The sequence below is a fragment of the Triticum dicoccoides genome, chromosome 2A (genome assembly GCF_002162155.2).
Source record: "Triticum dicoccoides isolate Atlit2015 ecotype Zavitan chromosome 2A, WEW_v2.0, whole genome shotgun sequence".
Taxonomy (NCBI): domain Eukaryota; kingdom Viridiplantae; phylum Streptophyta; class Magnoliopsida; order Poales; family Poaceae; genus Triticum; species Triticum dicoccoides.
This window is the reverse complement of record NC_041382.1, coordinates 768,549,313-768,620,320: the sequence shown is the minus strand read 5'-3', so window position 1 is coordinate 768,620,320 and position 71,008 is coordinate 768,549,313. Positions and strand designations below refer to the sequence as shown.

At 46.2% G+C, this 71,008-nt stretch overlaps 5 protein-coding genes and 1 pseudogene across 5 annotated transcripts; all 6 read left to right on the top strand.

The window, feature by feature from the left end:
* Positions 1-23,562: 23,562 nt before the first annotated feature.
* On the top strand, positions 23,563-25,237 carry LOC119352407 (probable indole-3-pyruvate monooxygenase YUCCA10). Its single transcript, XM_037619055.1, has 4 exons — positions 23,563-24,261; positions 24,522-24,755; positions 24,842-24,964; positions 25,058-25,237. The coding sequence occupies exons 1-4, from the start codon at positions 23,563-23,565 to the stop codon at positions 25,235-25,237; spliced, it is 1,236 nt and encodes a 411-aa protein (XP_037474952.1).
* Positions 25,238-29,737: 4,500 nt separating this feature from the next.
* Positions 29,738-31,412, top strand: LOC119352406 (probable indole-3-pyruvate monooxygenase YUCCA10). Its single transcript, XM_037619054.1, has 4 exons — positions 29,738-30,436; positions 30,697-30,930; positions 31,017-31,139; positions 31,233-31,412. The coding sequence occupies exons 1-4, from the start codon at positions 29,738-29,740 to the stop codon at positions 31,410-31,412; spliced, it is 1,236 nt and encodes a 411-aa protein (XP_037474951.1).
* A 4,597-nt stretch (positions 31,413-36,009) lies between these two features.
* Positions 36,010-37,595, top strand: LOC119352404 (annotated as a pseudogene).
* A 17,738-nt stretch (positions 37,596-55,333) lies between these two features.
* LOC119352403 (probable indole-3-pyruvate monooxygenase YUCCA10) lies at positions 55,334-57,008 on the top strand. Its single transcript, XM_037619053.1, has 4 exons — positions 55,334-56,032; positions 56,293-56,526; positions 56,613-56,735; positions 56,829-57,008. Exons 1-4 carry the CDS (start codon positions 55,334-55,336, stop codon positions 57,006-57,008), a joined length of 1,236 nt encoding a protein of 411 aa, XP_037474950.1.
* Positions 57,009-61,521: 4,513 nt separating this feature from the next.
* Positions 61,522-63,196, top strand: LOC119352402 (probable indole-3-pyruvate monooxygenase YUCCA10). Its single transcript, XM_037619052.1, has 4 exons — positions 61,522-62,220; positions 62,481-62,714; positions 62,801-62,923; positions 63,017-63,196. The coding sequence occupies exons 1-4, from the start codon at positions 61,522-61,524 to the stop codon at positions 63,194-63,196; spliced, it is 1,236 nt and encodes a 411-aa protein (XP_037474949.1).
* Positions 63,197-67,695: 4,499 nt separating this feature from the next.
* On the top strand, positions 67,696-69,370 carry LOC119352401 (probable indole-3-pyruvate monooxygenase YUCCA10). The gene is made up of 4 exons (XM_037619051.1): positions 67,696-68,394; positions 68,655-68,888; positions 68,975-69,097; positions 69,191-69,370. The coding sequence occupies exons 1-4, from the start codon at positions 67,696-67,698 to the stop codon at positions 69,368-69,370; spliced, it is 1,236 nt and encodes a 411-aa protein (XP_037474948.1).
* The last annotated feature ends 1,638 nt before the right edge of the window (positions 69,371-71,008 follow it).

Sequence of the window (71,008 nt, the reverse complement as noted above, 5' to 3'; positions counted from 1 at the left end):
CGAAGAAGATGCGGTTGATAGTGAGTGGGGAGTTCCACCAAGAAATGCGGGAGTTCCTCCGCACGCAAAAATGATCCAAGGGAAGTGACCATCTGGAAAGAAGAGAAGATGCTACTTGTCTGTACCACACCATCCTTCATGTGAGGAAGGCCTGAATATACCTACCTAGCAGACAAGTCTTTAGAAAATCCAACTGCAGGAGGCAGAGTGGTAGTCTGGTAGATGTTGAAATCATTTGGACTCGACGGTCGTAAATCGAATGTAATGATATGTTCGATAGGTTTAGTCTGCAGTTTGTGCCATGCTAAATGTAAGTCACAGAAGGTAGTGGATTATTCTGTTAGGCAAATCAAAATCCGATGAGCTGTACGTGATCCACTTCTCCAGTTCAGTTTTGCATGGAAGTTGCGTACAATTGTGATTAATCTGTGTCAGTCAGTTTGGAACCACACAAGTTTGCAAAACCGCATTGAGATAGGATTGACAATTTTGATTTTCAGTAAATTGGTTTATTATCTTTTTAACAAAATATATCCACACTCTGGTGTGTAGAGTTAAAAATACAATGAGCGTTCAATTTGATGTTCAAGCATAGGACAATATGCATGTACCAAAGTTGAAATATGCCTCACATTAAACGAGTGTTCAGTATAGCAACAAATTTATATTAAAAAATGGTTTCAAATATTTGAACTAAAGTTCCACTTCTTTTTGTTCACAACATTGAACGACTCGTTGTGTTGACACCAAAGGTATGGCAATGGTCGTCAACCCAACCGCAGGCAAAACCAAAACTGGCCGTCATACAACTGAACCGGATGCAAAACTAGCCGACAAAATCGGTTAACATGGTTGGTAACAAATCCTTCTCAGATGATTGTTTCCTTTTGTCATCCACATATATTTGACTTTGCCTATAAATGTGTGTTTGGAAATCAGACTTATCCTTATAATATCCTATATCGTATACAAAGAGGAAGAAACACTTGAATATTATTAGAGTAGTAATTGTCATTGGTGACGATGCAAAAGGAAAGCAACATGAAGAATCTTTAATCTACACATAAAAAAGATGGTCGATAAGTTTGCAATACCAACAATCGATCAACGGTCTGTTTCCTACCTATTTTGTATCAGTACACGCCTTCACAACCAACAACGGCTCCATTTTTAGATGGAAATACTCCTACACACTAGGATTAGGCCTCAATAAATATTTACCTTTTTCATCCCTCAATCCATAAAACAGATTGGCCCATGAAGGATACCAGTATATATATGCCCCCATACATGAGCATGTCACCCAAAGATCATCGAGCAAACACACAAACACTGGACTACCACCGAACTTATCCCACAACTTTGTCAAGTCTTCTCTTTGAAATGGAGAGTGTTACAGTGTTGATTGTTTTCTTTTTGGAGAAACACCACATTGGATTTATAAAAGTGTCAATGGGATATATAGAACATCATTTGAATCAAGACAATAAGAAATCCTAAGTACCCTTTTTTACAATGTGAACTGATGGAATAAAGCATACATAGTGGATGAGCTTCTCCTAGTTTTGTCTATCGCTTTTATCAACTGATGACTCATTGGAATTTACTGACTTCCAAGACAAAATATACTCGGATGGCAAGGATTGCTAATTCCAAACTTGAATTAGCTAAAAGCAACTATAACCAGTAACTGAAATATGATCTTAACACGCTCATGGATTGGTGGAGTGTACCTCTGTATTCTGTTTTCCCTTTTTTCAAAATAGCACATTTAACGGATGCATTGTTCGAGCAATCTTCAAATCATTCAAAAAAATCTGAGGCATTGTTCGGCCAGCCTCCTGAGTATGACATGATGGGTCGGCCCCTTAAGCAAGGAGAAGAAGCAAGTAGGCCCAGCAATGACGAGCGAGGCCTCCACAAGTCCATAAGTCCACAAAAAAAAACCCGCCAATCTGCCATCCTCGTTCCTCCTCTAGGGTTTTACTATGCAGCGACGCCGTCTCCCTCCGCACCTCTGTCCCCCGCCGCCCCGCCTACTACCCGGGAGACCACCACCGAGGCCCGAGCCAGCGGTCATGACTGGCAAGAAGGACAAGTCCTCCAAGAAGCAGCCCAAGGGCAGCCGCCTGCCGCTCGGCGTCGACGCCGACGCGTTGGCCGACGCCGGGAAGCGCCATCGCTCCGGCGCCGCCAAGCGCCACCAGGACGAGGAGGAGGAGTTCGTGCCCTCCTCCATCAGTGCCAAGATCCTCCGCGAGGCCCTCAAGCAGCAGCAGGAGCAACAAGAGGAGATCCTCCACGTACTATTCAGTCTTTGAATGGCACAAAATATCAACGTGTGCAACTACATGGGCTAGCTGACGTACTAATAAATCATTAAAAATATTTGTGAACTGATTTAGAAACTTAAATCTAAAAGTTAGAACACCATATGACGGAAAACTACTATTTAAAACGTGAATTTGTGGTTACATAGAAGAGATGCATTTTTCAGTATTATTACTAATAGAAAGTATTTCACATATATAAGAGATGGACTGTTTTATATCACGCCCAAACGGCAAAACAACTAGAGGAACTACATGACAAAAAATAACAATTGAAAGAAGAAATTCGATGAAATTTTGTTCTATCAGGCATGCTTCAAAAGAGGCGTGACACGTCTTTTGGTTGCAGATTCATGTGATGACAAGAGAATTAATTTAGTTGGGAAGACACTTGCTCACTTTGTTTCACTAAATCTAGTGGGTGACCTCTTTGTGATGGTAGCGAATGTCATATTTGGAGATCGATCGAGGTATATGGCGTCACAAGGCCCAAAACCAAAAATGGTTGAATGGCCCTCAAGTTAGAAACCAACCGACCCACAACGATTGAGTTGGGACAGTTGGATTAATAAACCCTTCACCCATCAAACCCTTCCAACTCCTTGCGGATGGACGGTGCTTGGACACATTTCAAAACATGTACTCTAGTAGTCTGACTACCACTATACTTACATCTGGGTGCCGCTTATTTGCGTAGGACATGTTTGACCAATGTTGTGACCACACAAGGGATAACGGGTACTTGTTGTGGGAGGACGCAAAGAAGATGCGGTTGATAGTGAGTGGGGAGTTCCACCAAGAAATGCGGGAGTTCCTCCGCACGCAAAAATGATCCAAGGGAAGTGACCATCTGGAAAGAAGAGAAGATGCTACTTGTCTGTACCACACGATCCTTCATGTGAGGAAGGCCCGAATATACCTACCCAGCAGACAAGTCTTTAGAAGATCCAACTGCAGGAGTCAGAGTGGTAGTCTGGTAGATGTCGAAATCATTTGGACTCGACGGTCGTAAATCGAATGTAATAATATGTTCGATAGGTTTAGTCTGCAGTTTGTGCCATGCTAAATGTAAGTCACAGAAGGTAGTGGATTATTCTATTGGGCAAATCAAAATCCGATGAACTGTATGTGATCCACTTCTCCAGTTCAGTTTTGCATGGAAGTTGCGTACAATTGTGATTAATCTGTGTCAGTCAGTTTGGAACCACACAAGTTTGCAAAACCGCATTGAGACAAGATTGACAATTTTGATTTTCAGTAAATTGGTTTATTATCTTTTTAACAAAATAAATCCACACTGTGGTGTGTAGAGTTAAAAATACAATGAGCGTTCAATTTGATGTTCAGGCATAGGACAATATGCGTGTACCAAAGTTGAAATATGGCCTCACATTAAACGAGTGTTCAATATAGAAATGAATTTATATTAAAAAAATGGTTTCAAATATTTGAACTAAAGTTCCACTTCTTTTTGTTCACAACATCGAACGGCTCGTTGTGTTGACACCAAAGGTATGGCAATGGTCGTCAACTCAAACGGAGGCAAAACCAAAACTGACTGTCATACAACTGAACCGGATGCAAAACTAGCCGACAAAACCGGTTAACATGGTTGGTAACAAATACTTCTCAGATGATTGTTTCCTTTTGTCATCCACATTATATTTGACTTTGCCTATAAATGTGTGTTTGGAAATCAGACTTATCCTTATAATATCCTATATCGTATACAAAGAGGAAGAAACACTTGAATATTATTAGAGTAGTAATTGTCATTGGTGACGATGCAAAGGAAAGAAACATGAAGAATCTTTAATCTACACATAAAAAAGATGGTCGATAAATTGGCAATACCAACAATCGATCAACGGTGTGTTTCCTACCTATTTTGTATCAGTACACGCCTTCACAACCAACAACGGCTCCATTTTTAGATGGAAATACTCCTACACACTAGGATTAGGCCTCAATAAATATTTACCTTTTTCATCCCTCAATCCATAAAACAGATTGGCCCATGAAGGATACCAGTATATATATGCCCCCATACACGAGCATGTCATCCAAAGTTCATCGAGCAAACACACAAACACTGGACTACCACCGAACTTATCCCACAGCTTTGTCAAGTCTTCTCTTTGAAATGGAGGGTGTTACAGTGTTGATTGTTGGTGCTAGGCCAGCAGGCCTCGCAACGGCAGCATGCCTTAGCCAATTCTCAATTCCTTATGCCATCGTCGAGCGCGAGAGCTGTAGCGCGTCACTCTGGCGCAACCGCGCGTATGATCGCCTCAAGCTGCATCTCGCAAAGGAGTTATGTGAGTTGCCACACATGTCATACCCTGTAGATGCACCAACGTACATACCAAAAACCTTGTTTGTGAAGTACTTGGATGACTATGTCGAGCGTTTCAACATTCAACCAAAGTATCTCACCAGCGTGGAGTCATCCACATATGACAATGATGAAAAATGTTGGTCCATTGTGGCAAAGGACATGTCAAAGTGCACCACAGTCAAGTTCACGGTGAAGTTTCTTGTTGTGGCAAGTCGTGAGAATAGTGCAGAGAATATTCCAATGTTCCCTGGACTGGAAAGCTTTCCAGGTGATGTTATCCACTCCTCAAGCTACAAGTCAGGCAAGAGCTACTATGGCAAGAATGTATTGGTCATTGGATCTGGCAACTCCGGGATGGAAATTGCTTATGACCTTGCGACCCATGATGCCAACACATCGATTGTTATACGAAGCCCGGTACGTACATGCACTATATATTTTCATTGGATGCATGAACGCAAACTCTTAGTATAGTTATTAATAGAATAGATGCAATTTTTAGTGTTATTACTAATAGGAAGTATTTCACATAGAAAAGGAGATGGATTGTTTTATATCACACACAAACAACTGAAAGACTAGAGGAACCACATGACAAAATTTTATTTCTTGAAAGAAGAAATTCTATTTTTATAATGCATACTTCAAAAGAGGTGTGACATGTTTTGTGGTTGCAGATTCATGTAATGACAAAGGAATTAATTCGTTTGGGGATGACACTTTCTCACCGTCCTCCATTGAATCTAGTGGATAAACTCCTTGTGATGGCAACGTATTTAATATTTGGAGACCTGTCACAGCATGGCATCACAAGGCCAAAAAAGGGTCCAATGACCCTCAAATCATAAACAGGCCGATCTGTAGTAATTGATGTTGGGACTGTTGGATTGATTAAAAAAGGCATCATCAAAGTAAGTATATCCTTGACATGACATAAATTTATAACATATGTTGATTTGATATGCCAAGTTATCAATGTATTTTTTATCTCCTAAAGGTTCAAGGGAGCATTAGTAAGATCAAGGGCAACATAATTAAATTTCAATGCAGTAAAAGAATGCCATTTGATGCAATTGTGTTTGCAACTGGATACAAAAGCATGGCAAATATGTGTCTCAAGGTAATATAGCTTGTGTTTGAACATGTCTGAGTTTGTTTTCTTGGTGTAACCATTATTAAATCTGCTAACAGGGTCTATGTGTTTTTAATCCAGAATGGTGAGATCATGTTAAATGGCAACGGACTGCCCATCCAAAAATATCTGAATCATTGGAAAGGTGGAAATGGGCTTTACTGTGCTGGGTTGGCGAGGAGAGAATTAGCTGGTATTGCAACAGGTGCCAAGAATATCGCTAATGACATCAAATCTATGATCGACTCTATGTCAAGTTAAATCATCTTTTACGTGTAGTTTACCATGGCAAGCATGCTAGAAGGTTGATTCTTTGAGAAATATATCCATTGTGTCACCTTTGTATCTAGCTTTTAGACAAGTAAATTTATGTTTATTTTAAGGTTCATATGTGCCCCGGAGAGAGATGTACTATTATACTATAATCAAGGGCTCTGTACTCTTATTACGCGGAGAGATTTCTAATTTTGGTTGAACCTACAACTGTGTATTATATTTTATTTACTTGAAATTATATGTGCAAAAGGCATGCGCTCAATACACTATTATCTATACCAAAATCTCTTGTGGCATGTTCACCCCATCAGTATACAACTGTAGGAGGTAGTAATCACATCAGCCTAAAATAAATGCATAGTTCACTACATCCATCGCCGGTACTGTTGTGCTATTCAGTCTTAGAATGGCACTAGTTATCATCCCATGCATCTGCATGGGGTAGCTGACGTACTATAAATCAATAAAAATATTTGTGAACATATTTAGAAACTTAAAACTAAAACATACAACACCATATGACGGAAAACTACTATTTAGAACGTGTATTTGTGGTTACGTGATACACGTATCCTTAACTGTTGTGGACACAGTTTGTTGTGCCCGAAGCGCAGGGTTTGCAGTATGCAGTAAGTTTTCCATCGGCTGGTATCCAAGGTATCCATCCGCATAGTCTTGTATATAAATTGCTTATTACCTTGCGACCATGGTGCCAATACTCCGATTGTTATACGAAACCTGATATCTACTACATGCACTATATATTTTCACTGGGTACATGAACACAATTTTTTAGTATAGTTACCACTCGAAGAGATCCATTTTATTAGTATTAATACTAATAGAAAGTTTTCACATATAAAAGAGATTGACTTTTTGATATGACGCACAAACAAACAAACGACTAGAGGAACTACATGACAAACAATTAACTTTTGCAAGAAGAAATTCTATGAAATTTTGTTTTAAAATGCATGCTTCAGAAGAGGTGTGACATGTATTTTGGTTGCAGATTCATGTGATGACAACAGAATTTATTCTGTTGGGATGACACTTGCTCACCATCTTTCACTAAATCTAGTGAATAACCTCTTTGTGACGGTAGCGAATTTCATATTTGGAGACCTATCGAGGCATGACATCACAAGGCCCAAAACCAAAAATGGATCACAACGACCCTCAAGTTAGAAACCTACCGATCCATAGTGATTGATGTTGGGACTGTTGGATTAATAAAAAATCATCATCAAAGTATTTGGAATATTTGAAGGAATCTACCTTATTAGTCATATTTTTATAGTTGAAAATAATAATTAGACCTTTTCTCTCATAATGTCGGTTTGTTTTCTAGTTGGCACTTCTAGAGAGATCCTAGTCATCTACCTAGATATATAGATCTGACTCAAATGCGCAATTATATATTACAAAAATAAGGCAGTTACATGACGAAGAAGGCGGCTACTTGCATATATACTGAATGTTCATTATATTTGAAGGCATAACAAGCAATCATTTGTTTTCTTTTTGGAGAAACACCAACATTGGATTTATAAAAGTGTCAATGGGATATATAGAACATCATTTGAATCAAGACAATAAGAAATCCTAAGTACCCTTTTTTACAATGTCAACTGACGGAATAAAGCATATATAGTGTATGAGCTTCTCCCAGTTTTGTCTATCGCTTTTATCAACTGATGACTCATTGGAATTTACTGACTTCCAAGACAAAATATACTCGGATGGCAAAGATTGCTAATGCCAAACTAGAATTAGCTAAAAGCAACTATAACCAATAACTGAAATATGATCTTAACATGCTCGTGGATTGGCGAAGTGTACCTTTGTATTTTGTTTTCCTTTTTTTCAAAATAGCACATTTAACTGATGCATTGTTCGAGCAATCTTCAAATCATTCAAAAAAATCTGAGGCATTGTTCGGCCAGCCTCCTGAGTATGACATGATGGGCCGGCCCCTTAAGCAAGGAGAAGAAGCAAGAAGGCCCAGAAATGACGAGCGAGGCCTCCACAAGTCAACAAGTCCACAAAAACAAAACCCGCCAATCCGCCATCCTCCTTCCTCCTCTAGGGTTTCACTATGCAGCGCCGCCGTCTCCCTCCCCACCTCCGTCCCCCGCAGCCCCGCCTCCTACCCGGCAGACCACCACCGAGGCCCGAGCCAGCGGCCATGACCGGCAAGAAGCACAAGTCCTCCACGAAGCAGCCCAAGGGCAGCCGCCTGCCGCTCGGCGCCGATGCCGACGCGGTGGCCGACGCCGGGAAGCACCGTCGCTCCGGCGCCGCCAAGCGCCACCAGGCCGAGGAGGAGGAGTTCGTGCCCTCCTCCATCAGCACCAAGTTCCTCCGCGAGGCCCTCAAGCAGCAGCAGGAGCAACAGGAGGAGATCCTCCACGTACTATTCAGTCTTCGAATGGCACAAATTATCAACATGTGCAACTACATGGGCTAGCTGACATACTAATAAATCATTAAAAATATCTGTAAACTGATTTAGAAACTTAAATCTAAAAGTTAGAACACCATATGACGGAAAACTACTATTTAGAACATGAATTTGTGGTTACATAGAAGAGATGCATTTTTTCAGTGTTATTACTAATAGAAAGTATTTCACATATATAAGGGATGGACTGTTTTATATCACGCACAAACGCAAAACAACTAGAGGAACTACATGACAAAAAATAACAATTGAAAGAAGAAATTCTATGAAATTTTGTTCTATCAGGCATGCTTCAAAAGAGGCGTGACATGTCTTTTGGTTGCAGATTCATGTGATGACAAGAGAATTAATTTAGTTGGGATGACACTTGCTCACTTTGTTTCACTAAATCTAGTGGGTGACTGTCGGTGTACTAGAGTAGGGGTACCCTAGTATCCCAAACTTGTGCACGGGCAGTCGCAGCATCCCGCGGCAAGGCTTGCCAGGTGACCGTCAAGGTCCTCCGTGGTTCCCCTGGAGCCTTTCAAGGAGACAAGATCCCGGCAAGAGGAGCTTGCCTGGAAGGCCAACTAAGGCACCTCAGGACCCCGGCAAGAGGAGCTTGCCGGGAAGGCCGCCCAAGGCATCTTAAGGAACTTGTCGCGGCGCGCCACGCGTCCCGGCAAGGCCCGGTGAGCGACAAGCTCCCGGACGCGACAAGACAACGACCGCGGCAAGGCGTTTGCCGCGGCAAGCCACCACTCCGTACCCGCGCTCCAGCACATCCACCAACGTGTCACTCTGGGACCCTTCCCAGCGTACGTGGCGGGGGGCTGTGCAGCCAGCGGTGAGCGGTGGCAAGCGGCGCTGACAAGATTGCCGCCGTGGCGAGCGGTGGTGTCCCTGACGGTCCCTTTTACACTGTTTAGGCGACGCAGACGGGCATTTAAGGCCCTTGTCCCCTGCCGTCAGGGTTAGGTATGATACACTGTAGCAGGTAGCTGTACCAACCGCAGCACCTTTCCCTTTTTGCCCTTGTCTATGTTGCCACCTGCCGGTGACCCCTTGAGCATATAAAAGGAGGCCCATGCGCAACGTAGGGGAGGGGAGCTGGTTGGAACACTCACACTCGGTCTCGTTAGCTGCTGGTGTGTACTGTAGCACTCCGCGCTCCCGAGCAAGAAATCAATACAAACCACAAAGCAGGAGTAGGGTTTTACGCATCCGTGCGGCCCGAACCTGGGTAACTGCTCGTGTGCTTCGCCTCGATCCTCTCTTTGCACGACCTCCGCCCCCGCCGAACCGAAAGGGACTCGGCCCGCCGGTCCCATAGGTGTTCGTGGATCAGTCCCCCGACATCTTTGGCGCGCCAGGTAGGGGGTGTCGAGGTTGTGTGAACCAGATCTGGCGTTCACGCGGGCTAGATCTTCATCATCTTCATCGACATGCCGCCGAAGAAGAAGGCTTCGGAGGCGGCTGCTCCGTCCGCCCCGCTACCACCAGAGCAAACGGCTGATGGGGCGGACGCTGGCGGAAGAACGGGCGTCGACGAGGGAGTTCACGGTGCTGCCAGGTCCAAGGACAAGGCTGCGCGGCCCATCGGCGGCGTAGCCGGCTCCCACAACGACCGGGCGCACTCCAAGACCTCGGCATCCGTACATGCACCGCGCCTACCTCATGAGGCGCGGGACCGGCAGCGCCACGGTGCTCATAGTACCATGCGTTTGCTGGACCAAGATCGAGCTGGTGGGTCTCGGAGTGCTCCAGACCAGCATGCACACCAACATGCTGGCACGAGCGAGGCGCGGTCGCCTGGACGGGATACTGCTCCTTCTAACATAGTTAGAAGCCCGAGCATATCCCGCTCCTCGCACCGTTCGCCACCACCACCCGCCACTGCAGCAGAAGCTTTGGCGCGAGCTCAACTACTCCTAGACTACCCTCCAACAGCAGACAAGATCGACGACTGGAGGGCCACCATCCAGAGTCTCATCGGCTTCGCCAACGGCGACACTCAGCGGCAGCCGAGCACGTCGCAGCCGCGGCAAGTCAGCCAGGCACGAGCCGGTGGTGACAAGACCGGTGGGGGTGCAACCTCTGTGCACTCTCGACCCCGAAGGCCAAGATCGCCGACCCGCCGGATCCACCTCGACAGCGACTCCACCGCGTCATCAGATCCACGAGCTCGTCGCGATCAGCGCCAAGTTCTTCACGAACGACAGCAAGAAGACGCTCGTACTCGCATCGAGCGCCGAAGAGAAGCGCGACGTCAATCAGACCAGCGCGCTGGGCCCTCTGTCGACATGCATGCGCCAGGGGAACCGAGCGACTTGCCGTACGCGGTAGGTTGCCCTGCGTTCACTCATGAGCTGCGGCAAGTCTAGTGGCCCAGCATGAAGAATTTCAAGCCAGACGTACCGGGGAAGTACGACGGCAAGTCACATCCGTCGGAGTTCCTCAGCATCTAGACCATCGCGGTGCATGCTGCCGGGGGACGGGACGACAAGATCCTTGCCAACTACTTCCCGCTGGTGCTCAAACCCAACGTCAGGTCCTGGCTCATGCACTTGCCGGACAACTCCATATCCTCCTGGGCAGACCTGTGCCATCAGTTTGTCGGCGCCTTTACAGGCGGCCACAAACCTCATGGCCAAGAGAGTGACCTTCATCTGCTCTCCCAGAAGGAAGGAGAACCCCTGCGCGAGTATATTCAAAGATTCAGCCGTCTACAGCACAACATCCCACATGTCCACCCTACCGCGGTCATCAGCGCGTTCCATCAGAACGTGCGTAACTGCAAGATGCGTGAGGAGATGGCGATGTGCAAGATCAGAGACGTCAGTGAGCTGTATGCCCTGGCCGACAAGTGTGCACGTGCTGAAGAAGGGAGGAAACTCCCCGAAGAGAATATAGGAGCAGGAGGATCTGACAGTGAGGATGCAGCCCCGGCAAAGAAAAACCGGCGGCGGAACAGGAAGAAAAAAGGTAAAGATGTGCTAGTCGTTGAGCAGTCCGGCAATGAAGGTGGCGCCCAGAAAGCCAAAGTTGGTAGCTCCGGCAAGGAGATTGCCGCATGCACCAACTGCCAGGCTGTGGCGGTCACCGACAAGCAGGACGGCACCGACAAGCAGTACTGCAAGATTCACCGCACCAAGGGCCATGACCTCCAGAGCTGCAAGAAGGTCAAGCAGCTTGTCCAGCAACAAAAGGCTGAGTATGAGCGACGCAACAAGGAGAGGGCCCAAGGAGGCGCTGGAGAATCAGGCAAAAAGCGCGCCGGCCGGGAAGGACGCCGCGGCAAGGTCAAGCAGCGGCAAGGAGACCGACCTCCCCGCGGCCGCGACAAGGATGAAGATGACGACGATGATGAAGACATGGATGATGTTGAGACCAGCGAACAGGAGTTCCAGAAAGCCACAGAGGTCTTGTGTGTTGACGGTGGTGCTTCTTTGCATACTTCGCACCGCCAACTCAAGCAGTGGGTGCGGGAAGTCAATGCAGCAGAACCACCTGTCGCGTCACGCAAGCTTCTGAAATGGTCCAGCACGCCTATCATCTTTGATATTGAGGACCACCCTGACCGCACGACTGCGGTCGGGTGCTTGCCGATGTTGATTTCACCAACTATCCGCAACCTCAAGGTCACTAAGATGTTAGTTGACGGCGGGGCCGGCTTGAACTTGATCTCCTCCGTTGTACTCCAGAAACTCCAGATCCCTGACAGCGAGCTTGAAGAGACCGGCACATTCCAAGGAATCAACCTGGAAAGGAGCAAGCCGAAGGGGAAGGTCACGTTGCCAGTAACATTTGGCAGCGAGCTAAACTTCAGGACTGAGAGGGTCACTTTTGACGTTGCCGATATTCCATTGCCTTACAATGGGATACTTGGCCGTCCAGCACTCGCCAAGTTCATGGCAGCCTCTCACTACGCATACAACATGCTGAAGATGCCAGGCCCGATAAGCGTCATCTCTGTCCCCGGCGACAAGAAGGATGCTCTTATCTGGGCCGACAAGATCTACCAGGAAGCAGCAGCCGCAGCAGACCGCAAGTCACTTGCCGCTGAAGCTCCCGGGGGGAAGAAGAAGACCAAGTCCGGCAAGAGTTCTGATGCCCACTCCGGCAAGCGCACCTCTTCGGAGTGCTGTGCTGCCGTCGAGGACGCACCATCGAGCTCCACTGGCAAGTGTAAGAAGACAATGGCAGCTCCGCCAGAGACGAAGAAGGTGTCCGCCAAGGAGGACGGCACTGGTGGTACCTTCACCATCAGTGCCACTCTCGACCCTAAATAGGAAAGCGCGCTCATTGCTTTCCTGTGGGCGAATGTCGACGTGTTTGCATGGCAACCATCTGACATCCCCAGTGTTCTCAGGAAAGTAATTGAGCACCACCTTGCCGTTTGTCCTCATGCGCGGCCCGTCAAGCAGAAGGTCAGGAAGCAAGCAGTGGAGCGCCAAGAATTTATTGCAGAAGAGATCAAGAAATTGGAAGCAGCAGGCCTTGTCAGAGGAGTGCTCCATCCTACGTGGTTGGCTAATCCTGTAGTCGTGCGCAAGGCAAACAGGAAATGGAGACTTTGTATCGATTTTACTGATGTTAACAAAGCTTGTCCCAAAGACCCATTTCCTTTGCTGCGCATTGACCAGATTGTTGACTCCACAGCCGGATGTGATTTGCTTTCATTTCTTGACGCATACTCAGGATACCATCAGATCTTCATGGCAGAAGAGGATGAGGAGAAGACCGCATGGCACGTACTGTTTCATACGGATGCCTTTCGGATTAAAAAATGCTGGTTCAACATTTGCAAGAGTAATCCATGTCTCTCTGGAGCCACAAATACACAGAAATGTGGAAGCCTACATGGATGACATAGTGGTCAAGAGCAAGGACAAGGCAACTCTGATTCAAGATTTAGACGAGACCTTTGCAAATCTGCACAAGATCAGCCTCAAACTCAACCCAGAGAAGTGTGTGTTTGGAGTCCCCTCCGGCAAGCTTCTCGGGTTCTTCGTGTCTCAGCGGGGAATTGAAGCCAATCCCGACAAGATCAAGGCCATTGAGCAGATTGAAGCACCAAAGCGCGTCAAGGATGTACAAAGACTTGTCGGTTGCATGGCTGCTCTCAGCAGGTTTATCTCTAGGTCTGCTGAACGCGCCCTGCCATTTTTCAAATTATTGAAAAAGGCAGGTCCAATGAAATGGACTCCGGAAGCGGAGGCTGTGCTGCAAGACTTGAAGAGATACCTGTCCTCCCCTCCAATACTTGTCGCACCTAAGCCACAAGAGAAGTTGCTGCTGTACATAGCGGCAACCAATCAAGTGGTTAGTGCTGCGTTAGTAGCAGAGAGGGAGGGAGAAGACGAGCCAGCAACCACGGCAAGCGCATCCAGCGACAAGCAAGGGGCTTCCCCGGTAAGCTCTAGTCCCGACAAAGATGGATCTGCGAGACGCACGAGGAGACACAGAAGAAAATGGTGCAACGCCCAGTTTACTTTGTCAGTTCCCTTCTGCAGGGGGCTAGGTCAAGGTACTCTAGCATGCATAAATTGCTTTTCGGCCTTCTCATGGCCTCGAGAAAGCTGCGCCATTACTTCCAAGCACATGAGATCACAGTTGTCACTCGCTTTCCGCTGAAGAGCATACTACAGAATCTAGAAGCAACAGGAAGGATTGTTGAGTGGGCACTGGAACTATCAAGCTTTGGCCTCAAGTTTGAGAGCACTTCAACTATCCAGAGCAGAGCATTGGCAGAATTCATAGCAGAATGGACGCCAACGCCAGATGAAGAAATTCCAGAAACGAGCATCCCCGTCGACAAAGCAAGCAAAGAGTGGCTGATGTACTTTGATGGTGCCTTTTCGTTGCAAGGCGCCGGCGCTGGCGTGCTGCTTGTCGCACCCACCGGAGAGCACCTCAAGTACGTAGTCCAGATGCACTTTCCCAAGGAGCAAGCAACAAACAATACTTCAGAGTATGAAGGCTTGCTTGTCGGTCTCAGGATCGCGGCAGACCTTGGGATCAAGAAGCTCATTGTCAGGGGTGATTCACAGCTTGTCGTCCGCCAAGTAAACAAGAACTATCCGAGTCCGTTGATGGAAGCCTACGTCGACGAAGTGAGAAAGCTAGAAGAGCACTTTGACGGCCTACAAATGGAGCATGTTCCAAGAGCTTAGAACGCCATTGCCGATGGCCTGTCAAAGCGCGCCGCACTTAAATTACCTGTGGAACCAGGGATCTTTGTGCTCAAGCTGACTCAACCGTCTGTAACGCCATCAACTGGATAGAGCAAGAAGAGGAAGTTGATTTCCGGTGACTATTTGCCGGCAGAGCTTCCCAAAGCCGCCGCCAAGAAGGTCCCCAAGATCAACGCCAAGAGTGCTAAGGAGCAGTCTGCTCCGGTAAACCCTAGGGTTTGTTCCGTTGAAGCAGAAGCTCCCGATAAGTTTTGCTCCGGCAAGCTTGCCGGGGAGCGTCAAGCTCCGGCAGAGCTGCAGGTTCTCGCCGTTGAAGCGGATGTTCCCGCAGCAGCTGAGACCAACACCAAGAGCGCTGAGGAGCGATATGCTCCGGCAAGCCCTAGGGTTTGTTCCGTTGAAGCAGAAGCTCCCGACAAGTTTTGCTCCGGCAAGCTTGCCGAGGAACATCAAGCTCCGGCAGAGCCGCAGGTTCTCACCGTGGAAGCGGATGTTCCCGCAGCAGCAGATTTGCCTTTAGTCCTCGTTGTCGAGCCACAAGCTCCAACATGGGCGCAGCAGATTGTCCGTTTCCTTCAGACAGGAGAACTTCCCAAAGAGCAAGAAGAAGCGGAAAGAGTAGCCCGGCAGTCAAGTATGTACCAGTTTGTCGACAAGACACTGTACAGAAGAAGACTCAACGGTGTGAAATTGAAGTGTATTCACCGGCAAGACGGACAAAAGCTGTTGGCAGAGATACATGGAGGCATATGTGGTCACCACATTGGCGCAAGAGCACTTGTCGGCAAAGCATTCCGGCAAGGTTTCTTTTGGCCGACAGCCCTCCAGGATGCAACTGCACAAGTAACCAAGTGTGAAGCGTGCCAGTTCCATTCCAAGCAGATACACCAACCAGCTCAAGCTCTCCAGACGATCCCTTTATCCTGGCCATTTTCGGTCTGGGGGCTCGACATCCTCGGCCCCTTTCCCCGAGCAGTCGGGGGCTTTGAGTACTTGTACGTAGCGATCGACAAGTTCACAAAGTGGCCGGAAGTGGAGCCAGTGAGGAAGGTGACAGCACAGTTAGTAGTCAAGTTCGTCAGGTCGATTGTTTGCCGCTTCGGGATCCCTAACAGGATAATCACTGACAACGGTACACAATTCACGAGCCGCACCTTCATGCAGTACGTCCAAGACCTTGGCGCCAAGGTCTGCTTCGCTTCTGTTGCTCACCCGAGAAGCAACGGTCAAGCGGAGAGGGCAAATGCTGAAGTGCTGCGCGGGCTCAAGACCAGGACTTTCGACAGGCTGCACAAGGGCGGAAGAAACTGGATCGAGGAGCTGCTGGTGGTTCTTTGGTCGATCAGAACAACGCCAAATCGAGCCACTGGACAGACACCTTTCGCTCTAGTCTATGGAGCAGAGGCAGTTATCCCCACGGAACTCGTATACGGGTCACCTCGAGTGCTTGCTTATGATGAGCTTGAGCAAGAGCAGCTGCGACAAGATGACGCGCTGCTCCTTGAGGAAGACCGTCTTCAGGCTGCTGTGCGAGCTGCTCGCTACCAGCAAGTTTTGCGCCGCTACCATAGCCGCAAAGTTAATGCCAGAAGTTTCGAGGAAGGCGACCTTGTTCTTCGGCGTGATCAGTCCGCCAAGAATTCCAACAAGTTGACGCTGAAGTGGGAAGGCCCTTACCGGGTGAAACGAGTCACTAGGCCTGGCGCTGTCCGCCTTGAGACCGAAGATGCCATTCCGGAAGGTTCCCTCGCCCACAAGTTTGCCGGGGGGAAAGGAGAGGATAATGGTATGGACCAGGCGTCGTTCAAGAAAGTTTCGCCTTGCCAGGAAGCAAACAACAGAAAAGCTAAGTTGCGAAAGTTTGAGCAATCAGATTTTTAAAATTTTTAAGTTATCTCCCTTGAACGACTGCACTTTGTATGGAAAACCTGTGCGCGGAGGAACCAACTTGTAGCTAGTTGCGCCCTTACTTTGTTTCGAGTCCGCTCAACAACTTGAGTGAGCTGCAACTAGTTGTGACAAGGTTTCTTGTCGGTAGCGGCGCCGCCAGCAGGCTGCTGACGTCCCGCACTCAGCGCTCGCGGCTCGGGTGCCTGCACCGGCAAGTTCCCTAAAAGCGTAGGGCAAAACATACAACGGAAGGAATCAAGTAAAGGGAATAACATTGCAATCATTACCCAGAATAAAGTTATATTACAAAGATAGCTTGTCGCAGCTCTAACAGATTGTTTTCATAACATGACAAACAGCGACAAGGAAAGAAGAAATTGGCGGCCTAATCTACGCGATCGCCCTCGATCCTCTTGATCCCGCTCACCTTGTCCACAATGGGTGCGACAAGGGCCTTGAGCGCCTCCAGATCAGCATCCGGCGGCAAGGTCTTGAGGACGTTGGTGAGGTTGAGGCCCGGATTGCGGAAGGCCACCTTCAACAACACTTTCTAAAGAGCTCCCGCGCAGATCTTGCGCGACTCGTCGGCCATCTACTTTGGGACCCTCTCCCGGAGTCGCTGGAGGGCCGTCGCCACGCCCTTGAAGAACAAGACGAGCTTGGCGCTGGGTTGAAGGTTCTCGTCGGAGGGATACCCAAGATCCTCCATCCCCAGCTGCGCCAACTCCTTGTCAATGTCTATGGCAGCATTCAGAAGACTCTCCGTCTAGTGCTCCACAGTCTCCCGGAAGGCATTCTGGGTGGCGGCAACACTTTCCAGCAGCGCCTTGTCGGCCTTGATCTCTTCTTTCAAGGCTGCCTCCTGCTTCTTGGCGCCGTCCAGAGTCTTGGTCAAAGTGGTCAGCTTCAACTCAAGATTCAAGTTGGAGTCCTTGGCGGCGCTGAGCTCTTTGCCCTTCTCGGCGATATCGACCTCCAGCTGCGCCACCTTCGTCTCTAACTCCTTGGCGGCCTCGGCGGCGGCGGCAGCGGCCTCTGCTTGCTTGAGGGCTCCGCCGAGTTTTTCCTCGCGCGCGGCAAGCTCCTCCTCATGGGCGTCAAGATTGACCCTCCGCTGCGCCAGCTCGCCCTCCTCCGCGGATAGCTTCACAGCGGCAAGCCGCTGCTTCTCTTCGACTTCGGACTTCTCGAGGAGGAAGGCCTTCTGTGCTTTGTCGAGTTGCTCCCGCTCCTCTGCCAAGGACCGACGAGCTTCCTGGTGGAAGCCCCGGAGCTCCTCCGTGCGCTTCTCGATGTCTACTCCCGCCTTCGCGACAAGCGCCTCGCGGGAGTCCAGCTTGGCTTGCCGCGCGCGGTAGAGCGACAGCAACTTCCGCAGCAGCCGCTCTTCTTCAGGCTCGTTGCTGCTGCTGCTCGGCGCGTCAACCAGCGGCAGCCCCGCGGAGGCAAGCACTTCCCCGTCGAAGATCTCTCCCTCGACCGGCGCCCTGGAGCTTGATGCCCAGGGGAGGTTGATGAAGACGTCATCGCCGGCCTTCAAGTATACGCCTGGCTGGGGCTCTTCGGAGCCTGGCGCTGCGGCAGCGGCGGACGGGTCGGCGGTCGGTGTAGCGCCTGGTGCTCCTGCGGCCTCAGGGCCGTTAGTGCGATCGCCGGACCCCTCGCCAGTTGCTGCGGCGGTAGCCTTGGCGGCCTCTGCATCGGCGGGATCGCCAGCACCGGCTGCTTCTTCTGCGGCAACCTCGGTCTCCATCGGCTCTGTAGCAGATGGGTCTGACAGCCGGAAAGGGGAGAAGAGTCAAGCAAAAACCCAAGAAGATCAAAAGAAGAAGAACCCAAGGAAAGCCTTGAAGCAAGAGGAGTACCTGTGCCGAGTTCTGTAGTCGTGGTCTCCACCGTCGGGGGGCCGCTGGCGCTCTCCCTTGCCGGAGACCTCTCCCTTACCAGGAAGCCCTCCCTTGCCGGAGAATTCTCCCTTGTCGGGGGATTCTCCCTTGGCTCCTGCTGTGGCTGCTCTGCTCCTACACAAATCAGCAATCAAATATCAGCAAAAACAGAGTATCCATGCGCACCTCACAAGCGGAAAGCAAACCATATACTTACGCTGGGGGCTGCTCTAGAGAAAAGTTGCCGGGTCCGGCAAGGTTGTCTCGGGTGCACCCCCCGCTGTCGCCGTGGGTTCATCCTCGATGATAATCACCGGGGCCTTGGCCCTCTTTGCTGCTCTCTAGGCCAGAGTCCTAAAAAGGAACAAGTTCAGAGCAAAGCAAATGAGATACAAGACAAACAGCAAGAATTGAAGAACATCAAGTATAGCAAGAGAAGCTTACTCTTCTTCTTCCTCGTCGGAGCTGAACGCGGAGAAGTCGAAGTCCAGCGCGCGCCCGGCGTGAGGAGGCGGAGGAGAAGCTTCCCTTGGCCGCTTGGCGGGAGCAATGGCGGCGGTCTGAGATGATCCCGCTCCAGCTGTCGTCGCGGCATGAGAAGCGGCAGGAGCAGAAGCGGTGGTCCGGGAGGGCCCCGCTCCAGTTGTCGTCGCAGCATGAGGCGCTCCCGCGGCAACGGTGTTTGCCGCGGTGGAGTGTGTCACGCGGCGCGACGAATGTTGACCCGCTTGCCGCTCCGCTACGTCACCGGCCTTGCGGAGACGCCTTCTTGGTGGGGATGGAGGCTCTGCTTGCGGCGAGCTGCCCGAAGACGAAGTGGAAGACGAGTTGATCTCCAGCGAGCCGCTCGTATCCTTGGCGGGCTCGCTCGACTCGACGTTCTGCCCGGCAAGTCTTTCTCGCCGGCAGGCTCCCTTCACTAGGCACGGCTTGCCGCCTCTGCTGCATCTGCCTCCTCCACGGTGAATCCAAATTCGCCCGCGGCTGTGGCTGCCGCCGCCTCTTCCAGCCTGGTAGCGATGAGTGCCATCTCCGCATCGATGGTGTCGCGGGTGAGGCCATCCTTCTCGTCGGAGTGGATCGGCACTTCTACCAAGTCATCAAAGAACTGATGCATGACGTCGTCTGCAGGCTCCTGCCAAGTTGGCACAATTCCATGCGAGTCGCACTCCGGCATCATTGCACGGATGCGGTCGAGCGAGGAATTGTTGCACAACGGAACGACGCCCCCCGACAACCTGAAAACTTCGGGATGTTGGGGGTCATACTTGAAGAGCTCCTGGAGCATCGCGTTGAGCTCCAGAACTGTGAAGTTGTAGTTGAGGCCGGCCGCAGCCTCATGATGTCTGCCGCATTCTTGAACTCCCAAGTGGGTCTCCCCCGTTCCTGCAGGGGGGCGATGCGGCGGCGAAGAAAGTCTGCGCCAACAGCGCCTACGGTGAGCCCGGCAAGCCTGAGGCGCAGGATCCGGGTGACAGCAATCTTTAGCCTATCGTCTTCCAGGGCCACGTCACTCAAATCGTTGTCTCGTGCTACTAGGGTTTGGCGCTGGGCGGTGAATGGCTGCGGGTTCTCCTCGTCAATCCAGCACCAGTCTGCCCTCCACTCCTCCCACTTGCCGCGGAATTCTCCCTCCAGATAAGTTTCCTTCTTGCCGGCCCTTGAGATCCAGGCAATTCCGCCGGATAGAGGCTCTCCTCTCTCTACTCGAGGTATGAAGAAGTGGCGAAAGAGGGCTACGTTGGGATGGACTCCGACAAAGTTTTCGCAGAGATGTGCGAAAACTGCCATGGTCAGAACGGCATTGGGGGTGAAGTCAAGGAGGTGGAATCCATAGGTATTCATGATGTCGCAGAAGAATTCAGAAAAAGGCGGGCAGAGCCCTCAGTAGAAGAACAGAGCGAAGAAGGGGTATCCATTTGGGGCCTTCTTCCAAGCGGTGGCGGGGAGTACCTTCGTGCGCGGATGCGCTCGCGTCTCCGCCGACCAGAAGAGGTAGTAGTTCTCCCTCAGCTCCTTCGCGGCAAGCTTGGGGGGGAAGACTGCCCGCTCCTTTCGTAGCGCCGCAAGCCGCTGCGCCTCGTTCGACTTCACGACCTTCCCCTTGTCGGCTTTTGGAGCCATGGCGGAAGTGGTGGAGGAGGTCGACGGCGTTGGTGATGCTGGTGGCGATGGGGGGCGGAGCGCTGCTCTCTTTCGGCTTTGGGAAGACGAGGGAGCGGCGGAGATTTCTGATATTGGAAGCAGCAACGGGCAAATGTGCGAACTACCCCTGTTTCCCCTGCTTATAAAGAGGGAGGGGGCGGACGTTCCGCATTTCCGAATAAAATAACCACCCATGATCTCTCCCACGATGCCGCATTCAACGCGTGCCGTTCGGGGAGGGCGCGGTGGATACGGAGAAAGATACGGCGTAACCTAGGCCGCGCGTGCCCGTGCCCTGTTTTGGGCCTGGCCCAACAGCGCTCGGCACCGTGTATGGCCCAGGCCCGGGGGCTCCTGTCGGTGTACTAGAGTAGGGGTACCCTAGTATCCCGAACTTGTGCACGGGCAGTCGCAGCATCCCGCGGCAAGGCTTGCCGGGTGACCGCCAAGGTCCTTCGTGGTTCCCCTGGAGCCTTTCAAGGAGACAAGACCCCGGCAAGAGGAGCTTGCCGGGAAGGCCAACTAAGGCACCTCAAGACCCCGGCAAGAGGAGCTTGTCGGGAAGGCCGCCCAAGGCATCTTAAGGAACTTGCCGCGGCGCGCCACGCGTCCCGGCAAGGCCAGGTGAGCGACAAGCTCCCGGACGCGACAAGACAACGACAGCGGCAAGGCGCTTGCCGCGGCAAGCCACCACTCCGTGCCCGCGCTCCAGCACATCCACCGACGTGTCGCTCTGGAACCCTTCCCAGCGTACGTGGCGGGGGGCTGTGCAGCCAGCGGTGAGCGGTGGCAAGCGGCGCTGACAAGATTGCCGTCGTGGCAAGCGGTGGTATCCCTAACGGTCCCTTTTACACTGTTTAGGCGATGCAGACGGGCATTTAAGGCCCTTGTCCCCTGCCATCAGGGTTAGGTATGATACACTATAGCAGGTAGCTGTACCAACCGCAGCACCTTTCCCTTTTCGCCCTTGTCTACGTTGCCACCTGTCGGTGACCCCTTGAGCATATAAAAGGAGGCCCATGTGCAACGTAGGGGAGGGGAGCTGGTTGGAACACTCACGCTCGGTCTCGTTAGCTGCTGGTGTGTACTATAGCACTCCGCGCTCCCGAGCAAGAAATCAATACAAACCACAAAGCAGGAGTAGGGTTTTACGCATCCGTGCGGCCCGAACCTGGGTAACTGCTCGTGTGCTTCGCCTCGATCCGCTCTTTGCACGACCTCCGCCCCTGCCGAACCGAAAGGGACTCGGCCAGCCGGTCCCATAGGTGTTCGTGGATCAGTCCCCCGACAGTGACCTCTTTGTGATGGTAGCGAATGTCATATTTGGAAATCGATCGAGGTATATGGCGTCACAAGGCCCCAAACCAAAAATGGTCGAATGACCCTCAAGTTCGAAACCAACCGACCCACCATGATTGAGTTGGGACAGTTGGATTAATAAACCCTTCACCCATCAACCCTTCCAGCTCCTTGCGGATGGACGGTGCTTGGACACATTTCAAAACTTGTACTCTAGTAGTCTGATTACCACTATACTTACATCTGGGTGCCGCTTATTTGCGTAGGACATGTTTGACCAATGTTGTGACCATGCAAGGGATAACGGGTACTTGTTGTGGGAGGACGCGAAGAAGATGCGGTTGATAGTGAGTGGGGAGTTCCACCAAGAAATGCGGGAGTTCCTCCGCACGCAAAAATGATCCAAGGGAATTGACCATCTGGAAAGAAGAGAAGATGCTACTTGTTTGTACCACACGATCCTTCATGTGAGGAAGGCCTGAATATACATACCCAGCAGACAAGTCTTTAGAAGATCCAACTGCAGGAGTCAGAGTGGTAGTCTGGTAGATGTTGAAATCATTTGGACTCGATGGTCGTAAATCGAATGTAATCATATGTTCGATAGGTTTAGTCTGCAGTTTGTGCCATGCTAAATGTAAGTCACAGAAGGTAGTGGATTATTCTGTTGGGCAAATCAAAATCCGATGAATTGTACGTGATCCACTTCTCTAGTTCAGTTTTGCATGGAAGTTGCATACAATTGTGATTAATCTGTGTCAGTCAGTTTGGAACCACACAAGTTTGCAAAACCGCATTGAGACAGGATTGACAATTTTGATTTTCAGTAAATTGGTTTATTATCTTTTTAACAAAATATATCCACACTCTGGTGTGTAGAGTTAAAAATACAATGAGCGTTCAATTTGATGTTCACGCATAGGACAATATGCATGTACCAAAGTTGAAATATGGCCTCACATTAAACGATTGTTCGGTATAGAAATGAATTTATATTAAAAAAATGGTTTCAAATATTTTAACTAAAGTTACACTTCTTTTTGTTCACAACATCGAACGGCTCATTGTGTTGACACCAAAGGTATGGCAATGGTCGTCAACTCAACCGGAGGCAAAACCAAAACTGACCGTCATACAACTGAACCGGATGCAAAACTAGCCGACAAAACTGGTTAACATGGTTGGTAACAAATCCTTCTCAGATGATTGTTTCCTTTTGTCATCCACATTATATTTGACTTTGCCTATAAATGTGTGTTTGGAAATCAGACTTATCCTTATAATATCCTATATCGTATACAAAGAGGAAGAAACACTTGAATATTATTAGAGTAGTAATTGTCATTGGTGATGATGCAAAAGCAAAGAAACATGAAAAATCTTTAATCTACACATAAAAAAGATGGTCGATAAGTTTCCAATACCAACAATCGATCAATGGTGTGTTTCCTACCTATTTTGTATCAGTACACGCCTTCACAACCAACAACGGCTCCATTTTTAGATGGAAATACTCCTACACACTAGGATTAGGCCTCAATAAATATTTACCTTTTTCATCCCTCAATCCATAAAACAGATTGGCCCATGAAGGATACCAGTATATATATGCCCCCATACACGAGCATGTCATCCAAAGTTCATCGAGCAAACACACAAACACTGGACTACCACCGAACTTATCCCACAACTTTGTCAAGTCTTCTCTTTGAAATGGAGGGTGTTACAGTGTTGATTGTTGGTGCTGGGCCAGCAGGCCTCGCAACGGCAGCATGCCTTAGCCAATTCTCACTTCCTTATGCCATCGTCGAGCGCGAGAGCTGTAGCGCGTCACTCTGGCGCAACCGCGCGTATGATCGCCTCAAGCTGCATCTCGCAAAGGAGTTCTCTGAGTTGACACACATGTCATACCCTGTAGATGCACCAACGTACATACCAAAAACCTTGTTTGTGAAGTACTTGGATGACTATGTCGAGCGTTTCAACATTCAACCAAAGTATCTCACCAGCGTGGAGTCATCCACATATGACAATGATGAAAAATGTTGGTCCATTGTGGCAAAGGACATGTCAAAGTGCACCACAGTCAAGTTCACGGCGAAGTTTCTTGTTGTGGCAAGTGGTGAGAATAGTGCAGAGAATATTCCAATGTTCCCTGGACTGGAAAACTTTCCAGGTGATGTTATCCACTCCTCAACCTACAAGTCAGGCAAGAGCTACTCTGGCAAGAATGTATTGGTCATTGGATCTGGCAACTCCGGGATGGAAATTGCTTATGACCTTGCGACCCATGGTGCCAACACATCGATTGTTATACGAAGCCCGGTACGTACATGCAATATATATTTTCATTGGATGCATGAACGCAAACTCTTAGTATAGTTATTAATAGAATAGATGCAATTTTTAGTGTTATTACTAATAGGAAGTATTTCACATAGAAAAAGAGATAGATTGTTTTATATCACACACAAAGAACTGAAAGACTAGAGGAACCACATGACAAAATTTTATTTCTTGAAAGAAGAAATTCTATTTTTATAATGCATACTTCAAAAGAGGTGTGACATGTTTTGTGGTTGCAGATTCATGTAATGACAAAGGAATTAATTCGTTTGGGGATGACACTTGCTCACCGTCTTCCATTGAATCTAGTGGATAAACACCTTGTGATGGCAGCGTATTTAATATTTGGAGACCTGTCACAGCATGGCATCACAAGGCCAAAAATGGGTCCAATGACCCTCAAATCAGAAACAGGCCGATCTGCAGTAATTGATGTTGGGACTGTTGGATTGATCAAAAAAGGCATCAGCAAAGTAAGTATATCCTTGACATGACATAAATTTATAACATATGTTGATTTGATATGCCAAGTTATCAATGTATTTTTTATCTCCTAAAGGTTCAAGGGAGCATTAGTAAGATCAAGGGCAACATAATTAAATTTCAATGCAGTAAAAGAATGTCATTTGATGCAATTGTGTTTGCAACTGGATACAAAAGCACGGCAAATATGTGGTTCAAGGTAATATAGCTTGTGTTTGAACATGTCTGAGTTTGTTTTCTTGGTGTAACCATTATTAAATCTGCTAACAGGGTCTATGTGTTTTTAATCCAGAATGGTGAGAGCATGTTCAATGGCAACGGACTGCCCATCCAAAAATATCCGAATCATTGGAAAGGTGGAAATGGGCTTTACTGTGCTGGGTTGGCGAGGAGAGGATTAGCTGGTATTGCAACAGATGCCAAGAATATCGCTGATGACATCAAATCTATGATGGACTGTATGTCAAGTTAAATCATCTTTTACATGTAGTTTACCATGGCAAGCATGCTAGAAGGTTGATTCTTTGAGAAATATATCCATTGTGTCACCTTTGTATCTAGCTTTTAGACAAGTAAATTTATGTTTATTTTAAGGTTCATATGTGCCCCGGAGAGAGATGTACTATTATACTATAATCAAGGGCTCTGTACTCTTATTACGCGGAGAGATTTCTAATTTTGGTTGAACCTACAACTGTGTATTATATTTTATTTACTTGAAATTATATGTGCAAAAGGCATGCGCTCAATACACTATTATCTATACCAAAATCTCTTGTGGCATGTTTACCCCATCAGTATACAACTGTAGGAGGGAGTAATCACATTAGCCGAAAATAAATGCATAGTTCACTACATCCATCGCCGGTACTGTTGTGCTATTCAGTCTTAGAATGGCACTAGTTATCTTCCCATGCATCTGCATGGGGTAGCTGACATACTATAAATATTAAAAATATTTGTGAACATATTTAGAAACTTAAAACTAAAACTTAGAACACCATATGATGGAAAACTACTATTTAGAACGTGTATTTGCGGTTACGTGATACACGTATCCTTAACTGTTGTGGACACAGTTTGTTGTGCCCGAAGCGCAGGGTTTGCAGTATGCAGTAAGTTTTCCATCGGCTGGTATCCAAGGTATCCATCCGCATAGTCTTGGATATAAATTGCTTATTACCTTGCGACCATGGTGCCAATACTCCGATTGTTATATGAAGCCTGATATGTACTACATGCACTATATATTTTCACTGGGTACATGAACACAATTTTTCAGTATAGTTACCACTGGAAGAGATCCTTTTTTTAGTATTATTACTAATAGAAAGTTTTCACATATATAAGAGATGGACTGTTTGATATGACGCACAAACAAACAAACGACTAGAGGAACTACATGACAAACAATTAACTTTTGTAAGAAGAAATTCTATGAAATTTTGTTTTATCATGCATGCTTCAGAAGAGGTGTGACATGTCTTTTGGTTGCAGATTCATGTGATGACAACAGAATTTATTCAGTTCGGATGACACTTGCTCACCATCTTTCACTAAATCTAGTGAATAACCTCTTTGTGACGGCAGCGAATTTCATATTTGGAGACCTATCGAGGCATGGCATCACAAGGCCCAAAACCAAAAATGGATCACAACGACCCTCAAGTTAGAAACCTACCGATCCATAGTGATTCATGTTGGCACTGTTGGATTAATAAAAAAAATCATCATCAAAGTATTTGGAATATTTGGAGGAATCTGCCTAATTAGTCATATTTTTATAGTTGAAAATAATAAGTAGACCTTTTCTCTCATAATGTTGGTTTGTTTTCTAGTTGGCACTTCTAGAGAGATCCTAGTCATCTACCTAGATATATAGATCTGACTCAAATGCGCAATTATATATTTCAAAAATAAGGCACTTACATGACGAAGAAGGCGGCTACTTGCATATATACTGAATGTTCATTATATTTGAAGGCATAACAAGCAATAATTTGTTTTCTTTTTGGAGAAACACCAACATTGGATTTATAAAAGTGTCGATGGGATATATAGAACATCATTTGAATCAAGACAATAAGAAATCCTAAGTACCCTTTTTTACAATGTGAACTGACGGAATAAAGCATATATAGTGGATGAGTTTCTCCCAGTTTTGTCTATCGCTTTTATCAACTGATGACTCATTGGAATTTACTTACTTCCAAGACAAAATATACTCGGATGGCAAAGATTGCTAATGCCAAACTTGAATTAGATAAAAGCAACTATAACCAGTAACTGAAATCTGATCTTAACACGCTCATGGATTGGCGAAGTGTACCTCTGTATTCTGTTTTCCCTTTTTTCAAAATAGCACATTTAACTGATGCATTGTTCGAGCAATCTTCAAATCATTCAAAAAATCTGAGGCATTGTTCGGCCAGCCTCCTAAGTATGACATGATGGGTCGGCCCCTTAAGCAAGGAGAAGAAGCCAGCAGGCCCAGCAATGACGAGCGAGGCCTCCACAAGTCCACAAAGACAAAACTCGCCAATCTGCCATCCTCGTTCCTCCTCTAGGGTTTTACTACGCATCGCCGCCGTCTCCCTCCCCACCTCCGTCCCCCGCCGCCCCGCCTCCTACCCGGCAGACCACCACCGAGGCCCGAGCCAGCAGCCATGACCGGCAAGAAGCACAAGTCCTCCAAGAAGCAGCCCAAGGGCAGCCGCCTGCCGCTCGGCACCTAAGCAGATGCGATGGCCGACGCCGGGAAGCGCTGTCGCTCCGGCGCCGCCAAACGCCCCCAGGCCGAGGAGGAGTTCGTGCCCTCCTCCATCAGCGCCAAGATCCTCCGTGAGGCCCTCAAGAAGTAGCAGGAGCAACAGGAGGAGATCCTCCACATACTATTCAGTCTTCGAATGGCACAAATTATCAACGTGTGCAACTACATGGGCTAGCTGACGTACTAATAAATCAATAAAAATATCTGCGAACTGATTTAGAAACTTAAATCTAAAAGTTAGAACACCATATGATGGAAAACTACTATTTAGAACGTGAATTCGTGGTTACATAGAAGAGATGCATTTTTTCAGTATTATTACTAATAGAAAGTATTTCACATATATAAGAGATGGACTGTTTTATATCACGCCCAAACGGCAAAACAACTAGAGGAACTACATGAAAAAAAATAACAATTGAAAGAAGAAATTCTATGAAATTTTGTTCTATCAGGCATGCTTCAAAAGAGGCGTGACATGTCTTTTGGTTGCAGATTCATGTGATGACAAGAGAATTAATTTAGGTGGGATGACACTTGCTCACTTTGTTTCACTAAATCTAGTGGGTGACCTCTTTGTGATGGTAGCGAATGTCATATTTGGAGATCGATCGAGGTATACGGCGTCACAAGGCCCAAAACCAAAATTGGTTGAATGACCCTCAAGTTAGAAACCAACCAACCCACAACGATTGAGTTGGGACAGTTGGATTAATAAACCCTTCACCCATCAAACCCTTCCAGCTCCTTGCGGATGGATGGTGCTTGGACACATTTCAAAACATGTACTCTAGTAGTCTGACTACCACTATACTTACATCTGGGTGCCGCTTATTTGCGTAGGACATGTTTGACCAATGTTGTGACCACGCAAGGGATAACGGGTACTTGTTGTGGGAGGACGCGAAGAAGATGCGGTTGATAGTGAGTGGGGAGTTCCACCAAGAAATGCGGGAGTTCCTCCGCATGCAAAAATGATCCAAGGGAATTGACCATCTGGAAAGAAGAGAAGATGCTACTTGTCTGTACCACACGATCCTTCATGTGAGGAAGGCCCGAATATACCTACCCAGCAGACAAGTCTTTAGAAGATCCAACTGCATGAGTTAGAGTGGTAGTCTGGTAGATGTTGAAATCATTTGGACTCGACGGTCGTAAATCAAATGTAATCATAGGTTCAATAGGTTTAGTCTGCAGTTTGTGCCATGCTAAATGTAAGTCACAGAAGGTAGTGGATTATTCTGTTGGGCAAATCAAAATCCGATGAACTGTACGTGATCCACTTCTCCAGTTCAGTTTTGCATGGAAGTTGCGTACAATTGTGATTAATCTGTGTCAGTCAGTTTGGAACCACACAAGTTTGCAAAACCGCATTGAGACAGGATTGACAATTTTGATTTTCAGTAAATTGGTTTATTATCTTTTTAACAAAATATATCCACACTCTGGTGTGTAGAGTTAAAAATACAATGAGCGTTCAATTTGATGTTCACGCATAGGACAATATGCATGTACCAAAGTTGAAATATGGCCTCACATTAAACGAGTGTTCGGTATAGAAATGAATTTATATTAAAAAATGGTTTCAAATATTTTAACTAAAGTTACACTTCTTTTTGTTCACAACATCGAATGGCTCGTTGTGTTGACACCAAAGGTATGGCAATGGTCGTCAACTCAACCGGAGGCAAAACCAAAACTGACCGTCATACAACTGAACCGGATGCAAAACTAGCCGACAAAACCAGTTAACATGGTTGGTAACAAATCCTTCTCAGATGATTGTTTCCTTTTGTCATCCACATTATATTTGACTTTGCCTATAAATGTGTGTTTGGAAATCAGACATATCCTTATAATATCCTATATCGTATACAAAGAGGAAGAAACACTTGAATATTATTAGAGTAGTAATTTTCATTGGTGATGATGCAAAAGGAAAGAAACATGAAGAATCTTTAATCTACACATAAAAAAGATGGTCCATAAGTTTCCAATACCAACAATCGATCAACGGTGTGTTTCCTACCTATTTTGTATCAGTACACGCCTTCACAGCCAACAACGGCTCCATTTTTAGATGGAAATACTCCTACACACTAGGATTAGGCCTCAATAAATATTTACCTTTTTCATCCCTCAATCCATAAAACAGATTGGCCCATGAAGGATACCAGTATATATATGCCCCCATACACGAGCATGTCATCCAAAGTTCATCGAGCAAACACACAAACACTGGACTACCACCGAACTTATCCCACAGCTTTGTCAAGTCTTCTCTTTGAAATGGAGGGTGTTACAGTGTTGATTGTTGGTGCTGGGCCAGCAGGCCTCGCAACGACAGCATGCCTTAGCCAATTCTCAATTCCTTATGCCATCATCGAGCGCGAGAGCTGTAGCGCGTCACTCTGGCGCAACCGCGCGTATGATCGCCTCAAGCTGCATCTCGCAAAGGAGTTCTGTGAGTTGCCACACATGTCATACCCTGTAGATGCACCAACGTACATACCAAAAACCTTGTTTGTGAAGTACTTGGATGACTATGTTGAGCGTTTCAACATTCAACCAAAGTATCTCACCAGCGTGGAGTCATCCACATATGACAATGATGAAAAATGTTGGTCCATTGTGGCAAAGGACATGTCAAAGTGCACCACAGTCAAGTTCACGGCGAAGTTTCTTGTTGTGGCAAGTGGTGAGAATAGTGCAGAGAATATTCCAATGTTCCCTGGACTGGAAAACTTTCCAGGTGATGGTATCCACTCCTCAAGCTACAAGTCAGGCAAGAGCTACTCTGGCAAGAATGTATTGGTCATTGGATCTGGCAACTCCGGGATGGAAATTGCTTATGACCTTGCGACCCATGGTGCCAACACATCGATTGTTATACGAAGCCCGGTACGTACATGCACTATATATTTTCATTGGATGCATGAACGCAAACTCTTAGTATAGTTATTAATAGAATAGATGCAATTTTTAGTGTTATTACTAATAGGAAGTATTTCACATAGAAAAAGAGATGGACTGTTTTATATCACACACAAACAACTGAAAGACTAGAGGAACCACATGACAAAAATTTATTTCTTGAAAGAAGAAATTCTATTTTTATAATGCATACTTCAAAAGAGGTGTGACATGTTTTGTGGTTGCAGATTCATGTAATGACAAAGGAATTAATTCGTTTGGGGATGACACTTGCTCACCGTCTTCCACTGAATCTAGTGGATAAACTCCTTGTGATGGCAGTGTATTTAATATTTGGCGACCTGTCACAGCATGGCATCACAAGGCCAAAAATGGGTCCAATGACCCTCAAATCAGAAACAGGCCGATCTGCAGTAATTGATGTTGGGACTGTTGGATTGATCAAAAAAGGCATCATCAAAGTAAGTATATCCTTGACATGACATAAATTTATAACATATGTTGATTTGATATGCCAAGTTATCAATGTATTTTTTATCTCCTAAAGGTTCAAGGGAGCATTAGTAAGATCAAGGGCAACATAATTAAATTTCAATGCAGCAAAAGAATGTCATTTGATGCAATTGTGTTTGCAACTGGATACAAAAGCACGGCAAATATGTGGCTCAAGGTAATATAGCTTGTGTTTGAACATGTCTGAGTTTGTTTTCTTGGCGTAACTATTATTAAATCTGCTAACAGGGTCTATGTGTTTTTAATCCAGAATGGTGAGAGCATGTTAAATGGCAACGGACTGCCCATCCAAAAATATCCGAATCATTGGAAAGGTGGAAATGGGCTTTACTGTGCTGGGTTGGCGAGGAGAGGATTAGCTGGTATTGCAACAGATGCCAAGAATATCGCTAATGACATCAAATCTATGATGGACTCTATGTCAAGTTAAATCATCTTTTACATGTAGTTTACCATGGCAAGCATGCTAGAAGGTTGATTCTTTGAGAAATATATCCATTGTGTCACCTTTGTATCTAGCTTTTAGACAAGTAAATTTATGTTTATTTTAAGGTTCATATGAGCCCCGGAGAGAGATGTACTATTATAGTATAATCAAGGGCTATGTACTCTCATTACACGGAGAGATTTCTAATTTTGGTTGAACCTACAACTGTGTATTATATTTTATTTACTAGAAATTATATGTGCAAAAGGCATGCGCTCAATACATTATTATCTATACCAAAATCTCTTGTGGCATGTTTACCCCATCAGTATACAACTGTAGGATGTAGTAATCACATCAGCCTAAAATAAATGCGTAGTTCACTACATCCATCGCCGGTACTGTAGTGCTATTTAGTCTTAGAATGGCACTAGTTATCATCCCATGCATCTGCATGGGGTAGCTGACGTACTATACATCATTAAAAATATTTGTGAACATATTTAGAAACTTAAAACTAAAACTTAGAACACCATATGACGGAAAACTACTATTTAGAACGTGTATTTGTGGTTACGTGATACACGTATCCTTAACTGTTGTGGACACAGTTTGTTGTGCCCAAAGCGCAGGGTTTGCAGTATGCAGTAAGTTTTCCATCGGCTGAGATCCAAGGTATCCATCCGCATAGTCTTGGATATAAATTGCTTATTACCTTGCGACCATGGTGCCAATACTCCGATTGTTATACGAAGCCTGATATGTACTACATGCACTATATATTTTCACTGGGTACATGAACACAATTTTTTAGTATAGGTACCACTAGAAGAGATCCATTTTTTTAGTATTATTACTAATAGAAAGTTTTCACATATATAAGAGATTGACTGTTTGATATGACGCACAAACAAACAAACGACTAGAGGAACTACATGACAAACAATTAACTTTTGCAAGAAGAAATTCTATGAAATTTTGTTTTATCATGCATGCTTCAGAAGAGGTGTGACATGTCTTTTGGTTGCAGATTCATGTGATGACAACAGAATTTATTCAGTTGGGATGACACTTGCTCACCATCTTTCACTAAATATACTGAATAACCTCTTTGTGACGCCAGCGAATTTCATATTTGGAGACATATGGAGGCATGGCATCACAAGGCCCAAAACCAAAAATGGATCACAACGACCCTCAAGTTAGAAACCTACCGATCCATAGTGATTGATGTTGGGACTGTTGGATTAATAAAAAATCATCATCAAAGTATTTGGAATATTTGGAGGAATCTGCCTCATTACTCATATTTTTATAGTTGAAAATAATAAGTAGAACTTTTCTCTCATAATGTCGGTTTGTTTTCTAGTTGGCACTTCTAGAGAGATCCTAGTCATCTACCTAGATATATAGATCTGACTCAAATGCGCAATTATATATTTCAAAAATAAGGCACTTACATGACGAAGAAGGCGGCTACTTGCATATATACTGAATGTTCATTATATTTGAAGGCATAACAAGCAATCATTTGTTTTCTTTTTGGAGAAACACCAACATTGGATTTATAGAAGTGTCAATGGGATATATAGAACATCATTTGAATCAAGACAATAAGAAATCCTAAGTACCATTTTTTACAATGTGAACTGACGGAATAAAGCATATATAGTGGATGAGCTTCTCCCAGTTTTGTCTATCGCTTTTATCAACTGATGACTCATTGGAATTTACTGACTTCCAAGACAAAATATACTCGGATGGCAAAGATTGCTAATGCCAAACTTGAATTAGCTAAAAGCAACTATAACCAGTAACTGAAATATGATATTAACACGCTCGTGGATTGGCGGAGTGTACCTCTGTATTCTGTTTTCCCTTTTTTCAAAATACCACATTTAACTGATGCATTGTTCGAGCAATCTTCAAATCATTCAAAAAAATCTGAGGCATTGTTCGGCCAGCCTCCTGAGTATGACATGATGGGCCGGCCCCTTAAGCAAGGAGAAGAAGCAAGTAGGACCAGCAATGACGAGCGAGGCCTCCACAAGTCCACAAGTCCACAAAATCAAAACCCGCCAATCCGCCATCCTCCTTCCACCTCTAGGGTTTTACTATGCAGCGCCGCCGTCTCCCTCCCCACCTCTGTCCCCCGCCGCCCCGCCTCCTACCCGGCAGACAACCACCGAGGCCCGAGCCAGCGGCCATGACCGGCAAGAAGCACGAGTCCTCCAAGAAGCAGCCCAAGGGCAGCCGCCTGCCACTCGGCGCCGGCGACGACGCGGTGGTCGACGCCGGGAAGCGCCGTCGTTCCGGCACCGCCAAGCGCCACTAGGCCAAGGAGGAGGAGTTCGTGCCCTCCTCCATCAGCGCCAAGATCCTCCGCGAGGCCCTCAAGCAGCAGCAGGAGCAACAGGAGGAGATCCTCCACGTACTATTCAGTCTTCGAATGGCACAAATTATCAACGTGTGCAACTACATGGGCTATCTGACGTACTAATAAATCATTAAAAATATTTGTGAACTGATTTAGAAACTTAAATCTAAAAGTTAGAACACCATATGATGGAAAACTACTATTTAGAACGTGAATTTGTGGTTACATAGAAGAGATGCATTTTTTCAGTATTATTACTAATAGAAAGTATTTCACATATATAAGAGATGGACTGTTTTATATCACGCCCAAACGGCAAACAACTAGAGGAGCTACATGACAAAAAATAACAATTGAAAGAAGATATTCTATGGAATTTTGTTCTATCAGAATTCTTCAAAAGAGGCGTGACATGTCTTTTGGTTTGCAGATTCATGTGATGACAAGAGAATTAATTTAGTTGGGATGACACTTGCTCACTTTGTTTCACTAAATCTAGTGAGTGACCTCTTTGTGATGGTAGCGAATGTCATATTTGGAGATCGATCGAGGTATATGGCGTCACAAGGCACAAAACCAAAAATGGTCGAATGACCCTCAAGTTAGAAACCAACCGACCCACAACGATTGAGTTGGGACAGTTGGATTAATAAACCCTTCACCCATCAAACCCTTTCAGCTCCTTGCGGATGGACGGTGCTTGGACACATTTCAAAACATGTAATCTAGTAGTCTGATTACCACTATACTTACATCTGGGTGCCGCTTATTTGCGTAGGACATGTTTGACCAATGTTGTGACCACGCAAGGGATAATGGGTACTAGTTGTGGGAGGACGCAAAGAAGATGCAGTTGATAGTGAGTGGGGAGTTCCAACAAGAAATGCGGGAGTTCCTCTGCACGCAAAAATGATCCAAGGGAAGTGACCATCTGGAAAGAAGAGAAGATGCTACTTGTCTGTACCACACGATCCTTCATGTGAGGAAGGCCTAAATATACCTACCCAGCAGACAAGTCTTTAGAAGATCCAACTGCAGGAGTCAGAGTGGTAGTCTGATAGATGTTGAAATCATTTGGACTCGACGGTCGTAAATCGAATGTAATCATCTATTCGATAGGTTTAGTCTGCAGTTTGTGCCATGCTAAATGTAAGTCACAGAAGGTAGTGGATTATTCTGTTGGGCAAATCAAAATCTGATGAACTATACGTGATCCACTTCTCCAGTTCAGTTTTGCTTGGAAGTTGCGTACAATTGTGATTAATCTGTGTCAGTCAGTTTGGAACCACAGAAGTTTGCAAAACCGCATTGAGACAGGATTGACAATTTTGATTTTCAGTAAATTGTTTTATCATCTTTTAAAAAAAAATATCCACACTCTGGTGTGTGGAGTTAAAAATACAATGAGCGTTCAGTTTGATGTTCAGGCATAGGAAAATATGCATGTACCAAAGTTGAAATATGGCCTCACATTAAACGAGTGTTCAGTATAGAAACGAATTTATATTAAAAAATGGTTTCAAATATTTGAAGTAAAATTCCACTTCTTTTTGTTCACAACATCGAACGTCTCGTTGTGTTGACACCAAAGGTATGGCAATGGTCGTCAACTCAACCGGAGGCAAAACCAAAACAGACCATCATACAACTGAACCGGATGCAAAACTAGCCGACAAAACCGGTTAACATGGTTGGTAACAAATCCTTCTCAGATGATTGTTTCCTTTTGTCATCCACATTATATTTGACTTTGCCTATAAATGTGTCTTTGGATATCAGACTTATCCTTATAATATCCTATATCGTATACAAAGAGGAAGAAACACTTGAATATTATTAGAGTAGTAATTGTCATTGGTGATGATGCAAAAGGAAAGAAACATGAAGAATCTTTAATCTACACATAAAAAAGATGGTCGATAAGTTTCCAATAACAACAATCGATCAACGGTGTGTTTCCTACCTATTTTGTATCAGTACACGCCTTCACAACCAACAACGGCTCCATTTTTAGATGGAAATACTCCTACACAGTAGGATTAGGCCTCAATAAATATTTACCTTTTTCATCCCTCAATCCATAAAACAGATTGGCCCATGAAGGATACCAGTATATATATGCCCCCATACACGAGCATGTCATCCAAAGTTCATCGAGCAAACACACAAACACCGGACTACCACCGAACTTATCCCACAGCTTTGTCAAGTCTTCTCTTTGAAATGGAGGGTGTTACAGTGTTGATTGTTGGTGCTGGGCCAGCAGGCCTCGCAACGGCAGCATGCCTTAGCCAATTCTCAATTCCTTATGTCATCGTCGAGCGCGAGAGCTGTAGCGCGTCACTCTGGCGCAACCGCACGTATGATCGCCTCAAGCTGCATCTCGCAAAGGAGTTCTGTGAGTTGCCACACATGTCATACCCTGTAGATGCACCAACATACATACCAAAAACCTTGTTTGTGAAGTACTTGGATGACTATGTTGAGCGTTTCAACATTCAACCAAAGTATCTCACCAGCGTGGAGTCATCCACATAGGTCAATGATGCAAAATGTTGGTCCATTGTGGCAAAGGACATGTCAAAGTGCACCACAGTCAAGTTCACGCCGAAGTTTCTTGTTGTGGCAAGTGGTGAGAATAGTGCAGAGAATATTCCAATGTTCCCTGGACTGGAAAACTTTCTAGGTGATGTTATCCACTTCTCAAGCTACTAGTCAGGCAAGAGCTACTCTGGCCAGAATGTATTGGTCATTGGATCTGGCAACTCCGGGATGGAAATTGCTTATGACCTTGCGACCCATGGTGCCAACACATCGATTGTCATACGAAGCCCGGTACGTACATGCACTATATTTTTTCATTGGATGCATGAACGCAAATTCTTAGTATAGTTATTAATAGAAGAGATGCAATTTTTAGTGTTATTACTAATAGGAGTATTTCACATAGAAACAGAGATGGACTTTTTATATCACACACAAACAACTGAAAGACTAGAGGAACCAAATGACAAAAATTTATTTCTTGAAAGAAGAAATTCTATTTTTATAATGCATACTTCAAAAGAGGTGTGACATGTTTTGTGGTTGCAGATTCATGTAATGACAAAGGAATTAATTCGTTTGGGGATGACACTGGCTCACCATCTTCCATTGAATCTAGTGGATAAACTCCTTGTGATGGCAGCGTATTTAATATTTGGAGACCTATCACAGCATGGCATCACAAGGCCAAAAATGGGTCCAATGACCCTCAAATCAGAAACAGGCCGATCTGCAGTAATTGATGTTGGGACTCTTGGATTGATCAAAAAAGGCATCATCAAAGTAAGTATATCCTTGACATGACATAAATTTATATCATATGTTGATTTGATATGCCAAGTTATCAATGTATTTTTTATCTCCTAAAGGTTCAAGAGAGCATTAGTAAGATCAAGGGCAACATAATTAAATTTCAATGCCGTAAAAGAATGTCATTTGATGCAATTGTGTTTGCAACTGGATACAAAAGCACGGCAAATATGTGGCTCAAGGTAATATAGCTTGTGTTTGAACATGTCTGAGTTTGTTTTCTTGGTGTAACCATTATTAAATCTGCTAACAGGGTCTATGTGTTTTTAATCCAGAATGGTGAGAGCATGTTAAATGGCAACGGACTGCCCATCCAAAAATATCCGAATCATTGGAAAGGTGGAAATGGGCTTTACTGTGCTGGGTTGGCGAGGAGAGGATTAGCTGGTATTGCAACAGATGCCAAGAATATCGCTAATGACATCAAATCTATGATGGACTCTATGTCAAGTTAAATCATCTTTTACATGTAGTTTACCATGGCAAGCATGCTAGAAGGTTGATTCTTTGAGAAATATATCCATTGTGTCACCTTTGTATCTAGCTTTTAGACAAGTAAATTTATGTTCATTTTAAGGTTCATATGAGCCCCGGAGAGAGATGTACTATTATACTATAATCAAGGGCTATGTACTCTCATTACGCGGAGAGATTTCTAATTTTGGTTGAACCTACAACTGTGTATTATATTTTATTTACTTGAAATTATATGTGCAAAAGGCATGCTCTCAATACACTATTATCTATACCAAAATCTCTTGTGGCATGTTTACCCCATCAGTATACAACTGTAGGATGTAGTAATCACATCAGCCTAAAATAAATGCATAGTTCACTACATCCATCGCCGGTACTGTAGTGCTATTCAGTCTTAGAATGGCACTAGTTATCATCCCATGCATCTGCATGGGGTAGCTGACGTACTATAAATCATTAAAAATATTTGTGAACATATTTAGAAACTTAAAACTAAAACTTAGAACACCATATGACGGAAAACTACTATTTAGAACGTGTATCTGTGGTTACGTGATACACGTATCCTTAACTGTTGTGGACACAGTTTGTTGTGCCCGAAGCGCAGGGTTTGCAGTATGCAGTAAGTTTTCCATCAGCTGAGATCCAAGGTATCCATCCGCATAGTCTTGGATATAAATTGCTTATTACCTTGTGACCATGGTGCCAATACTCCGATTGTTATACGAAGCCTGATATGAACTACATGCACTATATATTTTCACTGGGTACATGAACGCAATTTTTTAGTATAGTTACCACAGGAAGAGATCCATTTTTTAGTATTATTACTAATAGAAAGTTTTCACATATATAAGAGATTGACTGTTTGATATGATGCACAAACAAACAAACGACTAGAGGAACTACATGACAAACAATTAACTTTTGCAAGAAGAAATTCTATGAAATTTTGTTTTATCATGCATGCTTCAGAAGAGGTGTGACATGTCTTTTGGTTGCAGATTCATGTGATGAAAACAGAATTTATTCAGTTGGGATGACACTTGCTCACCTTCTTGCACTAAATCTAGTGAATAACCTCTTTGTGACGGCAGCGAATTTCATATTTGGAGACCTATGGAGGCATGGCATCACAAGGCCCAAAACCAAAAATGGATCACAACGACCCTCAAGTTAGAAACCTACCGATCCATAGTGATTGATGTTGGGACTGTTGGATTAATAAAAAAATCATCATCAAAGTATTTGGAATATTTGGAGGAATCTGCCTCATTACTCATATTTTTATAGTTGAAAATAATAAGTAGAACTTTTCTCTCATAATGTCGGTTTGTTTTCTAGTTGGCACTTCTAGAGAGATCCTAGTCATCTACCTAGATATATAGATCTGACTCAAATGCGCAATTATATATTTCAAAAATAAGGCACTTACATGACGAAGAAGGCGGCTACTTGCATATATACTGAATGTTCATTATATTTGATGGCATAACAAGCAATCATTTGTTTTCTTTTTGGAGAAACACCAACATTGGATTTATAAAAGTGTCAATGGGATATATAGAACATCATTTGAATCAAGACAATAAGAAATCCTAAGTACCCTTTTTTACAATGTGAACTGACGGAATAAAGCATATATAGTGGATGAGCTTCTCCCAGTTTTGTCTATCTCTTTTATCAACTGATGACTCATTGGAATTTACTGACTTCCAAGACAAAATATACTCCGATGGCAAAGATTGCTAATGCCAAACTTGAATTAGCTAAAAGCAACTATAACCAGTAACTGAAATATGATCTTAACACGCTCATGGATTGGCGGAGTGTACCTCTGTATTCCGATTTCCCTTTTTTCAAAATAGCACATTTAACAGATGCATTGTTCGAGCAATCTTCAAATCATTCAAAAAAATTTGAGGCATTGTTCGGCCAGCCTCCTGAGTATGACATGATGGGCCGGCCCCTTAAGCAAGGAGAAGAAGCAAGCAGGCCCAGCAATGACGAGCGAGGCCTCCACAAGTCCACAAGTCCACAAAAACAAAACCCGCCAATCCACCATCCTCCTTCCTCCTCTAGGGTTTTACTATGCAGCGCCGCCATCTCCCTCCCCACCTCCGTCCCCCGCCGCCCCACCTCCTACCCGGCAGACCACCACCGAGGCCCGAGCCAGCGGCCATGACTGGCAAGAAGCACAAGTCCTCCAAGAAGCAGCCCAAGGGCAGCCGCCTACCGCTCGGCGCCAACGCTGATGCGGTGGCCGACGCCGGGAAGCGTCGTTGCTCCGGCGCCGCCAAGTGCCACCAGGCCGAGGAGGAGGAGTTCGTGCCCTCCTCCATCAGCGCCAAGATCCTCCACGAGGTCCTCAAGCAGCAGCAGGAGCAACAGGAGGAGATCCTCCACGTACTATTCAGTCTTCGAATGGCACAAATTATCAACGTGTGAAACTACATGGGCAAGCTGACTGTCGGTGTACTAGAGTAGGGGTACCCTAGTATCCTGAACTTGTGCACGGGCAGTCGCAGCATCCCGCGGCAAGGCTTGCCGGGTGACTGCCAAGGTCCTCCGTGGTTCCCCTGGGGCCATTCAAATAGACAAGACCCCGGCAAGAGGAGCTTGCCGGGAAGGCCAACCAAGGCATATCAAAGCCAAGGAGACAAGACCCCGGCAAGAGGAGCTTGCCAGGAAGGCCATTCAAGGCGTCTCAAGGAACTTGCCGCGACGTGCCACGCGTCCCGGCAAGGCCCGGTGAGCGACAAGCTCCCGGATGCGACAAGACAACGACCGCAGCAAGGCGCTTGCCGCGGCAAGCCACCACTCTGTGTCCGCGCTCCAGCACACCCACCAACGTGTTGCTCTGGGACCCTTCCAAGCGTACGTGGCGGGAGGCTATGCAGCCAGCGGTGCGCGGTGGCAAGCGGCACTGACAAGATTGCCATCGTTGCGAGTGGTGGCGTCCCTGACGGTCCCTTTTGCACTATTTAGGCGACGCAGACGGGCATTTAATGCCCTTGTCCCCTGCCGTCAGGGTTAGGTATGATACACTGTAGCAGGTAGCTGTACCAACCGCAGCACCTTTACATTTTTACCCTTGTCTACGTTGCCACCTGTCGGTGACCCCTTGAGCATATAAAAGGAGGCCCATGCGCAACGTAGGGGAAGGAGGAAGAACTCTCACGCTCGGTCTCGTTAGTTGCTGGAGTGTACTGTAGCACTCCGCGCTCCCGAGCAAGAACTCAATACAAACCACAAAGCAGGAGTAGGGTTTTACGCATCCGTGCGGCCCGAACCTGGGTAAACCGCTCGTGTGCTTTGCCTCGATCCGCTCTTCGTGCGGACCCCGCCCCCACCGAACCGAAAGGGATTCGGTCCGCCGGTCCCATAGGTGCTCGTGGGTCAGTACCCCGGCATCTTTGGCGCGCCAGGTAGGGGGCGTCGAGGTTGTGTGAACCAGATCCGGTGTTCACATGAGCTAGATCTTCATCATCTTCATCGACATGCCGCCGAAGAAGAAGGCTTCGGAGGCGGCTGCTCCGTCCGCGCTGAACCCACCACCGCCGGAGCAAACGGCTGATGGGGCAGATGCCGGCGGAAGAACGGGCATCGATGAGGGAGCTCACGGTGCTGCCAGGTCCAAGGACAAGGCCGCGCTGCCCATCGGCGGCGTAGCCGGCTCCCACAACGACCGGGCGCACTCCAAGACCTCGGCGTCCGTACATGCACCGCGCCCATCTCATGAGGCGCGGGACCGGCAGCGTCATGGTACTCACGGTACCATGCGTTTGCTGGACCAAGATCGAGCTGGTGGATCTCGGAGTGCCCAAGACCAGCATGCACGCCAACATGCTGGCACAAGCGAGGCACAGTCGCCTGGACGGGATACTGCTCCTTCTAACATAGTTAGAAGTCCGAGCATATCCCACTCCTCGCACCGTTCGCCACCGCCACCCGCCACTGCAGCAGAAGCTTTGGCGCGAGCTCAACTGCTCCTGGACTACCCTCCAACGACAGACAAGATCGACGACTGGAGGGACACCATTCAGAGTCTCATAGGCTTCGCCAACGGCGACACTCAACGGCAGCCGAGCACGTCGCAGCCGCGGCAAGTCAGCCAGGCACGAGCCGGTGGCGACAAGACCGGTGGGGGTGCAACCACTGTGCACTCTCCGCCCCGAAGGCCAAGATCGCCGACTCGCCGGATCCACCTTGACAGCGACTCCACCGCGTCATCAGATCCACGAGCTCGTCGCGATCAGCGCCAAGTTCTTCACGAAAGAATGCAAGAAGACGCTCGTACTCGCATCGAGCGCCGAAGAGAAGCGCGGCGTCAATCGGACCAGCGCGCTGGGCCCTCTGTCGACATGCATGCGCCAGGGGAACCAGGCGGCTTGCCGTACGCGGTAGGTTACCCTACGTTTACTCGTGAGCTGCGGCAAGTCCAGTGGCCCAGCACGAAGAATTTCAAGCCAGATGTACCAGAGAAGTACGACGGCAAGTCGCATCCGTCGGAGTTCCTCAGCATCTACACCATCGTGGTGCAGGCTGCTGGGGGGGCGGGACGACAAGATCCTTGCCAACTACTTCCCACTGGTGCTAAAGCCCAACGTCAGGTCCTGGCTCATGCACTTGCCGGACAGCTCCATATCTTCCTGGGCAGACCTATGCCATCAGTTTGGCGGCGCCTTTACAGGCGGCCACAAACCTCATGGCCAAGAGAGTGACCTTCATCTGCTCGCCCAGAAGGAAGGAGAGCCCCTGCGCAAGTACATTCAGAGATTCAGCCGTGTACAGCACAACATCCCAGATGTCCACCCTGCCGCGGTCATCAGCGCGTTCCATCAGAACGTGCGTAACCGCAGGATGCGGGAGGAGATGGCGATGTGCAAGATCAGAGACGTCAGTGAGCTGTATGCCCTGGCCGACAAGTGTGCACGTGCTGAAGAAGGGAGGAAACTCCCCGGAGAGAATGCAGGAGCAGGAGGATCTGACAGCGAGGATGCTGCCCCGGCAAAGAAAAACCGGCGGCGGAACAACAGAAAGAAGAAAGGCAAAGATGTGCTAGTCGTTGAGCAGTCCGGCAACGAAGGTGGTGCCAAGAAAGCCAAGGCTGGTAGCTCCGGCAAGGAGATTGCCGCATGCACCAACTGCCAGGCTGTGGCGGTCGCTGACAAGCAGGACGACACCGACAAGCAGTACTGCAAGATCCACCGCACCAAGGGCCATGACCTCTAGAGCTGCAAGAAGGTCGAGCAGCTTGTCCAGCAGCAAAAGGCTGAGTATGAGCGACGCGACAAGGAGAGGGCCCAAGGAGCCGCTGGAGAATCCGGCAAGAAGCGCGCCGGCCGGGGAGGACGCCGCAGCAAGGCCAAGCAGCGGCAAGGAGACAGACCTCCCCGCGGCCGCGACAAGGATGAAGATGACGACGACGACGAAGACATGGATGATGTCGAGACCAGTGAGCAGGAGTTCCAAAAAGCCACAGAGGTCTTGTGCGTTGACGGCGGTGCTTCTCTGCATACTTCGCACCGCCAACTCAAGCAGTGGGTGCGGGAAGTCAATGCGGCGGAACCACCTGTTGAGTCACGCAAGCTTCTGAAGTGGTCCAGCACGCCTATCATCTTTGATATTGAAGACCACCCTGATCGCATAACTGCGGTTGGGTGCTTGCCGATGTTGGTTTCACCAACTATCCGCAACCTCAAGGTCACTAAGATGCTAGTTGACGGCGGGGCCGGCTTGAACCTGATCTCCTCTGCTGTACTCCAGAAACTCCAGATCCCTGACAGCGAGCTTGAAGAGACCGGCACATTCCAAGGAATCAACCCAGGAAGGAGCAAGACAAAGGGGAAGGTCACGTTGCCAGTAACATTTGGCAGCGAGTTGAACTTCAGGACTGAGAGGGTCACTTTTGACGTTGCCGATTTTCCATTGCCTTACAATGGGATACTCGGCCGTCCAGCACTCGCCAAGTTCATGGCAGCCTCTCACTACGCATACAACATGCTGAAGATGCCAGGCCCGATAAGCGTCATCTCTGTCCCTGGCGACAAGAAGGATGCTCTTATCTGCGCCGACAAGATCTACCGGGAAGTGGCAGCCGCAGCAGATCACAAGTCACCTGTCGTTGAAGCTCCCGGGAGGAAGAAGAAGACCAAGTCCGGCAAGAGTTCTGATGCCCACTCCGGCAAGCGCACCTCTTCGGAGTGTTGCGCTGCCGTCGAGGACGCACCATCGAGCTCCACCGGCAAGTGTAAGAAGACAATGGCAGCTCCGCCAGAGACCAAGAAGGTGTCCGCCAAGGAGGACGGCACTGGTGGTACCTTCACCATCAGTGCCACTCTCGACCCTAAATAGGAAAGCGCGCTCATTGCTTTCCTGCAGGCGAACGTCGACATGTTTGCGTGGCAACCGTCTAACATCCCCGGTGTTCCCAGGAAAGTAATTGAGCACCATCTTGCCGTTTGTCCTCATGCGCGGCCCGTCAAGCAGAAGGTCAGGAAGCAAGCAGTGGAGCGCCAAGAATTCATCGCAAAAGAGATCAAGAAGTTGGAAGCAGCAGGCCTTGTCAGAGGAGTGCTCCATCCTACGTGGTTGGCCAATCCTATAGTCGTGCGCAAGGCGAACGGGAAATGGAGACTTTGTATCGACTTTACCGATGTTAACAAAGCTTGTCCCAAAGACCCATTTCCTTTGCCGCGCATTGACTAGATTGTTGACTCCACGGCCGGATGTGACTTGCTTTCATTTCTTGACGCATACTCAGGATATCATCAGATCTTCATGGCAGAAGAGGATGAGGAGAAGACCGCATTCATTACTCCATGTGGCACGTACTGTTTCATATGGATGCCTTTCGGTTTAAAGAATGCTGGTTCAACATTTGCAAGGGTAGTCCATGTCGCTCTTAAGCCACAAATACACAGAAATGTGGAAGCCTACATGGATGACATAGTAGTCAAGAGCAAGGACAAGGCAACTCTGATTCAAGATTTAGACGAGACCTTTGCAAATCTGCGCAAGATCAGCCTCAAGCTCAACCCCGAGAAGTGTGTGTTTGGAGTCCACTCCGGCAAGCTTCTCGGGTTCTTCATGTCTCAGCGGGGAATCGAAGCCAACCCCGACAAGATCAAGGCCACTGAGAAGATTGAAGCACCAAAGCGCGTCAAGGATGTACAAAGACTTGCCGGTTGCGTGGCTGCTCTCAGCAGGTTTATTTCTAGGTCTACTAAGCGCGCCCTGCCGTTTTTCAAAATATTGAAAAAGGCAGGTCCAATGAAATGGACTCCGGAAGCGGAGGCTGCACTGCAAGACTTAAAGAGATACCTGTCCACCCCTCCAACACTTGTCGCACCTAAGCAACAAGAGAAGTTGTTGCTGTATATAGCGGCAACCAATCAAGTGGTTAGTGCTGCGTTAGTGGCAGAGAGGGAGGCAGATGACGAGCCAGCAACCACGGCAGGCGCATCCAGCGACAAGCAGGGGGCTTCCCCGACAAGCTCTGGTCCCAACAAGGATGGATCTGCGCAGACGCGTGAGGAGATACAGAAGAGAATGGTGCAGCGCCCAGTTTACTTTGTCAGTTCCCTTCTGCAGGGGGCTAGGACAAGGTACTCTGGCATGCAGAAATTGCTTTTCGGCCTTCTCATGGCCTCGAGAAAGCTGCGCCATTACTTCCAAGCACATGAGATCATAGTTGTCACTCGCTTTCCGCTGAAGAGGATACAACAGAATCCAGAAGCAACAGGCAGGATTGTTGAGTGGGCACTGGAACTGTCAAGCTTTGGCCTCAAGTTTGAGAGTACTTCAACTATCCAAAGCAGAGCATTGGTAGAATTCATAGCAGAATGGACGCCAACACTAGATGAAGAAATTCCAGAAACGAGCATCCCCGGCGAGGAAGCAAGCAAAGAGTGGCTGATGTACTTTGATGGTGCCTTTTCGCTGCAAGGCGCCGGCGCTGGCGTGCTGCTTGTCGCACCCACCGGAGAGCACCTCAAGTACGTAGTCCAAATGCACTTTTCCAAGGAGCAAGCAACAAACAATACTGCAGAGTATGAAGGCTTGCTTGCCGGTCTCAGGATCGCGGCAGACCTTAGGATCAAGAAGCTCATTGTCAGGGGTGACTCGCAGCTTGTCGTCCGCCAAGTGAACAAGAGCTATCAGAGTCCGTTGATGGAAGCCTACGTCGACGAAGTGAGAAAGCTAGAAGAGCACTTTGACGGCCTACAGATGGAGCATGTTCCAAGAGCTCAGAACGACATTGCCGATGGCCTATCAAAGTGCGCCGCACTTAAGTTACCTGTGGAACCAGGAATCTTTGTGCTCAAGCTGACTCAACCGTCCGTAACGCCATCAACTGGACAGAGCAAGAAGAGGAAGTTGATTTCTGGTGACTATTTTCCGGCAGAGCTTCCCGAAGCCGCCGCCAAGAAGGTCCCCAAGATCAACACCAAGAATGCTGAGGAGCAGTCTGCTCCGGCAAACCCTAGGGTTTGTTCCATTGAAGCAGAAGCTCCCGATAAGTTTTGCTCCGGCAAGCTTGTCGGGGAACGTCAAGCTCCGGCAGAGCCGCAGGTTCTCGCCGTAGGAGCGGATGTTCCCGCAGCAGCTAAGATCAACGCCAAGAGTGCTGAGGAGCAGTCTGCTCCGGCAAGCCCTAGGGTTTGTTCCGTTGAAGCACAAACTCCCGGCAAGTTTTGCTCCGGCAAGCTTGCCGGGGAACGTCAAGCTCCGGCAGAGCCGCAGGTTCTCGCCGTAGAAGCGGATGTTCCCGCAGCAGCAGATTTGCCTTTAGTCCTTGTTGTCGAGCCACAAGCTCCAGCATGGGCACACCAGATTGTCCATTTCCTTCAGACAGGAGAACTTCCCGAAGAGCAAGAAGAAGCAGAAAGAGTAGCCCGGCAGTCAAGTATGTACCAGTCTGTCGACAAGACACTGTACAGAAGAAGACTCAACGGTGTGAAATTGAAGTGTACTCACTGGGAAGACGGACAAAAGCTGTTGGCAGAGATACATGGAGGCATATGTGGTCACCACATTGGCGCAAGAGCACTTGCCGGCAAAGCATTCCGGCAAGGTTTCTTTTGGCCGACAGCCCTCCAGGATGCAATTGCACAAGTAACCAAGTGTGAAGCGTGCCAGTTCCATTCCAAGCAGATACACCAACCAGCTTAAGCTCTCCAGACGATCCCTTTATCCTGGCCATTTTCGGTCTGGGGGCTCGACATCCTCGGCCCCTTTCCCCGAGCAATCGGGGGCTTTGAGTACTTGTACGTTGCAATCGACAAGTTCACAAAGTGGCCGGAAGTCGAAGCAGTGAGGAAGGTGATAGCACAGTCAGCAGTCAAGTTCTTCAGGTCGATTGTTTACCGTTTCGGGATCCCTAACAGGATAATCACCGACAACGGTACGCAATTTACGAGCCGCACCTTCATGCAGTACGTCCAAAATCTTGGCGCCAAGGTCTGCTTCGCTTCTGTTGCTCACGCGAGAAGCAACGGTCAAGCGGAGAGGACAAATGCTGAAGTGTTGCGTGGGCTCAAGACCAGGACTTTCGACAGGCTGCACAAGTGCGGAAGAAACTGGATCGAGGAGCTGCCGGTGGTTCTTTGGTCGATCAGGACGACGCCAAATCAAGCCACTGGCTAGACACCTTTCGCTCTAGTCTATGGAGCAGAGGCAGTTCTCCCCACGAAACTCGTATACGGGTCACCTCGAGTGCTCGCTTATGATGAGCTTGAGCAAGAGCAGCTACGACAAGATGATGCGCTGCTCCTTGAGGAAGACCGTCTTCAGGCTGCTGTGCGAGCTGCTCGCTACCAGCAAGCTTTGCATCGCTACCATAGCCGCAAAGTTAACGTCAGAAGTCTCGAGGAAGGCAACCTTGTTCTTCGGCGTGTTCAGTCCGCCAAGAATTCCAACAAGTTGACGCCGAAGTGGGAAGGCCCTTACCGGGTGAAACGAGTCACTAGGCCTGGCGCTGTCCGCCTGGAGACCGAAGATGCCATTTCGGTGAGCAACTCCTGGAACATTGAGCATCTTCGTAAGTTTTACCCGTAAGGCACGGTTGCTGGAACCTGTTCCGGCAACCACCTTTTGTACAAGTCTTGCCGCTGTTGCATGTAATCCTTTGTACAAAGCCGGGCGCAGACCCCGTGCATAAGTAAAGCTTATGTGCTCCGCACATCTTGTCAATTTCATGCTTTCTATTGTTTGCATGTGTTATCTGACACTTTGTGCAGCACCTACTCCCCGGTAAGCAATAACGAGCCGTAAGGCTCCATATCTTTATTTTCTCCTCTTTATTTTTTCTCAAGGAAAGGAAGGTTCCCTCGCCCACAAGTTTGCCGGGGGGGAAAGGAGAAGATAATGGTGTGGACCAGGCGTCATTCAAGAAAGTTTCGCCTTACCGGGAAGAAAACAACAGAAAAGCTAAGTTGCCAAAGTTTGAGCAATCAGATTTTTTAAATTTTTAAGTTATCTCCCTTGAATGACCGCACTTTGTATGGAAAACCTGTGCGCGGAGGAACCAACTCGCAGCTAGTTGCGCCCTTACTTTGTTTCGAGTCCGCTCAACAACTTAAGTGAGCTGCGACTAATTGCGACAAGGTTTCTTGTCGGTAGCAGCATCGCCAGCAGGCTGTTGACGTCCCGCACTCAGCGCTCGCGGCTAAGGTGCCTGCACCGGCAAGTTCCCTAAAAGCGTAGGGCAAAAACATACAAAGGGAGGAACCAAGTAAAGGGAATAACATTGCAATCATTGCCCGGAAGAGAGTTATATTACAAAGTAGCTTGTCGCGGCTCTAACAGATTGTTTTCATAACATGACCAGCAGCGACAAGAAAAGAAGAAAATGGGCGGCCTAGTCTACGCGGTCGCCCTCAACCCTCTTGATCCCGCTCACCTTGTCCACAATGGGTGCGACAAGGGTCTTGAGCGCCTCCAGATCAGCATCCGGCGGCAGAGTCTTGAGGACGTTGGTGAGGTTGAGGCCTGGGTTGCGGAAGGCCACCTTCACCAACACCTTTTGAAGAGCTCCCGCGCAGATCTTGCGCGACTCGTCGGCCAGCTGCTTTGGGATCTTCTCTCGGAGCCGCTGGAGGGCCGTCGCCACGCCTTTGAAGAACAAGGTGAGCTTGGCGCTGGGTTGGAGGTTCTCATCAGAGGGATACCCGAGATCCTCCACCCCCAGTTGCGCCAGCTCCCTGTCGATATCTACGGCAGCACTCACGAGACCCTCCATCCAGTGCTCCACTTTCTCCAGCGTCTTGGTCAAAGTGGTCAGCTTCAACTCAAGATCTGCGTTGGAGTCCTTGGCGGTGCTGAGCTCTTTGCCCTTCTCGGCGAGGCGAGCCTGCAGCTCTGAGTTGCTGTGGGCATCCTTCTCCCGCTCAAGCTTGAGCGCGGCAAGTTCTTCACCACTCGCCTTGAGATCGGCCTCCAGCTGCGCCACCTTCGTCTCCAGCTCCTTCTTGGCGGCCTCGGCAACTGCGGCAGCATCCTCTGCTTGCTTAAGGGCTCCACCGATTTCCTGCTCACGCGCGGCAAGCTCCTCCTCGTGGCTGTCGAGGTTAACCTTCTGCTGCGCCAGCTCGCCCTCCTGCGCGAACAGCTTCTCAGCGGCAAGCCGTTGTTGCTCTTCAGCTTCGGCCTTCTCAAGGAAGAAGGCCTTCTGCTCTTCGGCGAGCTGCTCCCGCTCCTCTGCCAGGGACCGGAGAGCTTCCTGGTTGAGACCCCGGAGCTCCTTGGTGCGCTTCTTGATGTCCGCTCCCGCCTTCGCGACAAGCGCCTCGCGGGATTCCAGCTTGGCTTGCCGCGCGCGGTAGAGCGACAACAGCTTCCGCAGCAGCCGCTCCTCCTCAGGCTCGCCGCTGCTGCTGCTCGGCGCATCAACTAGCGTCAACCCAGCGGAGGCGAGCACCTCTCCGTCAAAGCTCTCTCCTTCGATCGGCGCCCTGGAGCTTGACGCCCAGGGGAGGTTGATGAAGACGCCATCGCCGGCCTTCAAGTAGATACTTGGCTGGGGCTCTCCGGAGCCTGGCGCTGCGGCAGCGGCAGACGGGTCGGCGGTCGACGTAGCGCCTGGCGCTCCTGCGGCCTCAGGGCCGTCAGTGCGATCGCCAGACCCCCCGCCAGCTGCGGCGGCGGCAGCTTTGGCGGCCTCGTCGCCGGCGGCAACCTCGATCTCCATCGGCTCCGCAGCAGATGGGTCTGATTGCCGGAAAAGGGGAGAAAAGTCAAACAAATACCCAACAATAAGAAGAACCCAAGGGAAGCTTTGAAGAGAAGATTACCTCTACTGGGTTCGGCAGTCGTAGTCCCCGCCGCCGGGGGGGCGCTGGTGCCGTCCCTTGCCGGAGAATTCCCCCTTGCCGGAGGACTCTCCCTTGGCCTTTCAGGGGCAGTCTCCGGGCGCTCCTGGTGGGGCTGCTCTGCGCCTACACAAATCAACAATCAGATATCAGCAAATACAGAGTATCCATGCGCGCCTCACAGCGGAAAGCGAACCATATACTTACGTTGGGGGCTGCTCTGGAGAAAAGTTGCCGGGTCCGGCAAGGTTGTCTCGGGCGCACCCCCTGCTGTCGCGGTGGGTTCGTCCTCGATGATAATCACCGGGACCTTGGCCCTCTTCGCTGCTCTCTGGGCCGGAGTCCTGAAAAGGAACAAGTTCAGAGCAAAGCAAATGAGATACAAGATAAAACGGCAAGAATTGAAGAACTACAAGTACAACAAGAGAATCTTACTCTTCTTCTTCTTCCTCGTCGGAGCTAAACGCGGAGAAGTCGAAGTCCGGCCCACGTCCAGCGCGAGGAGGCAGAGGAGTAGTTTCCCTTGGCCGCTTGGCGAGAACAGTGGCGGTGGCCTGAGAAGACCCCGCTCCAGTTGCCGCAGCAGCATGAGGTGCTCCCGCAGCAACAGTGCTTGCCGCGGTGGAGCGCGTCACGCGGCGCGGCGACTGTTCACTCGCCTGCCGCCCCGCTACGTCCCCGGCCTTGCGGAGACGCCTTCTTGGTGGGGATGGAGGCTCTGCTTGCGGCGAGCTGCCTGAAGATGAGGAGGAAGAGGAGTTGATCTCCAGTGAGCCGCTCGAATCCTTGGCGGGCTCGCTCGACTCGGCATTATGCCCGGCAAGCACTTTCTCGCCGGTGGGGTCCCCTCGCTCGGCACGGCTTGCTGCCTCTGCCGCATCTGCCTCCTCTACGGTGAATCCAAATTCGCCCGCGGCTGCGGCTGCCTCCGCCTCTTCTAGCCTGGTGGTGATGCGTGTCATCTCCTCATCGGTGGTGTCGCGGGTGAGCCTATCCTTTTCATCGGAGCAGATCGGCACTTCTACCAAGTCATCAAAGAACTGCTGCACAACGTCGTCTGCAGGCTCTTGCCAAGTTGGGACAATTCCATGCGAATCGCACAGCGGCATCATTGCACGGATGTGGTCGAGCGCAGAGTTGTTGCACAGCGGAACAACACCCCCCGGTAACCTGAACACTTCAGGATGTTGAGGGTCCTACTTGAACAGCTCCTGGAGCATTGCGTTGAGCTCCAAAACAGTGAAGTTGAAGTTGAGGCCCGGACGCAGCCTCATGATATCCGCCGCATTCTTGAATTCCCAAGTGGGCCTCCCCCGTTCCTGCAGGGGGGCAATGCGGCGGCCAAGGAAATCTGCGCCAACAGCGCCTACAGTGAGCCTGGCAAGCCTGAGGCGTAGGATCCGGGTGACGGCAATCTTAAGCCTATCATCTTCTGGGGCCACGTCACTCCAATCGCTGCCGCGTGCTACTAGGGTTTGGCGCCGGGCGGTAAACGGCTGCGGGTTCTCCTCGTTAATCCAGCACCAGTCTGCTCTCCATTCCTCCCACTTGCCGCGGAACTCTCCCTCCAGATAAGTGTCCTTCTTGCCGGCCCTCGAGATCCAGGCGATTCCGCCGGATAAAGGTTCTCCTCTCTCTACTCGGGGCATAAAGAAGTGGCAGAAAAGGGCTACATTGGGATGGACTCCGACAAAGTTTTCGCAGAGATGTGCGAAAACTTCCATGGTCAGAACGGCATTGGGGGTGAAGTCAAGGAGGTCGAATCCGTAGGTGTTCATGATATCGCAGAAGAACTCAGAGAAGGGCGGGCAGAGCCCGCAGTAGAAGAACAAGGCGAAGAAAGGATATCCGTTTGGAGCCATTTTCCAAGCGGTGGCTGGAAGTACCTTTGTGCACGGATGCGCTCGCGTCTCCGTCGACCAGAAGAGATAGTAGTTCTCCCTCAGCTCCCTCGCGGCAAGCTTGGGGGGAAGACTGCCCGCTCCTTTCGCAGCGCCGCAAGCCGCTGCGCCTCGATCGACTTCACAACCTTCCCCTTGTCAGCTTTCGGAGCCATGGCGGAAGTGGTGGAGGAGGTCGACGGCGTTGGTGGTGCTGGTGGCAATGGGGGGCGAGGCGCTGCTCTCTTTCGGCTTTGGGAAGACGAGGGAGCGGCGGAGATTTCCGAGATTGGAGTAGCAACCGGCGAATGGGCGAACTGCCCCTGTTTCCCCTGCTTATAAGGAGGGAGGGGCGGACGTTCCACATTTCCGAATAAAGAAACCACCCACGATCTCTCCCACGACGCAGCATTCAACGCGTGCCGTTCGGGGAGGGCGCGGTGGATACGGAGAGAGATACGGTGTAGCCAAGGCCGCGCGTGCCCGTGCCCTGTTTTGGGCCTGGCCCAACAGCGCTCGGCACCGTGTATGGCCCAGGCCCAGGGGCTCCTGTCTGTGTACTAGAGTAGGGGTACCCTAGTATCCCGAACTTGTGCACGGGCAGTCGCAACATCCCGCGGCAAGGCTTGCCGGGTGACCGCCAAGGTCCTCCGTGGTTCCCCTGGGGCCATTCAAGGAGACAAGACCCCGGCAAGAGGAGCTTGCCGGGAAGGCCAACCAAGGCATATCAAAGCCAAGGAGACAAGACCCCGGCAAGAGGAGCTTGCCGGGAAGGCCAACCAAGGCATCTCAAGGAACTTGCCGCGACGCGCCACGCGTCCCGGCAAGGCCCGGTGAGCGACAAGCTCCCGGATGCGACAAGACAACGACCGCGGCAAGGCGCTTGCCGCGGCAAGCCACCACTCTGTGTCCGCGCTCCAGCACACCCACCAACGTGTCGCTCTGGGACCCTTCCAAGCGTACGTGGCGGGAGGCTGTGCAGCCAGCGGTGCGCGGTGGCAAGCGGCGCTGACAAGATTGCCATCATGGCGAGCGGTGGCGCCCCTGACGGTCCCTTTTGCACTATTTAGGCGACGCAGACGGGCATTTAATGCCCTTGTCCCCTGCCGTCAGGGTTAGGTATGATACACTGTAGCAGGTGGCTGTACCAACCGCGGCACCTTTACATTTTTACCCTTGTCTACGTTGCCACCTGTCGGTGACCCCTTGAGCATATAAAAGGAGGCCCATGCGCAACGTAGGGGAAGGAGGAAGAACTCTCAAGCTCGGTCTCGTTAGTTGCTGGAGTGTACTGTAGCACTCCGCGCTCCCGAGCAAGAACTCAATACAAACCACAAAGTAGGAGTAGGGTTTTACGCATCCGTGCGGCCCGAACCTGGGTAAACCGCTCGTGTGCTTCGCCTCGATCCGCTCTTCGTGCGACCCCCGCCCCCGCCGAACCGAAAGGGACTCGGTCCGCCGGTCCCATAGGTGCTCGTGGGTCAGTACCCCGGCACTGACGTACTAATAAATCATTAAAAATATCTGTGAACTGATTTAGAAACTTAAATCTAAAAGTTGGAACACCATATGACGGAAAACTACTATTTAGAACGTGAATTTGTGGTTACATAGAAGAGATGCATTTTTCAGTATTATTACTAATAGAAAATATTTCACATATATAAGAGATGGACAGTTTAATATCACGCACAAACGGCAAAACAACTAGAGGAACTACATGACAAAAAATAACAATTGAAAGAAGAAATTCTATGAAATTTTGTTCTATCAGGCATGCTTCAAAAGAGGCGTGACATGTCTTTTGGTTGCAGATTCATGTGATGACAAGAGAATTAATTTAGTTGGGATGACACTTGCTCACTTTGTTTCACTAAATCTAGTGGGTGACCTCTTTGTGATGGTAGCGAATGTCATATTTGGAGATCGATCGAGGTATATGGCGTCACAAGGCCCAAAACCAAAAATGGTCGAATGACCCTCAAGTTCGAAACCAACCGACCCACAACGATTGAGTTGGGACAGTTGGATTAATAAACCCTTCACCCATCAAACCCTTCCAGCTCCTTGCGGATGGACGGTGCTTGGACACATTTCAAAACATGTACTCTAGTAGTCTGATTACCACTATACTTACATCTGGGTGCCGCTTATTTGCGTAGGACATGTTCGATCAATGTTGTGACCACGCAAGGGATAACGGGTACTTGTTGTGGGAGGACGCGAAGAAGATGCGGATGATAGTGAGTGGGGAGTTCCACCAAGAAATGCGGGAGTTCCTCCGCACGAATAAATGATCCAAGGGAAGTGACCATCTGGAAAGAAGAGAAGATGCTACTAGTCCGTACCACACAATCCTTCATGTGAGGAAGGCCTGAATATACGTACCCAGCAGACAAGTCTTTAGAAGATCCAACTGCATGAGTCAGAGTGGTAGTCTGGTAGATGTTGAAATCATTTGGACTCGACGGTCGTAAATCGAATGTAATCATATGTTCGATAGGTTTAGTCTGCAGTTTGTGCCATGCTAAATGTAAGTCACAAAAGGTAGTGGATTATTCTGTTGGGCAAATCAAAATCCGATGAACTGTACGTGATCCACTTCTCCAGTTCAGTTATGCATGGAAGTTGCGTACAATTGTGATTAATCTGTGTCAGTCAGTTTGGAACCACAGAAGTTTGCAAAACCGCATTGAGACAGGATTGACAATTTTGATTTTCAGTAAATTGGTTTATTATCTTTTTAACAAAATATATCCACACTCTGGTGTGTAGAGTTAAAAATACAATGAGCGTTCAATTTGATGTTCAGGCATAGGACAATATGCATGTACCAAAGTTAAAATATGGCCTCACATTAAACGAGTGTTCAGTATAGAAATGAATTTATATTAAAAAAATGGTTTCAAATATTTGAACTAAAGTTCCACTTCTTTTTGTTCACAACATCGAACGGCTCGTTGTGTTGACACCAAAGGTATGGCAATGGTCGTCAACTCAACCGGAGGCAAAACCAAAACTAACCGTCATACAACTGAACCGGATGCAAAACTAGCCGACAAAACCGGTTAACATGGTTGGTAACAAATCCTTCTCAGATGATTGTTTCCTTTTGTCATCCACATTATATTTGACTTTGGCTATAAATGTGTGTTTGGAAATCAGACTTATCCTTATAATATCCTATATCGTATACAAAGAGGAAGAAACACTTGAATATTATTAGAGTAGTAATTGTCATTGGTGACGATGCAAAAGGAAAGAAACATGAAGAATCTTTAATCTACACATAAAAAAGATGGTCGATAAGTTTCCAATACCAACAATCGATCAACGGTGTGTTTCCTACCTATTTTGTATCAGTACACGCCTTCACAACCAACAACGGCTCCATTTTTAGATGGAAATACTCCTACACACTAGGATTAGGCCTCAATAAATATTTACCTTTTTCATCCCTCAATCCATAAAACAGATTGGCCCATGAAGGATACCAGTATATATATGCCCCCATACACGAGCATGTCATCCAAAGTTCATCGAGCAAACACACAAACACTGGACTACCACCGAACTTATCCCACAACTTTGTCAACTCTTCTCTTTGAAATGGAGGGTGTTACAGTGTTGATTGTTGGTGCTGGGCCAGCAGGCCTCGCAACGGCAGCATGCCTTAGCCAATTCTCAATTCCTTATGCCATCGTCGAACGCGAGAGCTGTAGCACGTCACTCTGGCACAACCGCGCGTATGATCGCCTCAAGCTGCATCTCGCAAAGGAGTTCTGTGAGTCGCCACACATGTCATACCCTGTAGATGCACCAACGTACATACCAAAAACCTTGTTTGTGAAGTACTTGGATGACTATGTTGAGCGTTTCAACATTCAACCAAAGTATCTCACCAGCGTGGAGTCATCCACATATGACAATGATGAAAAATGTTGGTCCATTGTGGCAAAGGACATGTCAAAGTGCACCACAGTCAAGTTCACGGCGAAGTTTCTTGTTGTGGCAAGTGGTGAGAATTGTGCAGAGAATATTCCAATGTTCCCTGGACTGGAAAACTTTCCAGGTGATGTTATCCACTCCCCAAGCTACAAGTCAGGCAAGAGCTACTCTGGCAAGAATGTATTGGTCATTGGATCTGGCAACTCCCGGATGGAAATAGCTTATGACCTTGCGACCCATGGTGCCAACACATCGATTGTTATACGAAGCCCGGTACGTACATGCACTATATATTTTCATTGGATGCATGAACGCAAACTCTTAGTATAGTTATTAATAGAATAGATGCAATTTTTAGTGTTATTACTAATAGGAAGTATTTCACATAGAAAAAGAGATGGACTGTTTTATATCACACACAAACAACTGAAAGACTAGAGGAACCACATGACAAAAATTTATTTCTTGAAAGAAGAAACTCTATTTTTATAATGCATACTTCAAAAGAGGTGTGACATGTTTTGTGGTTGCAGATTCATGTAATGACAAAGGAATTAATTCGTTTGGGGATGACACTTGCTCACCATCTTCCATTGAATCTAGTGGATAAACTCCTTGTGATGGCAGCGTATTTAATATTTGGAGACCTGTCACAGCATGGCATCACAAGGCCAAAAATGGGTCCAATGACCCTCAAATCAGAAACAGGTCGATCTGCAGTAATTGATGTTGGGACTGTTGAATTGATCAAAAAAGGCATCATCAAAGTAAGTATATCCTTGACATGGCATAAATTTATAACAAATGTTGATTTGATATGCCAAGTTATCAATGTATTTTTTATCTCCTAAAGGTTCAAGGGAGCATTAGTAAGATCAAGGGCAACATAATTAAATTTCAATGCAGCAAAAGAATGTCATTTGATGCAATTGTGTTTGCAACTGGTTACAAAAGCACGGCAAATATGTGGCTCAAGGTAATATAGCTTGTGTTTGAACATGTCTGGGTTTGTTTTCTTGGTGTAACCATTATTAAATCTGCTAACAGGGTCTATGTGTTTTTAATCCAGAATGGTGAGAGCATGTTAAATGGCAACGGACTGCCCATCCAAAAATATCTGAATCATTGGAAAGGTGGAAATGGGCTTTACTGCGCTGGGTTGGCGAGGAGAGGATTAGCTGGTATTGCAACAGATGCCAAGAATATCACTAATGACATCAAATCTATGATGGACTCTATGTCAAGTTAAATCATCTTTTACATGTAGTTTACCATGGCAAGCATGCTAGAAGGTTGATTCTTCGAGAAATATATCCATTGTGTCACCTTTGTATCTAGCTTTTAGACAAGTAAATTTATGTTTATTTTAAGGTTCATATGAGCCCCGGAGAGAGATGTACTATTATACTATAATCAAGGGCTATGTACTCTCATCACGCAGAGAGATTTCTAATTTTGGTTGAACCTACAACTGTGTATTATATTTTATTTACTTGAAATTATATGTGCAAAAGGCATGTGCTCAATACACTATTATCTATACCAAAATCTCTTGTGGCATGTTTACCCCATCAGTATACAACTGTAGGATGTAGTAATCACATCAGCCTAAAATAAATGCATAGTTCACTACATCCATCGCCGGTACTGTAGTGCTATTCAGTTTTAGAATGGCACTAGTTATCATCCCATGCATCTGCATGGGGTAGCTAACGTACTATAAATCATTAAAAATATTTGTGAACATATTTAGAAACTTAAAACTAAAACTTAGAACACCATATGACGGAAAACTACTATTTAGAACGTGTATTTGTGGTTATGTGATACACGTATCCTTAACTGTTGTGGACACAGTTTGTTGTGCCCGAAGCGCAGGGTTTGCAGTATGCAGTAAGTTTTCCATCGGCTGAGATCCAAGGTATCCATCCGCATAGTCTTGGATATAAATTGCTTATTACCTTGCGACCATGGTGCCAATACTCCGATTATTATACGAAGCCTGATATGTACTACATGCACTATATATTTTCACTGGGTACATGAACACAATTTTTTAGTATAGTTACCACTGGAAGAGATCCATTTTTTAGTATTATTACTAATAGAAAGTTTTCACATATATAAGAGATGGACTGTTTGATATGATGCACAAACAAACAAACGACTAGAGGAACTACATGACAAACAATTAACTTTTGCAAGAAGAAATTCTATGAAATTTTGTTTTATCATGCATGCTTCAGAAGAGGTGTGACATGTCTTTTGGTTGCAGATTCATGTGATGACAACAGAATTTATTCAGTTGGATGACACTTGCTCACCATCTTTCACTAAATCTAGTGAATAACCTCTTTGTGACGGCAGCGAATTTCATATTTGGAGACCTATCGAGGCATGGCATCACAAGGCCCAAAACCAAAAATGGATCACAACGACCCTCAAGTTAGAAATCTACCAATCCATAGTGATTCATGTTGGGACTGTTGGATTAATAAAAAAAATCATCATCAAAGTATTTGGAATATTTGGAGGAATCTGCCTCATTAGTCATATTTTTATAGTTGAAAATAATAAGTAGACCTTTTCTCTCATAATGTTGGTTTGTTTTCTAGTTGGCACTTCTAGAGAGATCCTAGTCATCTACCTAGATATATAGATCTGACTCAAATGCGCAATTATATATTTCAAAAATAAGGCACTTACATGACGAAGAAGGCGGCTACTTGCATATATACTGAATGTTCATTTTATTTGAAGGCATAACAAGCAATCATTTGTTTTCTTTTTGGAGAAACACCAACATTGGATTTATAAAAGTGTCAATGGGATATATAGAACATCATTTGAATCAGGACAATAAGAAATCCTAAGTACCCTTTTTTACAATGTGAACTGACGGAATAAAGCATATATAGTGGATGAGCTTCTCCCAGTTTTGTCTATCGCTTTTATCAACTGATGACTCATTGGAATTTACTGACTTCCAAGACAAAATATACTCGGATGGCAAAGATTGCTAATGCCAAACTTGAATTAGCTAAAAGCAACTATAACGAGTAACTGAAATATAATCTTAACACGCTCATGGATTGGCGGAGTGTACCTCTGTATTCCGATTTCCCTTTTTTCAAAATAGCACATTTAACTGATGCATTGTTCGAGCAATCTTCAAATCATTCAAAAAAATCTGAGGCATTGTTCGGCCAGCCTCCTGAGTATGACATGATGGGCCGGCCCCTTAAGCAAGGAGAAGAAGCAAGCAGGCCCAGCAATGACGAGCGAGGCCTCCACAAGTCCACAAGTCCACAAAAACAAAACCCGCCAATCCGCCATCCTCCTTCCTCCTCTAGGGTTTTACTATGTAGCGCCGCCGTCTCCCTCCCCACCTCCGTCCCCCGCCGCCCCACCTCCTACCCGGCAGACCACTACCGAGGCCCGAGCCAGCGGCCATGACTGGCAAGAAGCACAAGTCCTGCAAGAAGCAGCCCAAGGGTAGCCGCCTGCCGCTCGGCACCGACGCCGATGCGGTGGCCGACGCCGGGAAGCGTCATCGCTCCGGCGCCGCCAAGCGCCACCAGGCCGAGGAGGAGGTGTTCGTGCCCTCCTCCATCAGCGCCAAGATCCTCCGCGAGGCCCTCAAGCCGCAGCAGGAGCAACAGGAGGAGATCCTCCACGTACTATTCAGTCTTCGAATGGCACAAATTATCAACGTGTGAAACTACATGGGCTAGCTGACGTACTAATAAATCATTAAAAATATCTGTGAACTGATTTAGAAACTTAAATCTAAAAGTTGGAACACCATATGACGGAAAACTACTATTTAGAACGTGAATTTGTGGTTACATAGAAGAGATGCATTTTTCAGTATTATTACTAATAGAAAGTATTTCACATATATAAGAGATGGAATGTTTAATATCACGCAGAAACGGCAAAACAACTAGAAGAACTACATGACAAAAAATAACAATTGAAAGAAGAAATTCTATGAAATTTTGTTCTATCAGGCATACTTCAAAAGAGGCGTGACATGTCTTTTGGTTGCAGATTCATGTGATGACAAGAGAATTAATTTAGTTGGGATGACACTTGCTCACTTTGTTTCACTAAATCTAGTGGGTGACCTCTTTGTGATGGTAGCGAATGTCATATTTGGAGATCGATCGAGGTATATGGCGTCACAAGGCCCAAAACCAAAAATGGTCGAATGACCCTCAAGTTCGAAACCAACCGACCCACAACGATTGAGTTGGGACAGTTGGATTAATAAACCCTTCACCCATCAAACCCTTCCAGCTCCTTGCGGATGGACGGTGCTTGGACACATTTCAAAACCTGTACTCTAGTAGTCTGATTACCACTATACTTACATCTGGGTGCCGCTTATTTGCGTAGGACATGTTCGATCAATGTTGTGACCACGCAAGGGTTAACGGGTACTTGTTGTGGGAGGACGCAAAGAAGATGCGGATGATAGTGAGTGGGGAGTTCCACCAAGAACTGCGGGAGTTCCTCCGCACGAATAAATGATCCAAGGGAAGTGACCATCTGGAAAGAAGAGAAGATGCTACTTGTCTGTACCACACAATCCTTCATGTGAGGAAGGCCTGAATATACGTACCCAGCGGACAGGTCTTTAGAAGATCCAACTGCATGAGTCAGAGTGGTAGTCTGGTAGATGTTGAAATCATTTGGACTCGACGGTCGTAAATCGAATGTAATCATATGTTCGATAGGTTTAGTCTGCAGTTTGTACCATGCTAAATGTAAGTCACAAAAGGTAGTGGATTATTCTGTTGGGCAAATCAAAATCCGATGAACTGTACGTGATCCACTTCTCCAGTTCAGTTTTGCATGGAAGTTGCGTACAATTGTGATTAATCTGTGTCAGTCAGTTTGGAACCACAAAAGTTTGCAAAACCGCATTGAGACAGGATTGACAATTTTGATTTTCAGTAAATTGGTTTATTATCTTTTTAACAAAATATATCCACACTCTGGTGTGTAGAGTTAAAAATACATTGAGCGTTCAATATGGTGTTCAGGCATAGGACAATATGCATGTACCAAAGTTAAAATATGGCCTCACATTAAACGAGTGTTCAGTATAGAAATGAATTTATATTAAAAAAAATGGTTTCAAATATTTGAACTAAAGTTCCACTTCTTTTTGTTCACAACATCGAACGGCTCGTTGTGTTGACACCAAAGGTATGGCAATGGACGTCAACTCAACCGGAGGCAAAACCAAAACTGACCGTCATACAACTGAACCAGATGCAAAACTAGCCGACAAAACCGGTTAACATGGTTGGTAACAAATCCTGCTCAGATGATTGTTTCCTTTTGTCATCCACATTATATTTGACTTTGCCTATAAATGTGTGTTTGGAAATCAGACTTATCCTTATAATATCCTATATCGTATACAAAGAGGAAGAAACACTTGAATATTATTAGAGTAGTAATTGTCATTGGTGACGATGCAAAAGGAAAGAAACATGAAGAATCTTTAATCTACACATGAAAAAGATGGTCGATAAGTTTCCAATACCAACAATCGATGAACGGTGTGTTTCCTACCTATTTTGTATCAGTACACGCCTTGACAACCAACAACGGCTCCATTTTTAGATGGAAATACTCCTACACACTAGGATTAGGCCTCAATAAATATTTACCTTTTTCATCCCTCAATCCATAAAACAGATTGGCCCATGAAGGATACCAGTATATATATGCCCCCATACACGAGCATGTCATCCAAAGTTCATCGAGCAAACACACAAACACTGTACTACCACCGAACTTATCCCACAGCTTTGTCAAGTCTTCTCTTTGAAATGGAGAGTGTTACAGTGTTGATTGTTGGTGCTGGGCCAGCAGGCCTCGCAACGGCAGCATGCCTTAGCCAATTCTCAATTCCTTATGCCATCGTCGAGCGCGAGAGCTGTAGCGCGTCACTCTGGCGCAACCGCGCGTATGATCGCCTCAAGCTGCATCTCGCAAAGGAGTTCTGTGAGTTGCCACACATGTCATACCCTGTAGATGCACCAACGTACATACCAAAAACCTTGTTTGTGAAGTACTTGGATGACTATGTTGAGCGTTTCAACATTCAACCAAAGTATCTCACCAGCGTGGAGTCATCCACATATGACAATGATGAAAAATGTTGGTCCATTGTGGCAAAGGACATGTCAAAGTGCACCACAGTCAAGTTCACGACGAAGTTTCTTGTTGTGGCAAGTGGTGAGAATAGTGCAGAGAATATTCCAATGTTCCCTGGACTGGAAAACTTTCCAGGTGATGTTATCCACTCCTCAAGCTACAAGTCAGGCAAGAGCTACTCTGGCAAGAATGTATTGGTCATTGGATCTGGCAACTCCGGGATGGAAATTGCTTATGACCTTGCGACCCATGGTGCCAACACATCGATTGTTATACGAAGCCCGGTACGTACATGCACTATATATTTTCATTGGATGCATGAACGCAAACTCTTAGTATAGTTATTAATAGAATAGATGCAATTTTTAGTGTTATTACTAATAGGAAGTATTTCACATAGAAAAAGAGATGGACTGTTTTATATCACACACAAACAACTGAAAGACTAGAGGAACCACATGACAAAAATTTATTTCTTGAAAGAAGAAACTCTATTTTTATAATGCATACTTCAAAAGAGGTGTGACATGTTTTGTGGTTGCAGATTCATGTAATGACAAAGGAATTAATTCGTTTGGGGATGACACTTGCTCACCGTCTTCCATTGAATCTAGTGGATAAACTCCTTGTGATGGCAGCGTATTTAATATTTGGAGACCTGTCACAGCATGGCATCACAAGGCCAAAAATGGGTCCAATGACCCTCAAATCAGAAACAGGCCGATCTGCAGTAATTGATGTTGGGACTGTTGGATTGATCAAAAAAGGCATCATCAAAGTAAGTATATCCTTGACATGGCATAAATTTATAACATATGTTGATTTGATATGCCAAGTTATCAATGTATTTTTTATCTCCTAAAGGTTCAAGGGAGCATTAGTAAGATCAAGGGCAACATAATTAAATTTCAATGCAGCAAAAGAATGTCATTTGATGCAATTGTGTTTGCAACTGGATACAAAAGCACGGCAAATATGTGGCTCAAGGTAATATAGCTTGTGTTTGAACATGTCTGAGTTTGTTTTCTTGGTGTAACCATTATTAAATCTGCTAACAGGGTCTATGTGTTTTTAATCCAGAATGGTGAGAGCATGTTAAATGGCAACGGACTGCCCATCCAAAAATATCCGAATCATTGGAAAGGTGGAAATGGGCTTTACTGTGCTGGGTTGGCGAGGAGAGGATTAGCTGGTATTGCAACAGATGCCAAGAATATCGCTAATGACATCAAATCTGTGATGGACTCTATGTCAAGTTAAATCATCTTTTACATGTAGTTTACCATGGCAAGCATGCTAGAAGGTTGATTCTTCGAGAAATATATCCATTGTGTCACCTTTGTATCTAGATTTTAGACAAGTAAATTTAAGTTTATTTTAAGGTTCATATGAGCCTCGGAGAGAGATGTACTATTATACTATAATCAAGGGCTATGTACTCTCATTACGCGGAGAGATTTCTAATTTTGGTTGAACCTACAACTGTGTGTTATATTTTATTTACTTGAAATTATATGTGCAAAAGGCATGCGCTTAATACACTATTATCTATACCAAAATCTCTTGTGGCATGTTTACCCCATCAGGATGTAGTAATCACATCAGCCTAAAATAAATGCATAGTTCATTACATCCATCGCCGGTACTGTAGTGCTATTCAGTCTTAGAATGGCACTAGTTATCATCCCATGCATCTGCATGGGGTAGCTGACGTACTATAAATCATTAAAAATATTTGTGAACAAATTTAGAAACTTAAAACTAAAACTTAGAACACCATATGACGGAAAACTACTATATAGAACGTGTATTTGTGGTTACGTGATACACGTATCCTTAACTATTGTGGACACAGTTTGTTGTGCCCGAAGCGCAGGGTTTGCAGTATGCAGTAAGTTTTCCATCGGCTGAGATCCAAGGTATCGATCCGCATAGTCTTGGATATAAATTGCTTATTACCTTGCGACCATGGTGCCAATACTCCGATTGTTATACGAAGCCTGATATGTACTACATGCACTATATATTTTCACTGGGTACATGAACACAATTTTTTAGTATAGTTACCACTGGAAGAGATCCATTTTTTAGTATTATTACTAATAGAAAGTTTTCACATATATAAGAGATTGACTGTTTGATATGACGCACAAACAAACAGACGACTAGAGGAACTACATGACAAACAATTAACTTTTGCAAGAAGAAATTCTATGTAATTTTGTTTTATCCTGCATGCTTCAGAAGAGGTGTGACATGTCTTTTGGTTGCAGATTCATGTGATGACAACAGAATTTATTCAGTTGGGATGACACTTGCTCACCATCTTTCACTAAATCTAGTGAATAACCTCTTTGTGACGGCAGCGAATTTCATATTTGGAGACCTATGGAGGCATTGCATCACAAGGCCCAAAACCAAAAATGGATCACAACGACCCTCAAGTTAGAAACCTACCGATCCATAGTGATTGATGTTGGGACTGTTGGATTAATAAAAAAATCATCATCAAAGTATTTGGAATATTTGGAGGAATCTGCCTCATTACTCATATTTTTATAGTTGAAAATAATAAGTAGAACTTTTCTCTCATAATGTCGGTTTGTTTTCTAGTTGGCACTTCTAGAGAGATCCTAGTCATCTACCTAGATATATAGATCTGACTCAAATGCGCAATTATATATTTCAGAAATAAGGCACTTACATGATGAAGAAGGCGGCTACTTGCATATATACTGAATGTTCATTATATTTGAAGGCATAACAAGCAATCATTTGTTTTCTTTTTGGAGAAACACCAACGTTGGATTTATAAAAGTGTCGATGGGATATATAGAACATCATTTGAATCAAGACAATAAGAAATCATAAGTACCCTTTTTTACAATGTGAATTGACGGAATAAAGCATATATAGTGGATGAGCTTCTCCCAGTTTTGTCTATTGCTTTTATCAACTGATGTCTCATTGGAATTTACTGACTTCCAAGACAAAATATACTCGCATGGCAAAGATTGCTAATGCCAAACTTGAATTAGCTAAAAGCAACTATAACCAGTAACTAAAATATGATATTAACACGCTCATGGATTGGTGGAGTGTACCTCTGTATTCTGATTTCCCTTTTTTCAAAATAGCACATTTAACTGATGCATTGTTCGAGCAATCTTCAAATCATTCAAAAAAATCTGAGGCATTGTTCGGCCAGCCTCCTGAGTATGACATGATGGGCCTGCCCCTTAAGCAAGGAGAAGAAGCAAGCAAGCCCAGCAATGACGAGCGAGGCCTCCACAAGTCCACAAGTCCACAAAAACAAAACCCGCCAATCCGCCATCCTCCTTCCTCCTCTAGGGTTTTACTATGCAGCGCCGCCGTCTCCCTCCCCACCTCCGTCCCCCGCTGCCCCACCTCCTACCCGGCAGACCACCACCGAGGCCCGAGCCAGCGGCCATGACTGGCAAGAAGCACAAGTCCTCCAAGAAGCAGCCCAAGGGCAGCCGCCTGCCGCTCGGCGCCGACGCCGATGCGGTGGCTGACGCCGGGAAGCGTTGTCGCTCCGGTGCCGCCAAGCGCCACCAGGCCGAGGAGGAGGAGTTCGTGCCCTCCTCCGTCAGCGCCAAGATCCTCCGCGAGGCCCTCAAGCAGCAGCAGGAGCAACAGGAGGAGATCCTCCACGTACTATTCAGTCTTCGAATGGCACAAATTCTCAACGTTTGAAACTACATGGGCTAGCTGACGTACTAATAAATCATTAAAATTATTTGTGAACTGATTTAGAAACTTAAATCTAAAATTTGGAACACCATATGACGTAAAATTACTATTTAGAACGTGAATTTGTGGTTACGTAGAAGAGATGCATTTTTCAGTATTATTACTAATAGAAAGTATTTCACATATATAAGAGATGGACTGTTTCATATCACACACAAACGGCAACACAACTAGAGGAACTACATGACAAAAAATAACAATTGAAAGAAGAAATTCTATGAAATTTTGTTCTATCAGGCATGCTTCAAAAGAGGCGTGACATGTCTTTTGGTTGCAGATTCATGTGATGACAAGAGAATTAATTTAGTTGGGATGACACTTGCTCACTTTGTTTCACTAAATCTAGTGGGTGACGTATTTGTGATGGTAGCGAATGTCATATTTGGAGATCGATCGAGGTATATGGCGTCACAAGGCCCAAAACCAAAAATGGTCGAATGACCCTCAAGTTCGAAACCAACCGACCCACAACGATTGAGTTGGGACAGTTGGATTAATAAACCCTTCACCCATCAAACCCTTCCAGCTCCTTGCGGATGGACGGTGCTTGGACACATTTCAAAACCTGTACTCTAGTAGTCTGATTACCACTATACTTACATCTGGGTGCCGCTTATTTGCGTAGGACATGTTCGATCAATATTGTGACCACGCAAGGGATAACGGTACTTGTTGTGGGAGGACGCGAAGAAGATGCGGATGATAGTGAGTGGGGAGTTCCACCAAGAAATGCGGGAGTATCTCCGCACGAATAAATGATCCAAGGGAAGTGACTATCTGGAAAGGAGAGAAGATGCTACTTGTCTGTACCACACGATCCTTCATGTGAGGAAGGCCTGAATATACGTACCCAGCAGACAAGTCTTTAGAAGATCCAACTGCATGAGTCAGAGTGGTAGTCTGGTAGATGTTGAAATCATTTGGACTCGACGGTCATAAATTGAATGTAATCATATGTTCGATAGGTTTAGTCTGCAGTTTGTGCCATGCTAAATGTAAGTCACAGAAGGTAGTGTATTATTCTGTTGGGCAAATCAAAATCCGATGAACTGTACGTGATCCACTTCTCCAGTTCAGTTTTGCATGGAAGTTGCGTACAATTGTGACTAATCTGTGTCAGTCAGTTTGGAACCACAGAAGTTTGCAAAACCGCATTGAGACAGGATTGACAATTTTGATTTTCAGTAAATTGGTTTATTATCTTTTTAACAAAATATATCCACACTCTGGTGTGTAGAGTTAAAAATACAATGAGCGTTCAATTTGATGTTCAGGCATAGGACAATATGCATGTACCAAAGTTAAAATATGGCCTCACATTAAACGAGTGTTCAGTATAGAAATGAATTTATATTAAAAAAAATGGTTTCAAATATTTGAACTAAAGTTCCACTTCTTTTTGTTCACAACATCGAACGGCTCGTTGTGTTGACACCAAAGGTATGGCAATGGTCGTCAACTCAACCGGAGGCAAAACCAAAACTGACCGTCATACAACTGAACCGGATAAAAAACTAGCCGACAAAACCGGTTAACATGGTTGGTAACAAATCCTTCTCAGATGATTGTTTCCTTTTGTCATCCACATTATATTTGACTTTGCCTATAAATGTGTGTTTGGAAATCAGACTTATCCTTATAATATCCTATATCGTATACAAAGAGGAAGAAACACTTGAATATTATTAGAGTAGTAATTGTCATTGGTGACGATTCAAAAGGAAAGAAACATGAAGAATCTTTAATCTACACATGAAAAAGATGGTCGATAAGTTTCCAATACCAACAATCGATCAACGGTGTGTTTCCTACCTATTTTGTATCAGTACACGCCTTCACAACCAACAACGGCTCCATTTTTAGATGGAAATACTCCTACACACTAGGATTAGGCCTCAATAAATATTTACCTTTTTCATCCCTCAATCCATAAAACAGATTGGCCCATGAAGGATACCAGTATATATATGCCCCCATACACGAGCATGTCATCCAAAGTTCATCGAGCAAACACACAAACACTGGACTACCACCGAACTTATCCCACAACTTTGTCAAGTCTTCTCTTTGAAATGGAGGGTGTTACAGTGTTGATTGTTGGTGCTGGGCCAGCAGGCCTCGCAAGGGCAGCATGCCTTAGCCAATTCTCAATTCCTTATGCCATCGTCGAGCGCGAGAGCTGTAGCGTGTCACTCTGGCGCAACCGCGCGTATGATCGCCTCAAGCTGCATCTCGCAAAGGAGTTCTGTGAGTTGCCACACATGTCATACCCTGTAGATGCACCAACGTACATACCAAAAACCTTGTTTGTGAAGTACATGGATGACTATGTTGAGCGTTTCAACATTCAACCAAAGTATCTCACCAGCGTGGAGTCATCCACATATGACAATGATGAAAAATGTTGGTCCATTGTGGCAAAGGACATGTCAAAGTGCACCACAGTCAAGTTCACGGCGAAGTTTCTTGTTGTGGCAAGTGGTGAGAATAGTGCAGAGAATATTCCAATGTTCCCTGGACTGGAAAACTTTCCAGGTGATGTTATCCACTCCTCAAGCTACAAGTCAGGCAAGAGCTACTCTGGCAAGAATGTATTGGTCATTGGATCTGGCAACTCCGGGATGGAAATTGCTTATGACCTTGCGACCCATGGTGCCAACACATCGATTGTTATACGAAGCCCGGTACGTACATGCACTATATATTTTCATTGGATGCATGAACGCAAACTCTTAGTATAGTTATTAATAGAGTAGATGCAATTTTTAGTGTTATTACTAATAGGAAGTATTTCACATAGCAAAAGAGATGGACTGTTTTATATCACACACAAACAACTGAAAGACTAGAGGAACCACATGACAAAAATTTATTTCTTGAAAGAAGAAACTCTATTTTTATAATGCATACTTCAAAAGAGGTGTGACATGTTTTGTGGTTGCAGATTCATGTAATGACAAAGGAATTAATTCGTTTGGGGATGACACTTGCTCACCGTCTTCCATTGAATCTAGTGGATAAACTCCTTGTGATGGCAGCGTATTTAATATTTGGAGACCTGTCACAGCATGGCATCACAAGGCCGAAAATGGGTCCAATGACCCTCAAATCAGAAACAGGCCGATCTGCAGTAATTGATGTTGGGACTGTTGGATTGATCAAAAAAGGCATCATCAAAGTAAGTATATCCTTGACATGACATAAATTTATAACATATGTTGATTTGATATGCCAAGTTATCAATGTATTTTTTATCTCCTAAAGGTTCAAGGGAGCATTAGTAAGATCAAGGGCAACATAATTAAATTTCAATGCAGCAAAAGAATGCCATTTGATGCAATTGTGTTTGCAACTGGATACAAAAGCACGGCAAATATGTGGCTCAAGGTAATATAGCTTGTGTTTGAACATGTCTGGGTTTGTTTTCTTGGTGTAACCATTATTAAATCTGCTAACAGGGTCTATGTGTTTTTAATCCAGAATGGTGAGAGCATATTAAATGGCAACGGACTGCCCATCCAAAAATATCCGAATCATTGGAAAGGTGGAAATGGGCTTTACTGTGCTGGGTTGGCGAGGAGAGGATTAGCTGGTATTGCAACAGATGCCAAGAATATCGCTAATGACATCAAATCTGTGATGGACTCTATGTCAAGTTAAATCATCTTTTACATGTAGTTTACCATGGCAAGCATGCTAGAAGGTTGATTCTTCGAGAAATATATCCATTGTGTCACCTTTGTATCTAGCTTTTAGACAAGTAAATTTATGTTTATTTTAAGGTTCATATGAGCCCCGGAGAGAGATGTACTATTATACTATAATCAAGGGCTATGTACTCTCATTACGCGGAGAGATTTCTAATTTTGGTTGAACCTACAACTGTGTATTATATTTTATTTACTTGAAATTATATGTGCAAAAGGCATGCGCTCAATACACTATTATCTATACCAAAATCTCTTGTGGCGTGTTTACCCCATCAGTATACAACTGTAGGATGTAGTAATCACATCAGCCTAAAATAAATGCATAGTTCATTACATCCATCGCCGGTACTGTAGTGCTATTCAGTCTTAGAATGGCACTAGTTATCATCCCATGCATCTGCATGGGGTAGCTGACGTACTGTAAATCATTAAAAATATTTGTGAACAAATTTAGAAACTTAAAACTAAAACTTAGAACACCATATGACGGAAAACTACTATTTAGAACGTGTATTTGTGGTTACGTGATACACGTATCCTTAACTGTTGTGGACACAGTTTGTTGTGCCCGAAGCGCAGGGTTTGCAGTATGCAGTAAGTTTTCCATCGGCTGAGATCCAAGGTATCCATCCGCATAGTCTTGGATATAAATTGCTTATTACCTTGCGACCATGGTGCCAATACTCCGATTGTTATACGAAGCCTGATATGTACTACATGCACTATATATTTTCACTGGGTACATGAACACAATTTTTTAGTATAGTTACCACTGGAAGAGATCCATTTTTTAGTATTATTACTAATAGAAAGTTTTCACATATATAAGAGATTGACTGTTTGATATGACGCACAAACAAACAAACGACTAGAGGAACTACATGACAAACAATTAACTTTTGCAAGAAGAAATTCTATGTAATTTTGTTTTATCATGCATGCTTCAGAAGAGGTGTGACATGTCTTTTGGTTGCAGATTCATGTGATGACAACAGAATTTATTCAGTTGGGATGACACTTGCTCACCATCTTTCACTAAATCTAGTGAATAACCTCTTTGTGATGGCAGCGAATTTCATATTTGGAGACCTATGGAGGCATTGCATCACAAGGCCCAAAACCAAAAATGGATCACAACGAACCTCAAGTTAGAAACCTACCGATCCATAGTGATTGATGTTGGGACTGTTGGATTAATAAAAAAATCATCATCAAAGTATTTGGAATATTTGGAGGAATCTGCCTCATTACTCATATTTTTATAGTTGAAAATAATAAGTAGAACTTTTCTCTCATAATGTCGGTTTGTTTTCTAGTTGGCACTTCTAGAGAGATCCTAGTCATCTACCTAGATATATAGATCTGACTCAAATGCGCAATTATATATTTCAAAAATAAGGCACTTACATGATGAAGAAGGCGGCTACTTGCATATATACTGAATGTTCATTATATTTGAAGGCATAACAAGCAATCATTTGTTTTCTTTTTGGAGAAACACCAACATTGGATTTATAAAAGTGTCGATGGGATATATAGAACATCATTTGAATCAAGACAATAAGAAATCCTAAGTACCCTTTTTTAC

Coding starts and splice junctions, on each gene's coding strand:
- LOC119352407 (XM_037619055.1), top strand. CDS start 23,563: ATGTCATCCAAAGTTCATCGAGCAAACACACAAACACTGGACTACCAC. Junction 24,262..24,521: donor CGATTGTTATACGAAGCCCG/GTACGTACATGC, acceptor TTGTGGTTGCAG/ATTCATGTAATGACAAAGGA. Junction 24,965..25,057: donor CGGCAAATATGTGGTTCAAG/GTAATATAGCTT, acceptor TTTTTAATCCAG/AATGGTGAGAGCATGTTCAA.
- LOC119352406 (XM_037619054.1), top strand. CDS start 29,738: ATGTCATCCAAAGTTCATCGAGCAAACACACAAACACTGGACTACCAC. Junction 30,437..30,696: donor CGATTGTTATACGAAGCCCG/GTACGTACATGC, acceptor TTGTGGTTGCAG/ATTCATGTAATGACAAAGGA. Junction 30,931..31,016: donor TCAAAAAAGGCATCATCAAA/GTAAGTATATCC, acceptor TATCTCCTAAAG/GTTCAAGGGAGCATTAGTAA.
- LOC119352403 (XM_037619053.1), top strand. CDS start 55,334: ATGTCATCCAAAGTTCATCGAGCAAACACACAAACACTGGACTACCAC. Junction 56,527..56,612: donor TCAAAAAAGGCATCATCAAA/GTAAGTATATCC, acceptor TATCTCCTAAAG/GTTCAAGGGAGCATTAGTAA. Junction 56,736..56,828: donor CGGCAAATATGTGGCTCAAG/GTAATATAGCTT, acceptor TTTTTAATCCAG/AATGGTGAGAGCATGTTAAA.
- LOC119352402 (XM_037619052.1), top strand. CDS start 61,522: ATGTCATCCAAAGTTCATCGAGCAAACACACAAACACTGTACTACCAC. Junction 62,221..62,480: donor CGATTGTTATACGAAGCCCG/GTACGTACATGC, acceptor TTGTGGTTGCAG/ATTCATGTAATGACAAAGGA. Junction 62,924..63,016: donor CGGCAAATATGTGGCTCAAG/GTAATATAGCTT, acceptor TTTTTAATCCAG/AATGGTGAGAGCATGTTAAA.
- LOC119352401 (XM_037619051.1), top strand. CDS start 67,696: ATGTCATCCAAAGTTCATCGAGCAAACACACAAACACTGGACTACCAC. Junction 68,395..68,654: donor CGATTGTTATACGAAGCCCG/GTACGTACATGC, acceptor TTGTGGTTGCAG/ATTCATGTAATGACAAAGGA. Junction 69,098..69,190: donor CGGCAAATATGTGGCTCAAG/GTAATATAGCTT, acceptor TTTTTAATCCAG/AATGGTGAGAGCATATTAAA.